The 67,438-nt window shown below is 54.4% G+C and overlaps 5 protein-coding genes, 1 long non-coding RNA gene, 1 other non-coding gene and 1 pseudogene across 9 annotated transcripts; 3 read left to right on the top strand and 5 right to left on the bottom strand.

Moving 5' to 3' along the window:
- Positions 1-2,736: 2,736 nt before the first annotated feature.
- On the bottom strand, positions 2,737-5,380 carry CD248 (CD248 molecule). Its single transcript, XM_053899427.1, is given in 3 exon segments — positions 2,737-3,930; positions 3,932-5,257; positions 5,259-5,380. Coding segments are annotated over 3 exon segments (2,325 nt in total). The 5' UTR covers positions 5,349-5,380; the 3' UTR covers positions 2,737-3,021.
- A 10,005-nt stretch (positions 5,381-15,385) lies between these two features.
- Positions 15,386-20,717, bottom strand: RIN1 (Ras and Rab interactor 1). The gene is made up of 10 exons (XM_019415058.2): positions 20,202-20,717; positions 19,888-20,068; positions 19,674-19,788; positions 19,506-19,578; positions 19,270-19,361; positions 18,367-19,107; positions 17,840-18,145; positions 17,403-17,534; positions 17,110-17,261; positions 15,386-16,125 (listed from the first exon to the last, which is right to left on the bottom strand). Exons 1-10 carry the CDS (start codon positions 20,285-20,287, stop codon positions 15,631-15,633), a joined length of 2,373 nt encoding a protein of 790 aa, XP_019270603.2. The 5' UTR covers positions 20,288-20,717; the 3' UTR covers positions 15,386-15,630.
- Positions 20,718-21,316: 599 nt separating this feature from the next.
- On the bottom strand, positions 21,317-28,574 carry BRMS1 (BRMS1 transcriptional repressor and anoikis regulator). 3 transcript variants are annotated; one of them, XM_019415063.2, is made up of 11 exons: positions 28,442-28,574; positions 26,742-27,048; positions 25,521-25,666; positions 25,356-25,446; positions 25,063-25,190; positions 24,818-24,897; positions 24,641-24,737; positions 23,966-24,058; positions 22,768-22,832; positions 22,278-22,317; positions 21,317-21,871 (listed from the first exon to the last, which is right to left on the bottom strand). In XM_019415063.2, exons 3-11 carry the CDS (start codon positions 25,657-25,659, stop codon positions 21,864-21,866), a joined length of 741 nt encoding a protein of 246 aa, XP_019270608.1. In that variant the 5' UTR covers positions 25,660-25,666; positions 26,742-27,048; positions 28,442-28,574; the 3' UTR covers positions 21,317-21,863. The 3 variants fall into 3 exon arrangements, with proteins under 3 accessions (XP_019270608.1, XP_053755400.1, XP_053755399.1); XM_053899425.1 differs by having other exon boundaries at positions 24,641-24,704; XM_053899424.1 differs by lacking the exon at positions 26,742-27,048 and having other exon boundaries at positions 28,442-28,573.
- A 269-nt stretch (positions 28,575-28,843) lies between these two features.
- On the bottom strand, positions 28,844-31,129 carry B4GAT1 (beta-1,4-glucuronyltransferase 1). The gene is made up of 2 exons (XM_019415060.2): positions 29,949-31,129; positions 28,844-29,703 (listed from the first exon to the last, which is right to left on the bottom strand). The coding sequence occupies exons 1-2, from the start codon at positions 31,002-31,004 to the stop codon at positions 29,512-29,514; spliced, it is 1,248 nt and encodes a 415-aa protein (XP_019270605.1). The 5' UTR covers positions 31,005-31,129; the 3' UTR covers positions 28,844-29,511.
- On the top strand, positions 31,130-41,834 carry LOC128776134 (uncharacterized). Its single transcript, XR_008421085.1, has 3 exons — positions 31,130-31,851; positions 37,621-37,905; positions 40,237-41,834. It is a non-coding gene; the product is annotated as an uncharacterized LOC128776134 (long non-coding RNA).
- Positions 31,572-31,653, top strand: TRNAS-GCU (transfer RNA serine (anticodon GCU)). The gene has a single exon. It is a non-coding gene; the product is annotated as a tRNA-Ser (tRNA).
- Positions 39,380-48,254, bottom strand: SLC29A2 (solute carrier family 29 member 2). Its single transcript, XM_019415059.2, has 12 exons — positions 47,352-48,254; positions 47,011-47,092; positions 45,349-45,509; positions 44,987-45,126; positions 44,455-44,589; positions 43,705-43,802; positions 43,406-43,490; positions 42,718-42,854; positions 42,348-42,453; positions 42,148-42,233; positions 41,177-41,376; positions 39,380-40,527 (listed from the first exon to the last, which is right to left on the bottom strand). The coding sequence occupies exons 1-12, from the start codon at positions 47,378-47,380 to the stop codon at positions 40,416-40,418; spliced, it is 1,371 nt and encodes a 456-aa protein (XP_019270604.2). The 5' UTR covers positions 47,381-48,254; the 3' UTR covers positions 39,380-40,415.
- Positions 48,255-61,647: 13,393 nt separating this feature from the next.
- LOC128776274 (U6 spliceosomal RNA) lies at positions 61,648-61,748 on the top strand (annotated as a pseudogene).
- Positions 61,749-67,438: the final 5,690 nt, after the last annotated feature.

Raw genomic sequence — 67,438 nt, 5'->3', positions numbered from 1 at the left:
ACTTCAAGGAAGTATTTATTGAACCCTAGTGTGCTTTGGGAGAGGGGCCGGGCTTCCCGGTGCCTGCAAGTCCCGGCGCTGAAAGCAGGTGGCGCCAAAGGCCCATTCATCGACGCCATCCACCCGACTCTCGACCTCGTCTCGGAGCTCCCCCCAGAGAACCTGCAATCTAGACGACCGCCAGCCGTGAGTAGGGAAGGAGAGGGTGCCAGGGCTAGGTTCAGGGGCATCCTGGTCAGGGACAGGAGTTCGGATCCACTAGTCCGAGCATACTCAGAAGGCGAGTCCTGGGCCCCGGCGTCCCGAGAAGGTGGAACGTGTTGGTGGGCGTGGCTATGCATTCACAGTAGGTGGAGCCTGAGAGAAGTCGGGGCTACGCTCTCTGTGAGGGCGGTACTTGTGCTCAGAGCCCCCAACAGGGGGCGCTCTGGGTGGGCGGGACTTAAGGGATCTTCAGGGATGGGGTTTGTGAGTATTCTTAGTGGGCGGACCCGAAGACTCTGTAGGTGGGCCGTTATCTCAGTGAGAAGTAAGGGTGTTAGCAGCTGTATGTGGGCGGAGCTTTCCCCAGTGAGATGGGCCTGGGGCACCGCCCCTATCATTTAAAACTCTGCGAGGGGCGGGGCTTATAGCTGGGGGCGGAGCCCGACGAGGCTCTTAAGGGCAACGCGTAACCACCGGAAGGCGGAATTTGCAGGTCTCCTGGACTTGGGGGAAGTCTCTGCGGGATGTTCTGCACTGCTGAACTGGGTCTCAAGCTCCGAAGAGGGGCGGGGCTTGTGGTTCAGTCGGGTTGGGCACGCTACGCGGCGTGAGGAGAGAGTGTAAACTCTTGGTGGAGTTTATACTTCCTGAAAGCGGGAACTAATTAAGAACTGCCCGTCTGCCCAGGCCGCCCTGAGAAGGTGGGGCTTATGGTCCTGGTGGGCGGGGCCATCGTTACTGCTTCGGCCGGGGCGGAGCGGATAGAGCAGAGGGGCGGGGCAATAGTTCTTCGAGAATCTCTGAGCTGGCAGGGGGAGAGGCTTGTGGCCTTGGTGGGCGGGGCCTCTGAAGAGCTCCCGCAGAGAGGGTGCTGTGACAGCAGTGGGTGGGCGTGGCTCGTAACTAGGAGGGACCTATCTGATAGTGCCGGGGTCTGTAGGCAGGAGAGTTTCGCGCCTGATTGAGGCGGGGTCTGAGAGTCAATGGGCGGAGCCTACGACACAGCTCCGGGTCTGGGCGGAGCCCGGGCTCGGCGCAGGCGGGGGTTCTGCCCTGGGAGGCAGTCTGTTTAGGCCCGCACGCAGCTCCGCATCTGTTGCTCATTACGGGATGACAAAGAGCCGGCTCTGGGCCCCCTTCCCCACTCCCATCCCCTCCCTCCGACAGCAGTGCATTTAACTCCTTCCTGCCTTTGGGGCGCTCTGGATCCCCTGCCCAGGGTCACGGGAGGGAGCTCCAGTCTGTCCCATCCTGGCAGGCTTTGTCACCCCCTAGAATGCGCCCACATCTCCTTCTCAGACCCGGGCCTCTGGACCACCCCGCGACCTCACTCTCCTGCATCGAATCTCTCCAGCGGAGTCTCGGAGGTTAAAAACTCGGGCAGGATCTGGCGGGGGCGTCTGGTTTGAGTTAGGGGAACTTGAGAACGGGAACGGGGGGCGGTGCGTAGCGTTCCCTCCACCCCCTCCACGGCCCCCGGTGCGTCCCCAGTTATGGCCCCTCCTCTACCGGTCCCCTGGGGCCCGGCCCAGGCCCAGGCCCAGGCCCTGGGGCCAGAGGGTGGTATAGGGCACCCCTCCTCTCCTGTCTGGGTGGTCGTGGTGGTTCTGCTCTGTCCTAATTAGAGGCCCCTTAGAGACTGCAACTGAAAAATTACAGAGGCAGTGGGAACCGGCGCCTCCCTGGCCCAGGTCCCGCCTCTCCGGGTCCCTAAGGCAGTGAGCCCAGGATGATGGAGTTTGCCAGGTTCCCCCAGGCTTTGACTATCCCATTCTGGATTCATGGGACACCTCAGCATGGAGCAACTTGCACAAGCTCCGGTCTCCTGGGTTCTCTCTGTCCCAGCACCACCCACATGGAGAAGGGCAAAATGTGACCCAAGACTGGAAGGTCTTACTCAGAAACCTGCCAAGGGAGCTGGATATGGGATATCTCTCCCAGGTTCTGTGCTCTCCCCATCTCGGCCTGCTAGGCAGACTCCCACCTACTCCCCAGAGCAGGGAGGAAGGGCACCTTCAGAACACCCCTAAACCAAGGGAATGGTAAGCACCCTTGAGTGACCCTGGGCCCCAGCCACCAACTTCTGGGCAGCCTGTGGGCACAGAATAGGAGGTACCAGAGGACAGAAACTCACCCACTAGACTCCCTTCACTCCCCAGAATCACCAGACCCAGAGTTTACCTTTGACTCCTAAATCCCAGTTTGGCTCCAGTTCAGCAGAAGCCTTCATTCTAGAATTCTCCCCCATATTCAGCCTCACTTTCTTGGAGTTTTGGTTAAAAAAAAAAAAAAAAAAAAGGAACAAATATGAAACTCTCTCTATGCCAAACCTCCCACTCCTGGGCTCGCTGTGTGACTGTAGGCAAGGCTCTGACTTCTCTGGGCTCCTGTTTACCTGAGAATCTCTGAAGCATACTCTCCCTTAAGGGGTCTTACCTTATTTCCTTGGGCCCAGACAAGCTGAAGGAAGGTCCCCTCTTTTTGCTGAGTCCTCCCAGACCCTCCCCTCAGACATCAATGGGGGTCAGGAACTTTGGGTGAGGTTGGCACCCCATTTATTGGAGAAGACCCCAGCACCCACCCCCTGAGGTCCTGGTGGCCTCGGCGTCTCCTCAGTCTTGAGTGCTGGGCCAGGGAGCAGAGTCCCCAAGAGTCAAGTCTGGTAGCTGACTGACAGAGGAGCCTGGCTGGGTCCGGGGTGGGGGCAGGAAGCCCTCTGTCCAGCTGGGCAGCTCCCATGAGTCCCTGGTGCAGCCTGGGCCATGTGTCCAACGCACGCCCCTTCCCCCCACCCCGCAGAGGGGGGGCTGCGCCCCATCACACGCTGGTTCTGCAGGTCTGCACCCCCGTGAGGCTGCCCCGGTGGGGCACTGGTTCTGTTGGGCCCTTGCTCCCAGCGTGGGTGACCCAGCGATAGCAGTCGGTAACTCGCTTGTTGGGTGCGTGGGGGCCGCAGCGGGTGCAGTACACGATGCCCAGTGCGAGTAGGACCACCAAGAAGACGCACGTTGGAACGAGGAGAGCCACCAGCAGCCACCGGTCATCCCTCCGGCTGTGGCCTGCCAGACTGGCCTCCCCCGGGGCTGTCGGAGCTGCTGTGGGGGCTGCTGAGGGCAGCCATGGGGCCAGCTTGCGGTCATGGGCACCTTCCCTTGGGACTTGTGGGGGTTTGGAATGGGGGTGTGTAGGGCTGGTGAGTGAAGTCTGGTTAGGGGGATGCTGAGGGGGCTCTGAGGTGAGGGTAGTGCGGAGGGCCGGGGGCTGGGTGGCAGCAGGTACAGGAACTTGATGGGCAGGGGGCACAGGGGATCTGGAGGTAGTGGTCAGAGGGGGCTGGACCGTCGAGGCAATGGGAAGGTGAGTGGCCTGGGCTTTAAGGACTGGGACATCTGGGGAGACAAGGGATTGATGGGCGTTGGAAGTCGTGACCAGAGGGGTGTGGCTGGCAAGGATTTGAGGCAAATGAGTGGTGGTCTGAGTGTCAGTGACATGGGTGTCCGGAAACACAGGGGACTGGTGGGCAGGGGACAGTTCAGGGTATCTGGCTGAGATAATGGGGGGCCGGTGGGCGGGGGGTCGTGCTGGGTGAGTGGCAGAGATAACAGGGGGCTGGTAGGCAGAGGGCAGATCTGGGCGGCTGGCTGAGATCATGGGGAACTGGTGGTCAGGAGGCAAAGCTGGGTGCCTGGCAGGGATCATGGGGGGCTGATGGGCCAGGGGCGGGCGGGGTGGCAGAGATGACAGGGGGTCGGTGGGCAGAAGGCGGTGTGGGGCGTGTGGCAGAGACCAACACAGGCCGGGTGACGGAGAGCACCGAGGAGTGGTAGGGGCCTCTGGGGGCACTCAGTGGGGGTGGCCAGGTGGGGTCCAGGTAGGGCATCCGATGCTCTCCCTCCTCTGGGAAACTAGGTCTGTAGGCCAGGCCGAAGTCAGGTGGCTGCGTGGCCTCCATCCATGGGATCCCAGGCACCTCTGTCCAGCCACCATCAAAGGTCTCCCAGGCCTCGTGTTCATCCTCTTCGTCCTCCCCGTCGTCCAGCAACTCGTCCCCTAGGTCCTGGGAAGCCCGAGCGCCCGTGGCCCCCGCAGGGCTGCAGCTGATGCCATCGGCCTCAAGCTCGTGGCCCTCGCTGCAGTAGCACTCGAAGCCACCGACGTAGTTGACGCACATCTGCTGGCACACGCCGGCGATCTGGCACTCGTCCGTGTCCACGCAGCGGTGCGGCTCATCCTCGGCCGGCCGGAAACCCAGGCGACAGTGGCAGCTGTAGCCCTGCGGCCCACCGGGCTCACATTGCTGCTCACACGGGGCGTGGGCACAGGGGTCCTCGCAGCTTCGCCCGTCGGCTGCCAGCCGGAAGCCCTCGGCGCAGCGGCAGGACACGCGACCATCCACCTCCTCCACACACTCGTGCTCGCAGCCCCCATTGTCCGGGCCGCAGCCGGTCCCTGGGCACAAGGGCCCGGCCCGAGACCAGCCCACGCGGCCCTCGGGCTGCTTCACGCACAGCAGGGAGGCCTCTCTGCCAGCCTGGCAGGGCACGGCAGCTACGGAGCCGAAGGGCAGCCACTCAAAGTCGGTGGAGACCAGGTGGAAGGGCGTGGTGTAGACCGCAGGACCCGCCTGGCCCGCCTCATCTGGCAACGCGGGGCAGGAGCCCTCGAAGCCGAACTGGCACAGGTAGCCATCGACGGCCAGCGTGCACGAGCCCTCGAGCCAGCGATGCTCTCCACTGGCCTCAAGGGCCGCGCAGCGCTGGGCCGGGCAGGGCCCCCCTGTGGCTGGTTGGGCCCAGTTGGTGAAGGCCGTGTCCTGGTCTCCCGTGGTCCACGTGAAGCCGCGCAGCGGGCGCTGCGGTTGGCACTGCCGGGCCTGCCGCTGCAGGCCGATCCACAGCAGCCGGCTGGCCGGGCCGGCCCCCACCAGGCTGTCCACACGCTGGGCCTCCTCGGGGGTCCGCGGCGTGGCCAGGTCGCCCCCCAGCTCGCGGCAGGCCCGCCAGGCCTCCAGGAAGGTGCGGCGCCGCGGGAAGAGCGCGTAGCAGCTGCCGGGGGCCGCAGATGGCCCGGGGCTCGGCCGCCCAGGGGGCCTGGCCCAGCGTGGGCACCGCGGCCGCCCAGGCCAGCAGCAGGCGCAGCAGCATCGCGACGCCCCCCGACTGGCCCGAGCCCCGGCCCCGCGGACGCTCTTGACAGGGGGTGGGACCGGGGCCTCTGGCGGGCGGGCCGGGGGCGGTCCTGGGCCGGGCTCAGGCCTTGTAAGGAGTGGGCTGGGGCCGCTGCCAGCTCCCTGCTCCCGCTCCCTCGGGGCCGCCCGAGCAGGAAGCGGTCGGGCGGGGGGCAGAGGTGGGGGGGTGCTGGAGGGTGGGGGCGGGGGGAGGTGCAGCTCGCGGACTGGGAGTCGAGGAGAGGGGGAGATGCCTGCCCAGCGGGCTGAAAGACCCTCAGAAAACCCCAGCGCCGTCTGGGGCTCTTGGTGGTGAGCTGAGGTCCCTTCCCAGAGACTCAGAGATCCGCTGTGGACACACCGACCTCATCGCACTTGCGAACGGTCTCTGGGCCCAGCTGCTCATCATACATGTGGAAACTCGCTCTGACTCACGCCCCTCACACCACACACGTGCGTGCGTTCCTCTCCCCACACAGGAGCCCTCTCTCGGCACTGTCCCCTCATCCCAGCTCTGCACACGCGAACCCCCTTAGACGCACATACTTAAGTGGCGTGGCATTCTACATGTCCTCACGCATGACATCCTTCACATTCGTGTGCAGGCCCTGAATGGAAACCACCTTGATCACGCGGGCATGGGCATCGCCAAACCCTCATTTATATACTAAACTCCTGCCTCAACCTCCCCCCACTCCTCAGCTGCCTGGCTCCAGCTGGTGTGGGGGGGGGAAGGAGGGGGGCGGGGGGGGCTGCCCTCCCTTCACCTCTGCTCAGCCTGGGGCCCTGGGAACCTGGGCTTAGAGGGGGAGGAGGCAGCCCCCAAACAGGAAATGCTTCTCTGGGCTCCTGCTGCAAGAGGGCAGGGTGCATGGGGGAGGGGGCCAGGCGGGGGCTAGGCTGCACTCAGGGTGAGCAGGGCCGGCTGGGAGGGGACTGGTGAGAGGCCATGCATGGGCGTGAGGTTCACAATGACACATACATGTGTATGTGACACAGGCGTCACATGTGTGGAGCCCTCCCTGCCCCCGGAGTCTGCTGCGTGGGCCTGGCCAGGGTCCTCCTCCCGCCCCTCTTGGAGGCCTCTGGAGGCATGTGCACTGAGCCCATCATCCAGGCCAGTCCCCGGGGAGCTGGTTGTCAGATTAACCCGTGAACACCCACTGTACTCTTGGCAGAAGTTTGAGCTGGGGGACGGGGCGTGGAGGAGTGGTTCTGGCCCTCAGTGCTCTGCCACTGATGTGCTGTGTGACTGCTGGGAAGTCACTGACCCTCTCTGGGTCTCGTTTTTCTTATCTACAAAATGGGGTAGTGTGTCAGGGCCTTTCAGCTCAGCAGGGCTATTGTATCATAGCACTCAGTGTTTGCAAATGTGCTTTGTCAGCTGCAAAGCATGAGGCAAATGTTCCTTAGTCTTCTGAGCACATCATCTGGGTCGGGGGTGGGGACCAGGGCAGCTTTTCTAACCACCTCACGGTGCCAGGGCTGGCCCTGCAGACATGGCCCGTCCCCCTGAGAACCCGGGCTTTTGAAGAGCTTGCTATCTGCCTGGAAGGTCATTCTTTCAGGGTCCACGTCTGTGAAGTGCATAGACTTATCCCCCTTCTCATGAGAGGGAAGTCAATATGGGGTAGTTCATCCTTCCTTTGGCTCAGGCCCAAAGCCTTGAGATCATCCTTGACTCCTCTTTCTCCCACACCCCACGTCCAATCTCTCAGCAAATCCTGTTGGCTTCACCTTCAAATTAGATCCACAACCTGACTGCTTCTCACCACCTTCTTTGCCACCCTCCTCTGGCCTGTGCAACTGTCACCTTCCACCTAGATTCTTGCAATAGCCTCCCCTCTGGTCTCTGTCTTGCCTTCTCCATTCTGCAGGAGGGGTTTCTTTAAAACCTAAGACGGATCTAGTTACTCCTGCTCAGAACCCCTCGGGCCCCTGTCTCACTCAAAGGACAGCCCAACGCCTTGGCCATGGCCTCCAGGTTGATGTGGTCTGCCCCCAAACTTCTCACGCCTCTTCCCCTACTCGCTCTTCTGCTCCAACTATCTGGCCTCATCTCGTGGCTGCGTCTGAAACTTACCAGGTACATGTCTGTCTCTTGAGGGGCTGCGTTGTGCATTGTAAGAGGTTTAGCAGTATCCCCGGCTTCTGCCTAGACGTCAGTCGCATCCTTGCAGTTGGGACAATCAAAAACGTCTCCGGACATTGCCAAATATTATGTCCCCTGGGGACTACATCACCCCCAGTGGAGAACTCTTGTCCTAGGAGACCGTGAGCTCCGTGAGGGCAGCGTCATGGTCTTGTTCCCTGCTGTATCCCCTGGGCCTGGAGAGTTCCTGGCCCATAGATGCTGCTCAGCGGGGTTTGTCAAATTAATGGATGAATGGGGCTCAGGTAAGGCCCTGGGCCATGCTGGGGGAATGAGACTGTGTGGAGGGAAAGCCCACCTGCTCCCCACACTCACCCAGCCTTCCCCAGAAGTCAGGCCATTTCAGAACTGGGAGATCCCTGGGAATCAGTAAACCTTTTTGCAGGTAAGGACACTGAGGCCCAGGGAGTCTCAGAGCAAGTCTGTGGCAGGGCTGGGACTAGAACCAAGGCCTCCTGGCTCATCCCAGTACTCTAGTTGCCGCAGTGCCCCGAGGAGCCATCAAGCAGGGTCTGAGAGCTGGGCATGGCATCGAGAGGATGGGGGGAGGCATCCTAGACAAAGTGCTGAGGTCAAGATACCTTTGGAGAATACAGAGGACTCCACTGAGCCTGGAGTGAGGGACGGGAGTGAAGGGACAACGTCAGAAAGCAGGCAGAGGCCTGGATTGGATGGCAGTAAGCTACCCCTAAAAGGCTGGCCTCCATCATGGGGACCATGGGGAAGAGGTATGATGGGAGTTCCCTGTGGCTGGTGTGTGGTGGGTGGAGGGGGGACTGGAGGCCAGGGACCAGTTAAGAAGTTGTTGCAATAGTCTGGGAGAGGGGAGGGAGCTGGCTGGAGAGCCGGGCAGCAGGGCGGGCCGGGCTGGGGGAGGCAGCCTGTGGAGGCTCCTCAGGGGCTGGCCGGAGCCTGATCCAAGGGTGTGGCGGGCCCAGTCATGATTCGGGCAATGGCCCGTGCTGCTGGGGCGTCTGAGGGGAGGCTGCAAGCCGTCTGGCCAGTAGGCCGGTCAGATCAGAGGTCAGGACTCCGGCCTCAGTTGGGGTGAAGGGTTGGAGGGCAGGCAGGAGAAGCAGGAGGCAGAGGGTCAAAGGCCAAATTCCAGATGGTGTGGCTGGGCTGACTTGCGAGTTGAGAGATGGCTGAGCCATGAGGAGGGCCGGGGGGGGGGGGGGGGCGGGTAGTAGAGAGGAGCCGGGGTGGGCACCTCTGACCCCCACAAAGCTAAAGGTTTGGTGGGTTGAGAATGAGGCTTGGAGCCGCACCTAGGTACCTAGTTCAGGTAGGCGACTAGCATTCCCCTGCTCCCATCCAGGATGGGAGGTGTGGAGTTGAGGCCGGGCGGGTGGGGGGGTGGGGGGGGTTGGGGGGTGGGGATTGCAATAGGCACAGCAACGGGGACCTGGGTGGGGGGAGGGGAGAGAGAGGGGCTGGTTGAGGTCTTACCCTTTCTGGCAGCTCCATTGAGCCTGACTTCCCCCACAGCACAGAGTAGATGCTAATCCATGCAATACATGCTCGGATGATGGGTGGGCGGATATATCGCGGGTGCCTGCACGGGGCGGGGGGGGGGGGGGGATGCATGAGTGCGCGCATGGGTGGACCGGTGTTTGGGTAGGAGAATGGGTGGATGCACGGGTGGGTGGACAGAGTGACAACGGATGGATGTGGGAAGGAGTAAGCGAATGGACGGATGGGTGGCTAAGTGTGTGGGTGTGTGGGTGAGATTTTAGATGCACGGCTGGAGACAGGGACCCGGGCAGCTGCGCTCATTCATGGTGAGCCGCGCCATGATGGGTGGCACACTCAGAACGTGACTCTGTGGGTCTGTAGGCGCGCAGTCCGGGAGGGGGGGACAGCTTGGGCTGTACCACTGGCGGGAATCGTGTGTGATGCTTCTCTGTCACCACAGTCTGTTTTCTCTGTTGGGGCCTGAGGCCACTGGGTCTTCTCAGCAGGGACGGAGACAGCTCAGGACGCCAAGCTCTGCTCACAGCGTGGGTTGGGAGGCTGGAGTTCTCTGCTCCGATCATGGCCCATATGAGGAGAGCTCACCTTGAGACGGGCATGAAAACAGAAGCCCACTTCCCCAGAAGGAGCCTTGTCTTCCAGCTACTGGGACAAGCCAGACAGTGGTTTTGGATGCAGTGTGTGGGCCCGTGGGGGTGGGGGTGCAGGCGGCCTGCAGAGGGGTTGGCCCGAAGAGAGCCTAGCGGAACAGCCGGGATGGGGGGGTTGAGTATGATTGGGGGGCGCCCCCTGGGCAGGCGTCCTAGAACCTTGGCACGGTCTGCCGCTGAGCCAGCACATTGCTTTGTATACAAATCACCTCCTTTCCTCCTTTTTCTTTTGTCCCCATCCCCCCACCTCCCTCCATTTCTAAATTCTTCCCAAACCACCCCAGCCTTCAGGCTGGCAAGAGGAAGGGCCAACTGGTGGGCAGGAGGCGCCTGGTCTTGGGTGGGAGCCACAGGAGGGGAGGTGGGGGAGATCCCAGGGCAGAAGTGGGGAGGGAGGGGAGCCTGGGGGAGGGCAGCGATTTTGGCCTCCTTCCCCTCCCAACGTGCTGGTGCCGCACCCTGGGTGCTTCTGGATGGGAGAGACTTGCGGAAGGGGGTGGGAGAGAGAGGCTTGGAGAAGGTGGGGCCCAGGAAGAAGAGGTATCTGTTGTCCAGGCCTGGGGGGAAAGGGGTTCTGACAGCTGGTGGGAGGTTGCGGGGTGGAGCCCACCCTGGAGAGAGAGAGACTGGGTGTGCCGGTGTGTGTACCTGGGTGCCTGTACGTGGCCATGTGCGCGTGAGTGCGTGTGCTGGCGTGGGGCTGGCGTTGCTGAGGGTATCCACAGCCGGGTGATGCGCGCGTGTGTCCCCACAGGCCCACACCTGTGAGGGGAGAAACATCATCCACCCTGGGCACAGCTAGGCCCCCGGTCCCTCTCCTGGCAGATGCTTGACCTGAACCTCTGGCCACATCTGCCCCGAGGAAGGGAGTCCTGGAGCCCACCTCAGAGCTAGAAGGGCCCGGCTGTTCTGCTTGGTGTCCTCACAGCTCAGAGAGAGACAAGGCTTGCCCCAGGTCACAGGGCGGAGGCAGAGCAGGGACTGTACCCGAGTCTGGGGACCCCAGGAGGGGACGGCTGCTCTCCTGGCCCTCGCTGATCCTGTCCTTCCTCTGTTGTGCCCCTTGGCTGTGAGGCTCCGTGGAGATCCTGGCCCTGGCCTGGCTGCCCACGGCTGGGCGGGGTAACTGTGGGTGAGGATTCTGTGGCCCCTGAGGCATCTGGCAGAGGCCTGTTCCCTAGAATGACCAACCAGTCCTGGGACTGAGGACTCTCCCGCACTGCAGGTCCTAGATGCTGGGGACCCCCTTAGCCCCGGGGCCAACAAGGATGGCTGGTCACCATCTCACCAGAGATGTTTCTTTTTCCACCACGTCCTTCCCACTGCTACCTCAGTGTCAGCCTCCCCGTCTCCACCCTCACCCTGGAACTTTCCCTTGTCTTCCTGCCCCCTCACTGCCCCAGGGATCTTTCGTCTCACTGTCCCTCCCACTCTTTCTGTTCTCTTTCCTCTCTGTGTCAGGAATCTCCAGCAGCTCCTGTCACTCTCTGGGGTCTCTCTGTCTCTTCTGTCCCCAGATGGTCACCTTGTTGGTCTCTGGAGTCTGTCCCTCTGTTCTCTGTCCACTTCCCTATCTTCCCTCTCCGTCTCTGGTGTCTCGCCCCGTCTCCCCACTCCTGTTCCGGCGTCTCTGGCTCATCACCTTCCCTGGGTGGTCCAGGCTCCCCCCCCCTCCCCCCAGCAAGCACCCCCAGGGCCAGCTGGGGTGGAAGCCAGGTCTGGGGGCTGTGACCAGGCCGGGAAGGGGAACCCAAGCAGACATGATATTTATGTTAGGACTTCAAAGTGGAGCAGAGCCCGAGGCAGGCTTGGTGGGGGCTGGCGGGGGTAGGAGAGGGGAGGAGGATTGTGAGCAAATGCCAGATTAAGGTCAGCTCAGGCCCCTCCCTGGCGAGGGTCTCCTTGGTGACGCATATCTCCCCCCGTGGGACACTGAGACCCAGAGTAGGGACAGAACAGACTATTTTGGTGCAGACTTCCAAGAAAGGCACTTCCTGTACCCCTGTCCTGCCTCCAGCCCCATCCTGTCTTCCTGTCACCCTGCAGGAGCAGCTGGGTCCTCTGAGCACCGGCCCAGCCAGGGAGGCAGGGGGCTCAGAAGGTGGCAGGAGCAGACAGCTGCATCTCGGCACGAAAACGTCCCTGGCGCTGGGACAGCCCTGTGTTCTCCGCTCTCTGGCAGAGGCCTCGCCTGGCAGGGCAGTGAGGGTCTGTAACCCTGTCGGCCCGGACTATGCCAGTCAGGTCGGTCCCCTCGGGGCCTCTGGGGTCCACTCCGGCTGCCTGCCTGAGGGCCCCAGGGGCCAAGATGGCCGCGAAGGTCACCCCACCCCTGCCCCCCACCCTCGGCCTAACCTCTGCTAAAGACACCCAGCTGCTGGGGCTGGGAAGGCCTGGGGTCAGGGGCCCAGGCCCCGGGTGGGGAGGACGGGAGGGGCCGATTGTCTCATCCTGCGGCTCAGCTCTGTGTCCTAAGCCCCTCCCAGGGGCCAGACCCAACAGACACCCCTTCAGGCTGGGCCACCCCTCAGGAAGCCCCCTCCCAGACTAGGGGCTAGCTCTGGACCCAAGACCTTTTAGCTGAAGCCCACCCAGGCCCCCAAAGCCCCAGCCCCTGGGTCATCACCCCCACCCTCTCCGATCCTCCCCAGGCGCTTCCCGTGAATCACTCAGGCTGGAATCTGATGAGCTCAGACCTCCCCGCCCAGCACTGCCGGCCTCTGCCTCCTGCCTGGCCAGTGGGGTTGCCACGCCCCCCCCCCGGGGGTCTTCTCAGCATCTCACAGCCCCCACCAGGGTCCACCGTGGGCTGGAATGGCTGAGTGGTGGCAGAGATAGGCCAGGGCTGGAGTGAGATTAGTCAGGTAAGGGCTTGGACTTCTGCGTGATCAGAAGTATAAACGCATGTGTGCGTGCGTGTGTGCTCTTCCTTCGCCATGTTCAGTGTCAGAGCAGGGGACTGGGCTGTGGCCGCTGCAGTGCTACGTGGGTAGGTGTCTGTCGTGGAGTCCCTGCGTACCAGTCATCACATGTCTCTGGGTCAGCCTGTCCCCGTGTATGTTTGTCACGGGGGTCACATTCTGACCCTGAGAGGGAGGGCGTTGAGGGGAGGTCTCTGAGTTTGCACATCTAGAGATGTCTGTGTCAGGGTGTGGCTCGGAGGAGGGGTCTGTGTGTGTCACTGTGTCCCATCCCGCTGGGAACGAATGCCTAACAGTCTCCAGGTGTTCTTAACACTCCAAGTGTTCCTGTTAAGGCTGGGGGGGGGGGGCCTCTGGTGTTACGTGACCGTGGCACACAGGATGTCACACGTTCTGTGCACAGATGTGAGTCACGATGTTTCTGTGTGTCAAACTGGGGGAGGGGTGAACATGGGTCACAAGATCATGGCAGGGTGTCAAATGCTCTGCGTTGAAGGTGAGGGAGGGTGGCGGCAGGGGTCTCAATGACTGACTGCCTTTCTCCGCCGGCCCCCTGGGCCCCCACTCCACAGGGCCTGGCTCCTGGCTCCCCTCCCACCAACCTCTGTTGGCAGGACTCCCATTCCCAGGACGGTGCCAGAGCCAACTCCCCCCCCCCCCGCCCCCCCCGTGGGGATGCTTCCCCCCTGGCACCTGGCAGAGTGCAGGCCCTCGGAGTACAGCGGTTCCCCGGGTGGCCTCCCGCCAGAAGGGGGCCAGGCGTGTGCCTGGGAACGGGCCTGCTCGCCCCCTGGCGGCAGTGGTGGAGAACGCGCCGCCCCGGCCCCAGGAGCCCCCGCCAACTGTTAGGCTGAGTCTTCCCGAATCATTCTACATGTATCCACTAAGTGCCACTTCCGGGCCAGGCATTTGTACTAGCGCCCCGAGATTTAGAGGGGAACAAGGCCGACCTGGCTCTGGCCTAGTGAGGAAGACAGACAATAAACGCACAAAGAGCGCTGCAGTGACTCTAGGGGTGACCAGAGCAACACTTCCAAGTGAGGAAATGACTTAGCTGCTCCTTGGGAGCCGAATGTCTGGCCCTGCTCTGCAGCAGTGGGTGCCGGGCAAGGTGTGGCACCTCTCGGGTGACTTCCTCTTCCAGAAGGCCAGAGGTGGGAGGCAGGGATGAGGGAGGGGCGAGGCTGAATCCCAGCGCACAGCCTGCTGTTGTTGCCAGATCACATTGTTTCCCTCTGGCCGGGCCTGGCGGTGCTCCGATGAGCCACTGCTAGGGGTGTTGCTGAATTTCCAGAGCCAGGAATTGAGATTGAGCACAGAAGGGATTAGGACGGGCTTGCAGGGGCTCAGAAGCCTCTGCCGGTGCTAGTTCCCGTGAGACGAGCTCCACATCCGGCCCTGGGGTTCTCTGAGCACCCCTGGCAACCGTTCTAGGTCTTCCTCTGGAACTGAATTTGAGACATCCTGTGTTTGGTTCCCAGAACCCGGCCCTCCCTTAACCTCCCGGCTTCCCATTTATTGAGTGCCTCTGTGGTGCCCAGCCCTGTTCGAGGCACTGGGGGTGGGCTTGGGACAGGGAAAGAGGGCATACAAAAGAGGGAGACTCCCAACCAGCAAGAAGCTTGGAGCGGGGGTGGGGGGTGGAGAGGGTAGAGTGGCTGATGGCCTAGTGAGAAATTTGGGAGCACTGCACCCAGATCTGGTGGTGTCTGTATCTGGATTGTCCGAAATCCCAGTGTCCAGGATTTCTACCTCCAGCTGTCATGACTGACACACGTGGCGGTCTGATGTCCCTTTGTGTTCAGCGCCTGAGGCAGTGCCCCCAGAGACTGGCTGGGGTCCTCCTTCCAGCAGGGGACAGTTCCTTCCCAGGGAGTGATCCCCATGAAGTTTGTCTCACCCAGATCCCGGACTCCAAGGGAGCCTGCACTGACTGCCCCTGCATTGTCCCCAGGTTGCCCGGAGGCTGCAAGGGTATGCAGCCCTTGAGACGTCCTCACCCCTCTTAATTACCCCCTCTGCCACTTCCTGGACCACACGCACCCCCTGGTGGTCGTTACTGGCATTGTCTTTGCTCAGATTTGCCCCCTGCTCTGGAACCCCCTTGGGGCTGTGGGGCCTTTAGGGTTAATTTATCGGTGTTTTACAATCGAGGGCGTAGTTGGAGCCAGACACCCTGGTTTGGCTGCTGTGCCATATCTTAGGAGTCATCTTCCCAAGCCTCCCTGTGTGATAAGTCATGCCCAGCCTCCCGGGAAATCTCTTGTGAGGTCCAAAAGAGTTAAGTGCAGAGAAAATGGTTTCCGAGCACCCCCCCGCCCCACCACCGCCTCCATTTCAGAAGCCCGCTTCCCCTGTCCAATACCCCTGGGATGCAAGGGCACTGGCAGGATCTCCCATCTTGAGGAAAGACTGGGGCCTGGGTGCTCTCTGGGCAGAGCCTGACCTCCAGGATCTCCCCCGCGCTGGCGAGAACCTTCAGTGAATGCAGACAACAGACCCTTGGAGGGGGTCCTGCTAACATCCCACCTCCCTCCCTCCCCTTGCCTCCAGTCTGAGCTCTGCTTTGGAGCAAAACCGTCCACTTGACCCCCGCAGGACTTCGGCGAGAAGGCAGGGCAGCAATGGCACCTCCACTCTGCAGGTGAGGACACTGAAGCTGGGAGCTGCTGGCCCTCTAGGCAGGCTAGGGCTGGACTGGGCTCCCCGGAGGAGGTGAAGCCTTTCAGGGCCTTGAAGCCCCCAGCCTGGAAGGGCTGCCTGCGTAGTGCCCCATTCCTTTGCCAGAGGTCGGGCACACTGACCACTACAGGCTGGCTGACCTCCGGCGGGGACACCCCCCTCAGCTTTATTCCGGTGCTCTGGGGCTACAGCTGCAGCCAGTCTGGGGACCACCCCAGCAGGTGTGATCACAGAGACAAATATCAGACAGAGCTGGTGGCGGACACGGAGCGGCCCAGGATGGGGAAGGCTAAGAGGGGTGGGGCTGATGGCCGGCTCTGAAAGGCCTTCCCAGCAAGCTCAGGGTTTTCTGTCCCAAATGGCCCTTCTGGCCACTCCCGGCTACTCCTCTGCTGCTCTGCTTCCCTCAGCCTCTGGTCCCCCCGGTGGGGCAGGGCCCCCCCTGGCCTGGCCCACGCTTCCCTGCACCCTCTCGCCAGTTGTCTCAGACTCTCCCCTGCTGTCCCCAGGACCGGCCTTGACCTCGATGATCCCATCTCCCCGGCCCCCTTCCTCCTCCTCCCTGCCCCCTGCCTCCAGCTCCCCACTGTCCCTCTCTGTTGTAGCCCCAGGTGCGGCCCCATGGGTGTCGGGCCGCTCGGCCTTGCGATAGACGAGGTAGCCGGTTGTGGGAAGCCTGTGGACCAGGGCTCCCGGAGACAAGCGGTGGTAGCCCTGTTCCCTGTACAGGAAGAGGCCAAATGTGTCAGGCTGGGTCACTCGGAACTTCGTGGCACAGAGCTGGTTCAGGGTGGCAACTGAGGCCCCTGGGGGCACAGCCAGGGTCTTGGAGGTACAGCCGCTGCTGGGGTCCTGATAGGCCACTCGGAGGAGGTGCTGTGCAGGAGGAGAAGCGAAAACGAGAGCTCAATCCTGCCTGGTATGTATCTGCCCACAGAGCTTGAGGCCCCCAGTGCAGACTCCGCACCGGGTGGTATAGATCCAGCGGTAGAACCAAGTGACAGAAGCTTTTTGGACAAGGTGAGCTTCAAGCAGCGCTCTGAGGAAGGGAGAGAGCTGTGTTGGCTAGTGGGTCATAGCTGCGGGCAGGCCGGGAGGATGGCTCGCGCACGCCCCTGCAGGGAGCCTAACAACCATACTACTCTGTGCTCTCAGCACTCGTCCTGCATGAACTCATTTAAGTCTGACATCCACCCCACGAGGTAAGTACCATGACCTCATTTTATAGGTAAAGAAATCGAGGCACAAAGGGGTGACATAACTTGCCCACGCTCCTGCAAACAGAAAGTAGCAGAGCCCACCCGGACTTGAACCCAGGATCTGGCTACAACGTCTAAACTCTTAACCAAGGCTAGGAAGGATCCCTTAACTGGATGGAGGGGAAGGTGAGGGGAGCATGGGCTGGGAGCCTGACTCCAGGGAAGGCCAGAGCCCCATGTGGGGGCTGGAAGCCAGGATTTGGGGCTTGAGCTTGCCACCCGTGTCCCTTTCCCTCCCCGTGTCTTGTGTGTTTCCTTATCTGTAGAATGGAGAGAGTAATGGTCCTAATAATAGAAACTTCAGAGTTTCTATGAAGCTGCGGGGCTGAGCCCCTAGGGCACGGAGCACGGTGCCGGCACATGGAATGCACCCTGTCTAGAAAGGCTAGGCTTTGACATCGGGTCCACACAGGGTGCTGTTTCTCTGGCACGGTGATGTAGGACCAGAATTCCGCCTGCTGGGTCTCACTGGGAAAAGGAGGGGACTGCGCAGGAAGGTGCCAGAACCAACAGGCACCCCTGCCCCACCCCTACCCCCCACCCCCCACCCCCTGGGGGCTTGGCGGTGGGGCGGGGGTGGGCAACGTGGAGGCCCTGTTACCTGGAAGCTGTGGGTGGCAGGCAGGCGGCGCTGCTCCCAGAGGCTGAGGGAACGTTGTAGCTCCTGGGAGGGGCTCAGGGGGAGCATGTGGGCCTGGTCCAGGCCGCTGAGCAGGGCCAGGCTGGCCGAGAGGCTGGTCAGGTAGTAACCACCTGGGACACGAGGGGAAGAATGTAGCTCAGGCTGAGGGCGGGTGACCCTTCCCCGGCCCCCACCACCTACTCGGGGGCCCCTAAGGCCCCCCGGCCCCCCACAGACAGACAGGCAGACGGCCCGAGGAGGGGCTCCCTCACCCTCTCCGGTGAGCAGGGTGGGCTCCAGAAGCTCTGACATGTACTCAGCCTCCAGCAGCAGCTCGGGAAGGTCGCACTGGGCCAGGACGAGGCTCAGCAGCGGGAGGAACGCATCTGCCCCTGCACCCTCCCCTGTGGGGTGGTAGAGGAGGAAGTTCAGACTCCTCTGGGGTCCTAGGGTCGGTATCCACGCCTTGCCTCATACGGTGACCCTCCCCTCCACCCGCCGGGCCTTGGGTGATGTGGTCTCTATGGCAACCACAGATAGGGGCTGTGGAGAGGAGGCTCTACTCTCTGGGCCTCAGTGGCACCATCTGTGAGATGGGAGTGTTGGACCCATCCCCCCCACCTGTGCTGTTCTGGAATTTCTGCACCACCACCCCTCCCCCCCCCCGACTCGGCAGGGGGCTGGCAGGGAGTGGTAGGAGGGGGCCTACCGGCCTGGGTCCTCAGGGCTGTGTAGAGCAGCTTGCAAGCCTGCAGGAGCCGCTTGACCTGGGCACTGGGTGAGTAGGCACGGAGCAGCTGCAGCAGCTTCTGACGCACCTGCTCCATCTCTCCCGGGGAGGGCAGGCTCAGGTGGAACCCAAAGGCTCCGGGGCCCTGGGACCGAGCCAGGCGGAGGCCCTCAGCCAGGCGGCCCAGGGAGCCGTCCGCGGAAAGCCGGCGCCGCAGGCGGGCCGCCAGGATGGGCCTGAGAGGCTTGAGCACGGAGCGATGCAGAGACTTCTCCAAGATGTGTTCTGCGGGGGAGAGGCGGCCAGGGTCAGGGGAACGAGGGCGCGAGTGGGAGCCAGAGTCCCAGGGCGGGGGTGGGGGGGGGTGTAGTCGGGGAGGAAGAGAGGTGAAAGGGAGGGGGAGACCTGGGGAGGTGGGAGAATAGCAGGAGAGAGGCGGGGAATGGGTAGCGCTGGAATGAATGGAGAGGTGGGCCGAGCCCGTGAAGCCTGGGCCGGAGTCTCACCCAGTCTCTCAGGTGGCAGCAGCTTCTCAGGGCTCAGCTCCGCGCTCAGCATGGCCCGAGCCCGGCTCAGTGCCTCTCGGACACCCTGCAGCTCCCGGGGCTCGGGGCCGGCCCGCACCTGGGTCAGCAGGTCCTGCACCAGCTGGCCGACGGCCGTGTGTCGGTCCTCCACCAGTGCCATGGCTGCCCGGCCCACCTGCCGCTCCGGGGCCAGCAGGGAGCAGAAGGCAGAGCTCATGGACCGAAGCAGCGGCCGCCGGCGGCGGCCCAGGCGGGGTGAGGTGGCCGGGCTTCCCCGGGACCCTGGCGCCCCCTCTTCTTCTGAGCTGCTGGGGGAGCCACAGTCTACCTCCTGGAGGGAGGGCAGGGGTGGGAGGCTGGGGCTGGCACTCCCTGGCACACGGTACCCCACAGAGCTCTCCCTCCGCAGAAGCTGGTGAGGGGGTAACCTTTCTGTCTGGTTGGGGGCTGCCCCCGGCAGCACGGGGACCGGGGGAGGTGGCATGGCAGGTGGAGACAGAGGGCTGGAGGTCTCCGTGGACACGCGTACTTTGAAGCTCCTCTTGAATTTCTCCCGCTTGGTGGGGCCCAGGTCCCCTGGGAACAGGGGATTGAAGAAGCACAGGGCGGCTCCTGTGCCCTGGTCCAGCTCTTGCGGGGACCGGGGCTTCAGCCGGGGCAGCAGCGGGCCTTCAGACAGGCCCGGCTGAGCCTTGGTATTGAGGGAGGAGCTCCAGAACTCTAGGGAAGAGAAAGCATTTGGGGGTCTCAGGGAGGCTCGGGGAGGGTGCCCGACCGAGGGAAAGGCACAGGCTCAGGCTGTGTGCCCATGTGCTGTGCCTTCTCTTTCCCCCTTGGCCTCAGCTTGTCCATCTGTGCAATGGGTAGCAGAGGACCCCTTACCGATGCCCAGATGGGAGATGGCTTCCAGTTCCTTGTGGGTGGCTGCCTGGCAGATGGCTCTGGGGAGCTGGAGTGGGAGGAGAAGGATGTCCCTGAGGCCAGAGAGGGAAACAGAAAGCCAGGGGTGAGGGATGTTCAGGGCTCTGGGGGCTAGCAGGACCTGGAGGGGCTGGGAGGACAGGATGTCCCAGGGAGCAGGGACCAACGCAGACCAGGCGCCCTGCGGCCAGGCTCACCGGGTATGGCAGTAGGCACAGATGAGCTGGACCAGGTCTGGGAACGTGAGCTCTGAGCCCTCCAAGGAGACGCCTGAGAGACGGACGGGAAGTGTGGTTGTTTTCTGGGGAACACCCCTGTGCCCTGCCCTGCTTCCAGCCCCTACCCCCCAGGCCAGTCCGGCTCACCCCCAGGGCTCTCCTGGATGTAGTGGCTAGAGACAAACGAAGGGCCGCTGGCCTCAGGCAGCCTCACGCACAGGGCCTGGCACCCACGAGTGTTAGATTTCCGCACCAGGAACGTCTGCAAGGGACAGGGGTCGGGGGCTCGGGACCTCCGTGTCCAGCCTCTCTCCCCGCCACCCTCCGCTGGCCAGTCCTGGGGTCAGGGGGCCAGACTCACCCCCGGGGGCTCAGTCCTCAGCACGTGCAGTGCAGCCGCCGCGTTGGCCCGGAGCTGCAGCCACACGGGCCGTGTGCGCAGCAAGCGCTCCCGCAGGCTCACGGTGCGCCCGGGCCGCTGGGGCCCGCCCGCCGGCCCCCCGCTGGCCCCAGGCACGTCGTAGAGCGGGTCCTGGGCTGGCCTAGGAGTGGTCACCAGATTGGAGCAGGGGTCCGGGGGGGTGGGACCCTTGCCCGACCCTTTCCTCCTTCTCTGCCCTGGGACAGACTGCGTCCCTCCCTGCCCCACCGGGCTGCCCTTCGAACTTCACTAACTTTTCTCTCTCCGGGTGCCCAGGTGCGAAGTTGGACAGGCTGGGGGCTCCGAGAGGGCCTGCTTCTGGCTCCCCAGGGGTTTCCATGGCTGGGAGCTCCTTCGGTTTCTCCCGGTTTCTCCCAGGATTCAGGAAGAGAATCCAGCCCCCAAGGCAACAGCGCGCTCACATTCCCGGTGGTGAGTAACACTTCCTGAGGGCGGTTCGCCCTGTCACGCCCCGCCAGTTAACTCTTGTGTGTCCACTCAGCCTGGGCAGTGCCCACTTCCTCTTTGTTCTGGGCCCAGCCTAAGGGGGCAGGCATCCCCCTCCGTAGAAGTGCCACCCCAGGAGCCCCAGCTGCGGGGCCACCACCCCCGCACAGTGCATCCTGAAGCCTTAGCAGCCTCCCCAAACCACACAGGCAGGCGGGAAGGGGTTAAGCCGGGCCCTTCTGGGTCCCCACAGGCCCAAGTCTTGCCCCTGGGGCACCTTTAAGTCTGTGGTCAATTGCTCATCTGTGCGTGGTCTTGGGGTCAGCCCTGTGGGAGAGCACCCCCTGCTGGTCACAGATGACTCATCCCCCAGCCTAACTCGGGTTTTGGAATATCAGGTTGCTATGGAGAAAGGATGCTGTGTCTCCATGGAAACTAACCCCTTTGCTTAACTGAGGTTCTGGGGGTGGTTCTAACACTCGGCGCTAAATGGGGGGGGGGGGGGGGTTTGGTTGTGAGGTCGTCAGCACACAGTGCTGCCAGCTGCCTCCTACGCACACAGGCCCGGCCAGCCTGCCTCACCAATCTGCCAAGTGACTGGGGCAGGTGCAGGCATGACCCAGTCTCCAAGCACAGAGCACAGAGCACACGGTCCCCTTCTCCACCCCAGAACACGTGGTCTGCCTGTGCCACATGTTGCTTTGGGCTTTGCTCACGAGCCCCTGGTCATCCAGGGCCCGGTCCCCCACTCCTGGAGGGTATGGTGGGAGAGCCGCCCCCTTACCCTCTCGTTACCCCGACTCAGAGCAGGTAGGCTCCTGCTGTAGGAAGGTACCAGGGACCTCAGAAGACACTGCCCGACTCAGGCTCCCCCCATGAGAGCCCTGATTCCCTTGCAAGGCATAAATCAGACACACATAGGTCATAGCAGAGTCCCAGGAAAGGTTTTAATTCCAGTCCCTGAAATCTGGGAGACAGATACCAAGAACCTCCTTGAGAAGACTCGGGGAGCCTTCTCATCTCTAGCGACAGCCAGGAGAGACAGGCCCCCCAAATATAATTCCTGGGTCAGAGATCCCACGAAGTGGGGCCCAGATCACTGGCTCAGTGACTGGTCCGAGGTCAGCAGAGAGGATGTTGCTTTGGCTTAAGATGAGCCACATCTTCTTTGTCTGGGAGGGCACAGAGGAGGCTGACCTTTGGGAGGGGAAGGTGGCGGGCTCACTGGGGACGGAGGAGACAGTCTTGCCTGGCTAGGGCGGCTCTGGGCCACAGTTGTGCAGGCCTCCGAGGAGGGCAGAGGAGTCCAGACCAGTGGTGGCTGGAGAGGAAGGCCCAGCAGCAGCACCAGGGAGCTGCCTGGCTAGACCCTGAGGGGTTTGTCAGTCCGCCTTCCCACAGCAGGAAAATGCAAATCCTGGGGTTGCTGCCAGCTGCTCTGAGGGGCCCCTAGGCTCTGAACGGCAGGGTCAAGGTCCTGAGGGAAGGCGGGAGGGGGAAAATCGCCACAGGTGAAAAGGTGAACCAAAAAGGGAGGAGCACCATTGCCTGTGGGGGGCTGGGAGGAGCAGCCTAGGTCTGGCCCAGGGCAGCTCTGCAGCCATGGGCCCACCAGGGCCACCCCACTGCTGGGGCTCAGCATTCCAGCCCTCCCTGACCAGTCCTGTTGTGCGGGGCTCCATCCCCTAGCCCCATCGACCTAGAGCTTCCCCACCCCCACCCTGGCTCCTGCTCCCCAAACTCCCAAAGTGCCCTCAGACCCAGACCGTTCTAACTGGGGCCACTGATGTGACACAAGCACTGCCTCTTTCTGGGCTCCTTTCTAGGAGGCTGGGCTGGGGGAGGGGGGCGGCAGGAGGCAGAGCAGCTCCTGTGGTTCTTACCATCTGCTTTTCTCTTCTGAGGGGACACAGCCGCCCTAGCCTGGGTGGGTGAGAAGAAGAGCCCCCCTTGAGAGTCTGCCTCCAGCTTGGCAAGTGCCCTCCTCCACATCAGCCTCTGGTGGGGGCGGGGGGAGGCTGCCGGGTCAGTGCTGCATCCACACAGGTGGGGAGCGGAGGACCCTTTCTAGGCAAGGCTGTGATGCGGTCTCCCAGTCAGAGGCCAGGCCAGCCCAGCTGCCTTCCCGCCTTCCCTCCCTCCCTTCCTCCTATCCCATCAAAACCTGCCCTGGAAGGAGGAAGGGGCTGACACAGACTAAAAGGTCCCTCTTGCAGGGAAGCCTCAGGCAAAGGGGGGCCTGTGAGCTGACAGCGATGCCAGGGGACCTGGCCTGAAGGCAGGGGGTGCCGAGGGACGAGCAGAGCTCTCAGGCCCTCAGGAAGCCCACGTGTGGTGAGCCTGCAAGACCAAAGCAGGGGGTGCCGGCCCCACCTTTTTGATAGCCGTCCAGTCCTCCAGGATGTCAATCTCCTGCAGCATGTACACGATGTAAGGACCTGCAGCGGGGGTCAAGGAAAGCAGGAAGCCCAGTGGAGGGGGTAGGCAACAGGCTTCTGCCCCGGAGCTCCAACACTTGGGGGAGGCGGCACCACAGTGGGGAGGGGCTCAGGACCAGAGTTAGAAAGCAGGCTCCGCCTCCGACCTCTTGGTTCCCATGTTCTTGAGGGGGGTACGGAGCCACACCCCTACCTACCCTTGGCTCCCCCTCACCTCCTCTCTCCAGTTTAAAGGTCAGCAGTCCGACACCCATCCCACCCACTCAGGGACCTTGCTCCTTCTGTTCTGACCCCTCATCCGGCCCCTTCTACACATACACTCCAGTCTCTTCCATCGTGGAGGTGACCCTCCCTTGGTCTCACGCTCCCCTCTGGGGACCATCCGCTCTGTCCTCTGTACCTGATACCTGCATGCCCTCACCTCCATTCACCCGTCAAGGCCTTGCAGCCCTGTCTCCTCCCTCCCTGCCTGGACTGCCTGCCATCACCAGGCAGCCAGCGCCCCGAGAACCTGAGGCCGCGGGAACACCCGGTGTGGAGACAAGGGCATGAGAATTCCATTCAAGTCCGTGCTGGACGACGTCAGGAGGGACAGAGGCTCAGCAGACCCTGGGCTGAAAGGGCTCATGCCTAAGGTGACAGGCAACTATTCCTATATGGGATGTGGGTGCCCCCAGTTTAGGCCACAGGGGTGCAGAGGAGAGAGAAGCCATAGCCACTGGGGAGGCGGGGAAACCAGGAGAGGCTTCACAGAGGAGGTAACATGTGAGACAAGCACCGGAGGGGCAGAGATGGGCAGCAAGGCATCCCGAGGGTGGAAAGTGGGGGTGGGTGGGGTGGTGGGACAGTCTGGGACCTGTCCGGGATGGGACGTTGTGGGAAAGCCAGAAGGGCCTCAAAAGAAGTTATGGGGAGTCACTGAATGGACGCTCCTGGGTCTCTAGGGTCCACACAGCCCAGGAGAGACCCAGGGCCCCACAGAAACTCCCTGACGGTTGGATTTGCCTGGACAAGGCTACGTGAGGCCAAATGACCATAAATGCGTCTAGTCTGACTCTGTCTTCCGTGTCCTCCACCCCCTCCCCCAGTCTGGACGTCCTGCCCGGTTTGGGTGCTCGTGGGTGGAAGGATACCAGAAACGAGAGGCGCCTTCTTCCTCTTGCTGGGCGGCAGAGAATCCCAAGTCTTTGCGCTGCTTCCGGCATGGAGTCTGTCATCCCACCACTCTGTGCCCCCAGACCCGGAGTTAGGAGCGAGGCGCCGGAGCCCCTGGGGCACCCTACCCTCGTAGCCTGGGCCTTTCACGCGAGCCAGGCTGGCCCTGACCCCTCCTCTGCCTCCCGCGGCGGTGGAGGGCACCCTCGCCCGGGGCTTGGAAGCCGAGCTCAGGGCCAGATGGCACAGCTGTGCAGGCCGAGGAGAGAGGTCGCTGCACTTTGGTGAGCCCGGTTTCTTCAACTGTTTAGGGGACAGTGGGACAATGACAATTCTGGCCTCTTTAGGACCCCATAGGAACACAGGCGCTGTGGACGCAGAAGGGACTGTGGCTATTGTACGGGTGGGTGCGTCAGAATGACACCTCCTGTCCTGGAAAGAGAGCAGGGGCCGAGGAGGGTACGGAGACCCATTCTTTGTGAGCCTCCACTCTACACCAGGCACTGGGCCGGGTCCTTTCTGTGCCTGGTTCCACTTAGTCCCCACAGTGACCCCAAGAAGCAGGTCCTCCTCCACGCCCCTCGGGCGGGCAGGGCAGCGGAGGCCCCGCCAAGGGGTGGGCACGGACAGAGCAGGGCCCAGGGCAGCCTCACCAGAGCTGATGTCCAGGCTCTGGCGGTCCTCTTCCAGCCTCTGGATCCGCTCCTGCAGCTCCCCCTGCAGGGTGTCGTAGAGCAGCAGCTTCTCGCTCTGGAAGGGGCGGGGCCGCTCAGCAGGGCTGCAGGGCCCAGCCACTTCCGTCTGCCTTCCCCGCGCCCAGCCCCATTCACCTCCAGGTGCTGCTTGGCTCCCTGCAGCTCACACTCGTACTTATTCCGGATCACATCCAGGCAGAAGCCCTTGTAGATCCCTGCAGGGGGAGGGAGACGGGAGGCCCCGCTTGGCCAGGGACCCGGGGCTCCAAAGAGGGGAGCCAGGAGCAAGGCTGGGCGGGGCAGGGATGAGAAAAGAAGGGAAGCATGGGCTCTGGCAGAGGAGGAGGGAGGGGGTCCAGAGCACAGGACGGCCCGCAGACCTGCCACCTGAATGCGGATCTTGAGGCTCCGCTGCAGCCCCCCCAGAGGCTCTGTGTATTCAGGGGCTCTCTCAGCCCCCACTTCCTCCAGCCGCACCCTCAGCTGACTCAGCCGTTCCCTGAACAACCTGGGGGGTAAAAGGCAGCACGTCTGTCCCCCAGACACGAGGCCAAGCGCCTGCTCCGTGGCGGGCCCCGCGCGTGAGGCCCTCGGCCGCCCCTGCCCCGCACCAGGCCTGCTGCCTCCTCACCCCGGGTTCCCGAAGACCCAGCCCTGGGCGCCCCCCACTCACTTCTCCTTCAGCTCTGAGAACTGCTTCTCCAGGTCCAGCATCTCGTTGACGCACTCGCCGCGACGCCGCTCGTAGTCCTCGTCGTCCATCTCTGGGACAAGAGGCCGGTCAGGGCTGGCTGAGGAGGAGCGGGTGGGCACCGGGGTGTATGCCGCGGGGGCTCACCTGAGCTCTCCTCCTCTGACTCAGTCTGGCTGCCACTCCGTTCCTCCTCGCTCTCTTCCTCCTCCCCATTCATCTCAGCGGCTGAATCACCCTCTGCTTCCATCTCTTCCGTGTCTTTGCCTGCAGGCTGCACGGGCATCTGGGCTCTGGGAGAAGGAGGGGAGCCATCACTTGCCACTGCCCTTAGTTCCAAGCAGGAGACCGGCCCTGCCGGGAGTCAAACCAAGCCCTGTCTGTACATCTCCCAGAAGCCTGGGAGCCGTGGAAACGCTCACATCCTTGGACACTGCTGGCGATCCCAGTCTGCGGAGTGCCGGCCAAGGGGATGGTCCAGAAGATGGGAAACACCGAGGATGGGTTCCCCACTGCCTCTGGGACTGGGCCCAAACTTGTGACTGCACTGGTCCATTTTCCTCACCCCACTGTCTAAGGGTCAGTCATTAAGTACACCATTCCTTCCTCCTCTTTACGCCTTCCTGCTGATCTCTCTGCCTGGAATGACCTCACTTTTCTTCTGGAGAACATTCTGCAATCCTCTTGTCCTCTCACTGTGCTCTGGGTCAAAGCCCATGTCCTTCTGCTTCCTCTGGAGCCTCATGCTAACAGCATCCCCATCTCCACTGCTCCTGCAGCTCTCCCTCTTGATGGCTCCTTCCCATGAAACTTCAGGCGTGATCAGTGCTACCCGCCCACCCCCCCCCCCCCATTTAGAAACAGCAGAAGCACAAGACCTTGCCCCATTCCACTTAACCGCTCCCCATCTCCCACCTCACAGCTACACTCTTCAAGGCTCTGGCTGTTCCTACTCTTGAATTCCCCAGGGTGTTCCATTCCATTTCTCTACGCATCGCCCTCGGCTGAGGCGAATCACGTGGCCTTAAGCGACAACCTCCTTGTGCCCAGTGCCGGTATTTTTTAGTGCTTATCTTAGTTGACTTCTCAGCAACAATGAACACTATTAATCATTCCTTCTTCTAGATACTCATCTGATATTTACTAAAGGTCTAATATACGCCAGGTACCGTCAGACAGTACGGCAGACGCTGTGCTCAACGAGGCAAATAAACAACTTGAGACAGACCTCAAGTTTACAGGTTCCTGGGAGAGAGGCAGAGAAGTAGAACTGTACTGTGGTGTGAGAAGAGTTAAGACTGGGGAGGGGGGCATATGGCAGAGCCGTCTAACTGGAACCTGGAGCTTGCTCCAACAGTGAGGGCTTACAGAGGAAGATCCTTGCTGCATCAGCAGGGAGGGCTTGCAGACAGATGAGCTGGGATGGCTGGGGAGGGAACTTTCCAAGCAGACCGAATAGCATGTACAGAGACCCCAAAACGAGAGAAAGGGCAGGGTTGGGGGCAGAGGAGTGTAAGCCTCAGAGAGAAGTCTGGGCTGCAGAGATGTGATGGTCATCAGCATATAGTGAGTTCTTCAGGCCTTGGGAGAGGGTGCAACCAGCAGGGCAGAATGTGTGGAGAAGAAGTCCATGATGGAACTCCCAGGGTCACCAAAGGGACAGATGATGAAACCCCTGCAAAGGAGAAGGAAATTAGCAAGAGGCGGAAGAGGAAAAATTCAGTCATGGGAGAAAGAATTTTAGGAGGAAGGAGCGGTAACAATGCTGCCAAGACGTCACCTACGAGGAAGACTAAAGAGTCCTCTCAACAGATGATCTCTCTGCCTACTGGAGGCTTCTATTTGGTGATGTTCTTCCCACTTCCCCGGGCATGGCTTTGTAGTCCTTTACACGCATGTAGACACCACTCCCTCCAGGAAGCCCTATTTATTTACATGTCCTCCCTGCCCATTTTCACGTTTGCCCAACCAGGCTGTAAGCCTCACCAGGGCAGGGATGCACATGTACCTTATTCATCCGGCATAGTACTTACTCACTTCACGGCTAGAGCATGTGCGAATGCAAACTCAACAAAGCACACTCTTGGGGCGCCTGGGTGGCTCAGTCAGTTGAGCGACTGACTTCGGCTCAGGTCATGATCTGGCGGTTTGTGAGTTCAAGCCCCTCTTCCAGCTCTATGCTGAGAGCTCAGAGCCTGGAACCGGCTTCAGAGTCTGTCTCCCTCTCTCTCTCTCTCTCTGCCCCTCCCCCGCTCAAGCTCGCCCGCGTTCTCTCTCTCTCAGAAATAAACATAAAAAAAATTAAACAAAGCACACTCTTTCAGGGCAGGCATTTATTTCTTGGTCGCCCCAGGGCCCTGTAGTGGTAGCAAACCCACCAGGTACTGTTCACTTCCCTCGACACCAATTCCAGTTCTGTAAAATAACTGGCTCACGGGACAGTTTAGTCACATTCCTCAATGATTTCACAAATGATCTGAACCTGACCTGAAAACCCTCAGTTCTCCAAACTAGCCTCATCTTTCCCGTTGTCAAGCCCCAGTTCCTGCAGTTCCCAAATTTTGCCATCCCTCTTCATTGTTAAATATATACGTTTACTCTGTCTCCAGCGGTCTCTGATTCTAACGAGTGAGCCAATTTAATCACAACCTCCCCTCCTTACCCTGGTGCAAAAAGAGGGTAACCCTCGCCATTCTGAATGTTGTAAAGATTGCAAGGGATAAGGGACGGAAAGGAAACTTGTAAGGCGCTGGGCACACTCAATTTATATTTTTAGAAAGTGAGCAAGCATTTCGAGGGCAGGCCTCTACAGAAGACCGATTCTTCTCCCTCGAGGAAGCCAACCCAGACCCTGCGCGGCGCGGCGCGCCAGGACCCTCCCGCCCGGTTCCATTCCCGTCTGCGCCGGCGCCGCGGGCGGGGCAATCACTGGCTCTTCGGCGGCCAGCTGCGGCCCCGCGGCGCCGCACGCGTCCGGCCGGTTAGGTCCCCGCTTCCGCCCTGACTGGGCTAGCTCCGACCCACTGGCCAGAGGGGCCGAACCAGGTGCCATGAGCAGCGTTACGCACCGCGGCGAGTGGGGCCTCCGGGTTGACGTCTGAAACTCCCTAAGAGGTGCCCGCGGCCGCCGGGCTCCCGGAAGCGTCGCGCCCTTGCCTCTTCCCCGGGAGGCGGGGCCCGCCTCACTTCCGTGTACGCGATCAGGAGGCGCCCGTCGCCGAGCTCACACTTGGGCAGCTGGGGGCGAGGCATGCTGGGATACCGCGGGGCCGGTCTCCATGGCAACCGGCCGACATTCGCGCAGGCCTACCGCTGGTGGAGAAGGCCCTTGTGGTTTTCTTGCCCCGCTGTCCGCGCCCCTCGGTCCGCAGCTACCTCGTTCCCCGGTCCCCCCGCCCCTCGCGTGAAAGGGAAGAACCCGCGACCCCACCCCCTGCACGCCAGGTTCGGGAGAGTAATGGAGCCAGCTGTAGGTGTGAACACTCATTTATTTACATATGGTCATCGGTAGGCAAATAGCCCAGCCCAGCCTGCTCGAGGGTACAGATCTGGCACGGAACCTGCAGACTCTTCCTTTCTCCAGAGCTCCTGAAGGCGGAGGCCTGGAAGAACCAGGAGGTGTAGGCTTCTGCCCGAAAGCTAAGAAGTAAATCCAACGCCTCCATCTGATTTCTTTCCAAAAAGTTCATTTTGTTAAGTCCTCCGACTTCCCAGTTCTGCCCTGTTCATACTCTTTGCTCTCCTACTGCCCACCCACCCAAGATTGTTAATAATAATAACAACAATAATACTGTAATAATATTAATAATACTTCACATTTGTACGAAGCTTACAGAATGTTTTCACATGTAGCATCTCATCTGAGCCTCCCAACAGTTCTGTGAGGTAGGTATTTTTCACCTCCCTTTTTACAGACGGGATAACTGAGGCTCAGAGAGGAAATGGGATTTGCTCAAGGCCACACAGCTAGTTAGTGGTAAAGCTAGGACTTGATCCCAGCACCCCATATTCAAGTCCAGTGTTCCAACACCACAGCTACCACTGTAAAGTGGAGTGACATTTCTTACCCCTGTCAGGCCTGAGGGACGGCCTAAGGAGGGAAGAGGCTGAGACTTCTCGGACTAGGGGAGGGAAGCGCTCAGCAGTGACGAGGGGAGTCGGGGTACTTGGCCTTCAACTCCTGTTTGAACTGGCGGTAAAGGATCTTATTGTGCTGATTTTCGGCCTCCTTTTGGGGATGGAACTTCAGAGCTTCCTTGAAGCCCTTATGAACCAGGAAACCTTCGTTCAGCACCTCGAAATCAAATCCTGCCACGTGCAGCTCACAGGCCTGTTGGGGGAGAGACAGGTCAGCGAAGTTGGATGACACTTCTAGGGCCAAGACTGACATCCCTAAAGCCTCTCTCCAGCATCCCCACTCCTCTGGAGGCATCCTGGATCTTCCACACCATCCAGCCACCTCCTGAACTATGACTGTCCTTCCTCATTGGCTCTTTTCCATCCAGGACTACTCATAGCTCCCAGAGCCCGCCATTCCTCCTACCCCCTTTCCCCTGCCCTCTCCCTTTTGGGCACCTGGCTGATGCGATTGAAGCCGTACTGCCGAAAGCGCTCGTCGAAAGTGGGCACCTTGCCTCCGGCCACGTAGAATGGTTCCCAGGGGTCCTGCCAGGGAACCACATAGGCAGGCCTCAGCAAGGTCTCTTCTGGCAGGTTGACCCAGCGGGAGTAGTTGGTGGGCGCCTGGCAGGGCGTGCACAGCCCATAATAGAAGGGCCGCACCTCGCCTACTTGATAGAGCTGCAACAGCTCGTTCTTGTTCGTGGGCATGCGGCGTGCTCGGCGGATCTCAAAGGCGGGCACCACCAGCGCTGTGCCCGCCCACTGCTTGCTCTGATCCAACATTTCCCTCAGTCCTCTCCATAGCCCCTCGCTGGGCACCATGTCCACGTCGATTACCAGGGCATAGTTGGCCCCCTCACGGGCCAGATTCCTCAGCAGATTATTGGGGTAGGAGACATTGGTGCCCAGCGCATAGTTGATCCCGGGCTGGGCCACCCTGGCTAGCTTGTCAAAGACCTCCTGGCAGGACCGCAGCAGGGCAAACTCCCCCGGTTCCCGGGGATCGGGCACAGCGGCCTCATAGCGCGAGGGGCACACAAGGTGCATGGCCACCCTGGCGCGCATATCAGGGCAGTGGCTGCTCAGCGCGTAGGTCAGCACCGTGGCTAGCTGCGCCTCCTCCTTGGTGGCCGCGAACACCGACACGGACAGCGGGCCCTCCCAGCGTTCCAACAGGCCCGACAGGTGCAGCAGGTTGTCTACGCTGGCATGCGTGGCCAGGATCACATCATTGGGGTCCATGGTGGTCTTCAGGAGGCCCCTGTAGACTCGGTAGTCGCCACTGGCGTCCAGGACGCCTCCAGAGGCCAGAGCGGTACGGAGCTGCGCCTTGACCTGGTCCACGGACCGCGGGGACGGGGGAAAGAACTCGAAATACTGGTCTTGCTCCTCCTGCCCGTGCAGCCCGGACAGCAGCGACAGGTAGAGCAGCTGCAGCATCGCCACCAGCATTAGCGCGGCCAGAAGCAGCTGGTAGAAGGCGCACCGGATGGCGTAGGACATCTGCATGGCTCTCGGGGCTCCGAGCGCGCAGCAGGGACCACCGGGCCGCAGCCTTTGCCAGCCGCCGCAAGCCCGGATTTACCGCAGCCTGCCGAGCGCAGCCGAAGCGAGCCGAGGCGAGCCGAGCCCGGCGTAGCATCCCCTCCCGAGAGGGGCTCGGGGTGCGCCAGCTCGCCCCCTGCGCGCGAGGAGGAGCTACTGCATCCGCCGCCGCGCCGCGCTTTGCAAACCCTGAAAGTGCCCGCGGCCGCGCCTGCCGGGCTCCCGGGGGTATGCACCCCTCCCTCCGGGTCAGTGCGAGACCCCCTGGACCAGGCGCGTCCTGAAACCCCGGCGCGCTCGCCCCCGCCTTAGGGAGGGGAAACCGTGGCAGAGCTCGGTTGCAGCTTGGTGAAGGATGGCGCGGGTTCGCGGCTGCGGCGGGCGGGAAGGAACACAAAAAGCCCCTTTCTTTCCGCTTTCTCTCCCCCCGCCAGCTCCTGCGAAATCCACACTGTAGAGTGGATGCTGGGGGCTCGGAAGGTGCGGAAGAGATGAGAGATAAGGGTGTGTGGAACAAGACGCCTTACGTGGGACGAGGTGGCCGAGTGGTTAAGGCGATGGACTGCTAATCCATTGTGCTTTGCACGCGTGGGTTCGAATCCCATCCTCGTCGGTCGCGTTTTACACGGCGTGAGGGGTGTACTTTTCTGCTTTCCTATAGGAAAGGGGCCAGAGGTTCAGCGGCACCCAGAAGACCCGAATTGGAATTCTGGCTGATGCCAGACTTGTGACCACTATGTCATCTGCAGTAATTAGAGAGGCCACTCGGGAGGTGCCACCCTAGTGTCCAAAGTAGTGGAATTTGGAAATGGTGAGTGTGATCACTTAAATAATTACTCTTTTCAGCCCACTGATTCCCCTCCCGCTAGCAATTCTCCCAGAGCGGACACCATGTGTCCACACACCTCTCCCCTCCTCCCCAACACAGTTTAAGCAAGAGACCTATAAGATTCTAACAGTAGCTAACGTATACAGAAGGCGCTTAATACGTGTTTGTGAAATAATTGATCCATGGACTGTTCAGAAGAGGAAAGGCTGTGGGGAAGGGGAGGTACTTCGACTGCTAAATCAATGATATGTAATAACTATTCGTGCTTTGTGAATCTTGGGGAAGCAGCTTGGGGCAGACTAGGGAGGGCCTCCAGTTGCCAGGACAAGGTTTGCCCTCCTCTCTACAGGCAGTAGGAAGCCAAGGCTGTTGAAGTGAAGAGGACCAGGGGACCTATATTCTGCAACCCCAGCAGTAACACCTACTGAGCACCTGCTCCACACCAGGGGCTGTGTTAGGTACCCCTGATAGGGCCTTGCAGGACGCTCGACAGGTACTATCTTTGAAGGTTTTCACTGGTGACCTGTACTGGGAGAGAGGAGAAATGAATGTGCAGATCCTTTTAGCACAAGCCTTGCAAACCGAAGGCTCGGACGTCAGATTTGGTGCTGTTAGGGTCTTTTTTGACCTGCTCGGTGTTGAAAACAACCATTTGAATCACGTTAGTTGTTAACCTTGGTGAATCAGAAGATTTCACGGAAAATCCCCACTGCCAACTTCTGTCTTAAATTCCAAAAGATCTGGCAATTCCAGGCCTGCATTTCCACAGGGTGACAATCAACCAGAAGGTAAGAGTAGCTCACCTTTTGCAAATAGTTTTCTCTTTGCTAGAGTCTCAACCCTGCCCCTTCACTACTCACCCTGGCCCTTTGGGCATTTGACTTTCATCTGCAGCGCTCACATAATACCACCTCCACTGAAGATCTGCCCAGGCATCTGCTCCCAGTACCTTCCACCTCCCCCGCGCTGCAATGCTAGCCACATAGCAGGCAGCAATCTGTGTTTGTTGAATGAGTGAATAGGAAGCTTCTGAAGTGTCCCCAGTGGCCTTGGCATAAGGGGAGACTGACAAGTAGTGGCTGGGCCTCACTGAGGTGTCAAGATCAAGGAAAACCGCATAGAAAATCCAGAGGAAGGTCTACAGACTGCTATTGTGGGCGGAAAGGCCTGGCTGGGGAGACACGCTGTCTGTGATGGAGCAGAGCATGAGAGAGTCAAAGACCAGAGTTGAAAACCATTAATAAGGGGTCTGCTTTCCACATACCTTACTCTCTGCGTCTCTTCCCTCTGGCCATTCCTGATTATATATCCCTTTATAATGAACCTGTAAACCAGCGAGTGAAATATTTCTCCGACTGCTGTGATTTGCTCTAGCAAATTAATCAGATCCACTGAAGGGACTGCTGGAACCTCTGATTGACAGCCAGTTGGTCAGAAGCACAGGTGACAACCCGGACTTCCAACTGGCATCTGAAGGGCAGGCGGTCTGGTGGGGCTGAGCCAGTCGGCTGTGGGATCTGATGCTGTTTCCAGGTAGATGGTGTCAGAATTGAGTTGCATTGTAGGACACTCAGCTGGTGTCAGAGAATTGCTTGGTGTGGGGGGAAAACCCACGCATCAGAATTGGTGTCAGAATCGTATGTATAGAAATACAACTGAATTTTGTGTGTTCCTCTTGAATCTTCTAGTTTTGCTGAATTATTTTTTTAATGTTGATTTTTGAAAGAGAGAGAGAGAGAGAGCACAAGCAGGGGAGGGGCAGAGAGAGAGGGAGACACAGAATCTGAAGCAGACTCCAGGCTCTGAGCTGTCAGCACGGCTGAGCCACCCAGACGCCCCTCAATTTATTCATTAGCTGTAAGTGTGTGTGTGTTGGTGTGTGTGTGTGTATGTGTGTGTGTTGCGTGTATATTCTTCAGAATTTTGTTTTCTGTATATGTGTGTATTATATCATCTGTGAATATGGATAGTTTTGCTTCTTCCTTTCTAATTTGGATGCCTTTTATTTCTCTTTCTTGCCAAATTGCCAGAGCTAGAGCTTCCAGTACAACATTGAAAAGATGGAATGATAAAAGCGGGCTTTTCCCTGATCTTCGGGAGAGGCTTTCAGTCTTTAAACATTGAATATGACATGAGGTGTGGATTTTTCATAAATTTTCTTCATCAGGTTGAGGAAGTTCCCATCTATTCCTTGTTTGTTGAGTGCTTTTATCTTGAAAGGGTGTGGGGTTTTGTCACATGTTTTTTTCTGTATCAGTTGAGATGATCTTGTGTTTTTCCCCCTTCCCTCTATTAACGTGGTGTATTACGTTAAGTGGTCTTTTTATGTTGAACCACCTTGCATTCTGGAGGGGATCATGCTGGGTCATGGTATATAATCCCGTTGATGAGCTACGGGTTCTGTTTGCTAGCATTTTGTTGAGATTTTTACATCTATATTCATAAGGGATATTTGTTATTAAGTTTTCTTATGATGTCTTTATCTGGCTTTGGCATCAGGGTGGTACTGGTCTCATAGAATGAATGAGTTAAGAAGTGTTTCTCCGCTCTTGTATTTTTTGGAAGGGTTTGAGAGGATTGGTGTTTGTTCATTCTTTAAATGATTGGTAGAATTAGCCTGTGAAGTCATCCGGTCCTGGAATTTTCTTTGTTGGTACATTTCTGATTACTGATTCAATCTTGTTACTTGTTACAAGTATGTTCAGACTTGCTATTTCTTCTTTAATCGGTTTTGGTAATTTGTGTGTTTCTAGAATTCATTAATTTCATCTAGGTTTCTTGTTTGTTGGTGTACAACACAGTATTCTCTTAAAATCCTTTTTATTTCTGTATAATCAATAGTAATGGACCCGCTTTCCTTTCTGCTTTCAACAGTTTGGAGGTCCACTTTCTCTTTTTCTTGGTAGTCTAGTCAAAACTTTGTCCATTTTGTTGATTGTTTCAAAGAACCAACTTTGTTTCATTGATTTCCTCTGTTGTTTTTCTGCCCTCCACCCTAATTATTTATCATCTCCTTCTTTCTGTTAGCTCTGGGCTTAATTTGCTCTTCTTTTTCTAGTTCATTGAGGTGTAAAGTTAGGTCAGTGATTTGAGACCTTTCTTTTTTTTTCAGGACCCGGATATCAAGAACCTCACACTGCACCCACTGAGCTGGTCAGACACCCCCTTCTTCCATTTTAATGTAGGCATTTACAGCTATACATTTCCTCTCAGCATTGCTCCGGCCGCATCCCATACATTTCAGTGTGTTGTGTTTTCATTTTCTTTTGTCTCGAAGCATTTTCTAGTTGGTCTTTTGATTTCTCCCTCCTTCCTTCCTTCCTTCCTTCCTTCCTTCCTTCCTTCCTTCCTTCCTTCCTTCCTTTCCTTTCCTTTCCTTTCCTTTCCTTTCCTTTGAGGGGGGATTTTCAAGGCAGTTCTTTTATTTTTTACAGCAAAGCAATTGCAAGCTAATAGTAGAACATAGTATACATTGTATAGATTCTTTTTTTTTTTTTCAAAGTATTGCAGTATAGTTGACATACAATGTAATGTTAGTTCCAGGCTACAACCTAGTGATTCTACAGTTCCACATCCTCCTCAGTGCTCACCACATCCCACCTGTCACCACACAACGTTATAACAACATTACTGACTGTATTCCCTATGTGCTACTTTTCATCTCTGTGACTTCTTTGTTTTATAACTGGAAGTTTGTACCTGTTCATACCCTTTGCCTGTTCCACCTGTCCTCCCAGCCCCTTCTCCTCTGGCAGCCCAACAGTTTGTTTTCTGTATTTATGGGTCTGTTTCTGCTTTTTGTTTGTTTTGTTTTTCAGATTCCACATGAGTGGGTGAGATCATATGGTATTTGTTTTTCTCTGTCAGACTTACTTCACTTAGTATAATGCCTTCTAGGTTCTTCAATTGTAAATGGCAAGATCTTATTCTTTTTTATGGCTGAGTAATATTCCACTGTGTGTGTATGTGTCTCACATCTTTTTTTTTTTTTTCATTTTTAAAAATGTTTACTTTTGAGAGAGACAGAGCACAAGTGGGGGGAGGGGCAGAGAGAGAGGGAGACACAGAATCGGAAGCAGGCTCCAGGCTCCGAGCTGTCAGCACAGAGCCCGACTCAGGGATCGAACTCATGAGCCATGAGATCACGACCTGAGCCGAAGTCGGACGCTTAACTGACTGAGCCACCCAGGCGCCCCTCACATCTGTTTTATCCATTCATCCATCGATGGATACTTGGGCTGCTTCCATATCTTTTAACTTCTTTTTTAACCCAGTAGTTCAGAGTCTGTTGTGTAATTTGCACACATTTGTGAAGCGTCTACTTTTTGTTTATTGATTTCTAGTTTCATTCCATTGTGATTGGAAATGATACTTTGCAGGATTTCCATCTTTTAAAATTTATTGCAGTTTTGTTTGGTGACCTAATTTATGATCTATCCTGGGAGAAGGAAGTCCATTCTGGTGTTTGTAGGTGAGTGTTCTATGTGTGTCTGTTTGGCCTCACTAATTTACGGTGTGCTCAGGTCCTGTGTCGATCTTCTGTCTGGTTGTTCTGTGCTTCATTGAAAGTGGGGCACTGACATCTCCAACTATTCTTGTACAAGTGCGTATTTCTCCTTCAAATTTGTCCATTTTTGCTTCATATTCCTTTAGGATTTTGTTGTTAGGTGTGTATGTTTATAATTATTATATCTTCTTGATGGATTTACCCTTTTATGAATATGTAACATCTTCCTTTGTGTCTTAAATAATTCTTGCTGTAAAGCCTACTTTGTCTGATATTAGTATATTCACCCTTGCTGCCTTTTGATTACGATTTGCATGGAATAACTTTCCCCATTCTTTCATTTTCAGCCTTTTGCTCTAAAGTGAGTTTCCAGGGGCGCCTGGGTGGCGCAGTCGGTTAAGCGTCCGACTTCAGCCAGGTCACGATCTCGCGGTCCGTGAGTTCGAGCCCCGCGTCGGGCTCTGGGCTGATGGCTCGGAGCCTGGAGCCTGTTTCCGATTCTGTGTCTCCCTCTCTCTGCCCCTCCCCCGTTCATGCTCTGTCTCTCTCTGTCCCAAAAATAAATTAAAAAAAAAAATAAATAAAAAATAAAGTGAGTTTCTGGTAGACAGCATAGACAGCATATGGTTAAATCATTTTTTAATGTTTATTTTTGAGAGCGGGGGGTGGGGAGTGGGGAGGGGCTGAGAGAGAGAGACACAGAATCTGAATCAGGCTTCAGACTCTGAGCTGTCAGCACAGAGCCTGATGCGGGGCTTGAACTCACGAACCACAAGATCATGACCTGAGGCGAAGTCGGACGCTTAGCTGACTGAGCTACCCAGGCGCCCCTGGTTAAATCATTTTTTTTTTTTTATTATTTTATTTATTTATTTATTTTTAATTTTTTTTTCAACCTTTTTTATTTATTTTTGGGACAGAGAGAGACAGAGCATGAACGGGGGAGGGGCAGAGAGAGAGGGAGACACAGAATCGGAAGCAGGCTCCAGGCTCCGAGCCATCAGCCCAGAGCCCGACGCGGGGCTCGAACTCACGGACCGCAAGATCGTGACCTGGCTGAAGTCGGACGCTTAACCGACTGCGCCACCCAGGCGCCCCTGGTTAAATCATTTTTAATCCATCTAGCAGCCTCTGCCTTTTAATTGGAAAGTTGAATCAACTCACACACCAGGAGGCCTCTTGCGCATAAAAGGGTAAGAAACTAGTGAGGACTCGTTTCTCAAATGTTTGTGTCTCTCCACCAGGCCTATCTCAGCACTTGCCACCTAGAGCTCCCTACAAGCGTTTGCTGATGGCAGCTGGCTGCTTCTGAGGGAATCTGGGCCTGCTGGCAGAGCTGTGTCAGGCTGGGGAGGTGGCAGTGCCCAGAGGACTGGAATCAGGAGAGGAAGGAGCAGGTGCAGCCCATCAGTCCCAGTATTTGTTTCCAGCATCGGAAGCCAGCTACATACTGATCTAATGGGCAAGTTGGGCTGGGTCTGCCGGGAAGGAGGATGGGAAGGTTGTGACATCATAAGGACCTCTGAGGGGTGAGTGTCCTCTTTCTGGGCCCAGAAAGCATCCTCCACTGCTCAGCCTACCGTGGGCTTGCTCCAGATGACCGTGGACTGGCACCAGTGGGTTTCCCGGGACTGTTGCCTGGCCTGGGGGGGGGGGGTGTCTGGCAGGTCTAGGAACCCTTGGGTTCAACAGACAATGGTCTGTGAAGGTGGAGAAGGAGAAGGGGGTCAGGAAGTGTGTGGTCCTGTCCTCACATTTCCCAGTCCAAGGGTACAGCTAGACCTTGTGGTCCGTGCTGGTACCTCCAGGACCACAACCACTGTCTGGTACATTCAGTCTGTACTCCAGCCCCAGCCTCTCCCTAGGAGTTTCTGAAAGTCCCGATGCTCACTGCTTACAAATGAAAGGGCCAGGCTTTGACCCCAGAATGCTAGATCAGCTTACGTGCATTTAACCGCTGAGTTAAATGGCCTCTGAAGAGGCCACCACCCTCTTCTCTCCTGGATCTCTCCTCTGTCTACCCCCCTATTTGGGTCTCATCACTAAGGCCTTTCACCATTTGTTCCCAACCCACTGCTTCATCCTTATCCTCTCCCCGCTCGCCCTCTCTCACATCCTAGGTGCCACCCCCCTCCCCACCAGAAGTTCCCACTGCCCCCTGAATGTTCAGTGTCGGTGCCTTCCACCCTCCCTGGTACCTCTGCCTGGGATGCCCCTCCCCCACCTCAGCCCAGGAAACTCATTTTTCTTCTCTTGAGGCCTCAGGGCTGCCACCCTGACTTCCAAGAGGAATCCAGGCATCCTTTTTTGGACTCCTACACTACACACTTCTGTAGGGCCCTCACAGACCCCATCACCTGCTACATTCTGCTTCCTTGGCCTTGGGAGCAGGGACCGTGTCTCCTTTGTTTCAGGGTCACCAGACCAGCCAGGGCCTGGCACAGTGAATAGTGGTCATTTGGGGTCTCCCCTGTGGCTTTATTTCAGCTACCAAGGTCATATCGGTCATCTCACCTCTGAGCAGGGGCCCTGTGCTGGCTCAGCGCCTGGTATATAATAGCCGCTTCAGGGAATGTTCATGGAAGGCAGGAGGGCAAGTGGGCAGAAAGGCCGGTGCCTCTAAAAGCAAAAACCTGTGCTCTTCTCTGGGCTGGGCAGGGTAGTACGGATGTGTGGTGGAACAAGCCTTTCTTCCATCCCTCTAGAAAATTGGCTGACTGCCTCTCTGAGGCTCCATTTTTGAGGAGGAGGGCCTGGGGAGGCAGGGGACACCAGTGGAGGGGGAAAGCAATAGTTGTCCATGCAGCCAGGTGCTTTGCCCAGGAGCACAGGACATCATGTGGTCAAGAGGGCCCAGCAGAGGGATGCCCACGAATCCCTGCCCCTCTGAGGGCCTCAGTCATCCCATCTGTCAAATGGGTACAATTATCCCTACCCTACCCAGCTTATCAAAGCTGATAGAGCTGAAAGCGCTTTGGAAATAAAGACTCCGTGAATTGATGATACAAATGAAGAAGGTTGTTATTAGACCCAGGAGTGGGTTTGGAAGGAAAACAGCAAAAAGTGGGGAGCAAGTGCTTAGGACTCCTGCCTCGAGCCTCGTGAGGGAAGGAGAAGCAAGTAGTGGGCAGGAAGAACAGCACCTATAGGGAGGAGAGAGGTGGGGGCTGGGTCCCGGCTCGGCCATGGACCAGGTCATTTCCCCCCGAGATCCGGTTTCCTCACCTGTACAGAGGGACAGCACCGTCCCTGCCTGGCTCCCCCAAGTGTCTCAATGTGGCTTCCGTAAGAGAATGGGTGCGGGAGAGCTTTGCAAATTATAAAGTGGGGTGCACACATGTAAGCCGCCCGCAGCTCCGGGACCCAGGCCCAGCCTGGCTCTGGGGAGCGGGGACAGTAAGTGTTGGCTACGCAAACACTGTTTGAGGCCCAGATGGTCCTTTGAGTACCTTCAGATCCCTAATGCCCGTTCCTTCTCCCTGCTGCCCTCGGCCTCCCAGGCATCCTCTGCCCTGGGGTCTGAGACATCCGATCGTGGAGTTGCTGAGGCCTGGGGAGGGGCAGGCCTGCCCTGGGCTGGCCCCCACTCCCACTCTGAACCCCAGGCTGGGCCCCAGCAGCCACACCTGTGGCAAGACCCCGCTGGTGGCCTCCAGTGGCCACAGATCAGCAAGCGCGTGTCTTGAGATTAACAAATGTACTCTTGATGGTGAGGAAGGGCCATGGTCCTTGGCCCTCTTTCCCCGATCGGCACCTGTGCAGAGAGGTCTTGTGTGCCTCTGAATAGTCTGTCTCTGTGATTCAGCTCCACTGCTGGGGGTGGGGGGTTAGAATGACCGCTGGTGAATTCTTCCTCGCAGCCCCCAAATGGACACCAGCCCGGGAAGGAGAGCAGCACCCACTTGCAGGTGGCACTTCCAGACCGAGGGGCACCAGCCCAGCAGAGGCTTGGGCCCGGCTCGCCATTCCCCCTGCACGGGGGTCTCAGCTCCGAAGGGGTAGCGAAGAGAGAGCCGTGGGCGAGCCCGGAACGGAGCATTCAGAGCAACGCCTTGAAGAGGAAGGAGAGGGCGGCTCCACAGGAGAGCCCCAGGGCCAGGAAGAAGGTCATGAGGGTGCCGGCCACCTCCCTCTCATGTGGCAGCACCTGCCTAGAACACACGGGAGCAGGCTCTTAGAAAACATCGGGCCAATCCTGGACCCAGCCCCAGTGCCCTGTGCCCCCCTTACGACAGGACACCTCACTTCAGTTTCCCGATCTGTAAAACGAGGCCACTGACGGGGACATCTCTCATGCCCTGCAAGTCCAATATTACAGGACTCTAGACTCCACTGCCTTCCCTCTTGACAAAACGTCCCCAGCCTGGTTGTCCCCGTCACCTTTCCTCTCTCTGGATTCTCAGCTCCGTTGTCCCCAGCGTAAATAGTCCGTGAACCCTCCACTTTTGATCAACACCTTCGCTCCCCTTCAACTGAGAATTTGGGGGGAGTAGCTGGGCCCTAAGGAATGATAGTTCAACCCATTTGTTTCACAAGTGAGGAAACAGGCCCAGGGACGAGGTCCTAGAACCAGTGTCTGGGCTACTTTATTGGCAGGAACCTCGGGCTGGGGCTTCCTCTCCCTTCCTGTCCCGGGGCCGGCTCGGCAGGGAAGGTCTGACCTGACAGGGTGGCTGGCACCTAGAGACAGCCAGGGCTGGGCTGGCAGGAAGCAGAGTGGACCCTCTCCTGCAGGCCGTCCCCCTCAAGAAGAGCTAGGCCACCTCCCCACGCCCAGGCCCACCCTCCCGACCCCCAGACCTGGGCGCCAGGCACATGGTAAGGGACATCAGGTAACCGTTGGACACCGCGAAGAGCAGCATGAAAGTGATGAAGTAGGCATCCTGCGGGAAGAGGACGGGCAGCCGGGACCTCTCGGGCACGTGGCACAGCATGAAGAGAGGCACGAATAGGACGCGCAGGCAGACGAGCAGGGGCAGCAGCCGGCTGTCCTCATCCGGCTGTGGCAGAAGCCGGGGTGAGGAGGTGCCCGGAGCCCACCCCGGACAGACTGTCACTTCCCCTGACCTGTGACTCTACATGAGCCGGTGAGGACCCGGCCCCCAGGCCTCCAGAGAGTGAGGGGCTGGGCCAAGGCCACCCAGCCATCAGGGACTGGCCTGGGGCTCGCCTCTGCCCTTCCAAGCTCCAGCTTGGGCTCTCTCCGTGGCAGAACTGGAAGAGACCTTAGACACCATCTTTGGTTTTCAAGCTGGGTTCCTCCAAGTACCCTTGGGGGTTCCGCAGACCCCTTCGGGGCACATGGGGTTGCTGAATGGGATTGGAAGCCGGGGATCCAGGCCCCATCCTAGCTTGGATCAGAGCAACTCCTCTTCAGTCTCCTTTATTTATTGTATCTCCTTGGAAGATTTCATTTAAAGAAGGAGCACCTTGGCTAAAAGCAGTCCAAACACTAGAATCTTGTCCAGCGTCTCATTTGGTACGGGAACCTCCGTGTAACATTCCCTGAGGACCGAGGGCTGGGTTCTGGGCTGGATGCTGGGGAACATAGGCCATTTGGACGTGGCTTCTGCTTTCAAGGAGCTCACGGTCCAAGCCCTGGCTTGCATACCTCCAGGGGCCGGGTGCTCACTACCTCTTGGCCAGCTGTTCTGTTGCCAGACCTAGAGTGGTCAGACTTTTAGGAAACCACCTTTCTGTGCTCTTTCACACCCTCTGATCTCCAACTGCTTCCTGAAACCATCGGGCCCCCCCAGCCCAGGTATGCTCACCCATAGGAAGTAAGAGGTCAGACTCCGCCCCACCCAGTCCATGATGTTAAAGAGCAGGAAGCAGCAGATAGGGTTGAAGAACTGACCTGGGAGAGAAAGAGGGCTCATCCTGGTCCCTCCTTCCTCTTTCCTCCTCCTCCCCTTCATTCCTCCTCCCTCCCTCTCCCCTGCCCTGCCCTGTTCTGCTTCCCAACACTCACTCCACTTCCCAGGACTGGTGGAGCTGGTCACCATGGCTGTGATAGCAGGGAAGACAGACAGGGTGACTGCGAAGACCAACACAAGGCACAGCGCCGTCAGCCAGATCTGGGAGCCAGAGGCAGGGGTGTAAGCAGCGGGGCAGATTAGAGCCCAACGCGCAGCCCCAACCCCCAAGCGCCAAGCGCCGGCCGGGGCACAGGACACCTGGGGCCTGGCCTAACTGTGTTCCTGGCCCACTATGACCCTGATACCTTGAAGCGGACGCAAGTCTTAAGGCCCCATTCCATTCTAAGGGTCTTTAAAGAGGGCTGGAGAGAGCAGCTCTCTCTTCCCCAGGGATGGTGGTTGGGGGCCATGGCCAAGCCAAACCTTTTGGAAGACAATGAAAACTGAAGGTTTTCCTGGCTTCTGGATCTCCTCTGGCTCCAGCTCTGGCTCCTTCTCAGCGTCAAGGTCCAGAGTCAGGGCTACCTTCTGGGGGCTGTTGGGAATACTGTTCTTCTCATCTGGGGCAAGAGGGGAGGGCAGGGTCATGCCTGTGACAGCCAGGCTCGATGGAGGGCAATTCCCAGCAGTTAAAACAAGTGACCCTCCTCCAGCTCAGCATGTAGGCAAGGAGAATTAACTATGGAAAGATGCTAAGCTACTATTATTAAGCACAGGCATGTGTCAGGCAGAGTTAAGCACCTTAGATGGATTATCTCACTGCTACTCCTTTGCAAATAAAGAGACTGAGGCTCAGAGGGGTTAAGTGACTGGCCTAAGGTCACACAGCTTAGATGTTGTGAGACCAGGGTTCAAACAAATGCATTTCGAGCCAGAACGAGCATGCTGGAGCTCTACTGTCCCCCCATTTTATAGAGGAGAAAACCGATGCCCAAAAGGCAGCAGGGATGACTTGACTCCCACTGAGTTCCCTTCATGATCTTCTGTGTCTGCTCACGCAAGGCTACCAGGGGGAGGACTCTAGATGGGGACGGAGGGAAGACGCTTCCCTGTGGAGGTAGCTTCAGCCTCCCCTGGGTCTTCCACTTCCCCAGCGGGGGCCCCAGCTCACCAGACTGGAGGAGCTCAGCTTTGGTCTCCAGCTCCTGACCTTGCGCCTGCAATGGTTTCTTGGCTAGGTAGTAGCGTGCGAACTCCTGCAGAAGGAAAGCGTTGGGCCTGCCTGGCTCGGCTGAGGTGTCCGGATCCCTCTCCACCCTGTCGACCTAGAGGCTGGAGTCCCCCAGGGGCTGACTCCTTTGGGGATCAGGTCCCCTCCTCCTCCCCTGGCCCCTCTCAGGGCCTCAGACTCAGAGCTGTATCTGAGATGCTCTGAAGTGGGGCCTTGAGCCCAATACCAACCAGGCTCACCAGGTGGGGCAGGCTCAGGTAACACACAATAGACGTGAAGATGCCCACGCAGGGTGTGACGAAGTACCCCAGGGCGGAGGTCTGGGCATCCACGCCACCTGTGCAGAAACTTCAGCTGCAGACTGGAGGGGGCTGGTCCCACTGGCTCCCACGGCGGCTGAAGCCTCCTGTCCCACTTCCCATCATGCACTTCTCAGATTCACCTCCAGGCCTCCGCTCACTGACAAACTCAGGAACCTGTGCAGGGCCCCAGCCCAGCCCCGCCCTTTGCTTCTCTCACTCCTCCCTACTTGTCATTTTTGTTGATCACCTGTTACGTGCTCATTATTACTGCATACACCTTACAATCTGGGGACAGAGCTGTAAGAATCGTTTAGATGGGAAAACTGACACAGGTGAAGTGCCCTGTCCAATGTCCCCGGCTGGGGAGCAGTGGAATTAGGATTTGGACCAAGTTGATCTGAATCTCAAACTTGTCCCCCCCGCCCCTTCCCTCAAACCCAGGTTGCTGCCACAAACCCCTATCAGCCTCAGGAATCCTGCCCCTGGCCCTATGGTAACCCATTCCTTACCTGGTCCTTCTCTCACTGTAGAGCCCAAGAACCCTACTCCCTGTCCCCAAACCCAACCGCCAGCTTCCCATCACCTCCATCTTTACCAGAACCAAAGGCATCTCACTCCTAGCACACTGTCTCTGCTCCCAGAATCCCAGAGGCCACCCCTGCCCTCCAGCCACCCAGTTCCACTCACTGGCCATGGCCATGAGCATGGCAAGAGCAGCGAAGATCCCAGCCAGGCCCTGGCCACTGAGGAAGAGGGTGCTGTAGGTGGAAGGCATGGTGCCCAGCTGCCCGAAGAGGCTGCCCTGCAGAACTGCACAGAAGGCTGTGGAGGGATAGGAGTGGGGCCGCCGCTCAACTAGACAGGCCTTGGAGGCTTCTCGGAGGAGGTGTTGGCAGACTCTGGACTAAGTTGGGCAGGCGTGAGACTCTGGGCCCTCTGGTGTATCAGCCCCCATTCTTTCCTCTGCTCAGGTGTAGCCATAGGTCTGAGGCGCCTGGGGCCAGGAGGCCTCATCTTAGGTCACTGTGGGTTTGGGACAAGTGGCTCTTCTTCTCCCTCTGGGCCTTGGTTTCTCATCAGGGATAGGAGGGCTGCTGTCCTCCCTTCTTGGATATGTGGGGCCCTTTTCACTTACAAAGAAGAGGCTGGGCTAAAGCCCTGGGTGGACTGGGTGGGGAGGTGGGGAGGTGGGGAGGTGGGGAGGGGCAGCGGTGCTCACAGTTGATGAACCAGACAGAGGCCATGGTGATGGAGAAGAAGGGCCCAGGGCTCATGTCCACCTTGACCAACACTGCCGTCAGGGCAAAAAGCAGCAGGATGGCCAGCAGGCTGCCCAGAATCCGCACCGTCTCAGGGATGCTGCTCACAAGGAGGGGCAGAGTGGACATCAGCTGGGCCCAGGCCAGGCAGGGGGAGGTGGGCAAGAGATTGAGGCCAGGGCTGGACAGAGGCACCTGGAGGGGACATGCAGGGGGAGTGGAGGAAGGATGGGAGTTCTGACCTGGGCCCAGATGGAGCTTCCTTAGCTGGGCGGGGGAGGGGCCACAGAGGGTGGGGAGCCTGAGGGGCAAGGTCTCTCACCACTGGTACAGGAAGGAGTTGAGGAGCGTGAAGAGCAGCAGGGGCAGCTGGGACAGCAGCGTCACCCAGTTGTTGAAGTTGAAAGTGTCTGCAGGGCCTGTGTGGTTGGTGCCCAGGGTCCCAGCGGTGTTGTTGGCCCCTGCCAGCCGCCCCTGGAAGTACTGACAGGATGCCAGAGGAGGGGGTACAGGGTCACCCTCCAACCTACCCTGAGGAACCCCCCAGCCTTCCCCCTCCGCCTCCTCCCATGCTTGGGATTGCTCAGTTAACGTCCGCGGGAGCTGTCTGTTTGTCCTTGTACTGATCCCAGCACCTGGCACACAGTGGGAGCTCGATGAATGTGCACTGAATTGAACAGCAGAGGGCTGGGACAGGGCCCAAGCCCTAAGAACCCCCAACCTGGGCCTTGCTCCATCTCTGAATCTTCGGTGCCTGGGTTCCAGCCTTCATCCCCCACTCCTGCAGCAGCTTCCAGATTGCTGAGTATTCATTGAGTGCCTACTGTAAGCCAGGCCCTGGCCTAGGTGCTGACCAACTACATTCTCTCTAGAACACATACTCGTCCAGTGTCTGTTTAACCTCCCCATCCGTCCTCCCTCCCCGCCCCCCCCCCCTGCCCCCGCCACTGCCCATGGCTCCCTGCGGGGCAAAACCCTGAGGTTTTAGAATGGCATTTGGGGCCCTTCAGGACCAGAGCCCAGCCTCTCTCTTGTGCCGCATCTGGGCTCTGCTGCTAAGCTTTAGGTACCCCAGGCTCTGGTCCTTTCTCTGAACAGGCTGCATCGCTGTCACCTCCACGTGGAATGCCTTCTCCCTTTCCTTCCACGCCCCCCCCCCATCACCCCGGCCAAACACCAATGCTTTGCCTATCCTTCTCCCAAGTTACAAATCACCTCTTCTGTGAAGCAGAAGGAATCACTCCCCCCCCCCCCCCCCCCGCTTCCGGGGGCCTACTGGATTTTACTCCAAGCCTGGGATGCTGAGTGTCATGTTACATTATTAATAGCTCTTTGCACCCAGCTCCCTCTCAAGACCAGGGGCTGATTAATCTTTGAGTCTCCGGGGCCCAGCACAGAGCCAGGCACTGAAGAGACATCTTGAAAGTTATTGAACTGAATGTATATGAATAACCCAGTCCTAAAAAGAACACAAACCCCACATTTCTTCCTTCCCTTGAGAGAATGTAAGCTCCATGAGGATCCAGGCTCCCTCTGTTATGTTTCCTCCTGCAGCCCCAGTGCCAAGAACAGGGCCTGGTTCACAGTAGGTACACATTACTAACTGGTGGATGAATGAATGTAAGCCGTGCTTGGATAATCCGCTTTTGGAGTGGGTTAGCCCAGGGATGACTTAACCAGGGAATAATACAAACAGGGGTGGTGGATGGGTAGCTCTTTGCTAGTTCCAGAGCCCCCCCCCCCCCCCCCCCCCGAGCTGGTAGCCTTGCCCCTGTAGGATCTGGGCATCTCTGAAAGCTTGGCCTTTCCTATCCGTGAAAGGGGCACTCGCCCTCTCTGAGGCTCGGTGCTTCAGCGGACAAACGTGCAAACGGGCATGATGAGGAGTCAAAGGTGGCATGGTGTGGAAAGCGCCTGGCACGCCTCTGGTCCAAGGCGATGGTGGTTGTGGCCATGGGGCTGGCACTCCAGCCGCGAGTCTCACCGGGATGGCCGTAATGAAGAAGTTCCAGGGAAGGAGAGTGCCCAGCCCCAGGATAAAGAAGCTGATCCCGACCAGGTGGTAGCTGTGGGGATCAGTCAGAAGGTCACCCCTAGGACGCGACGCCTCGGCTGCCGCCCCCCCTCCACGCCTCCCGGGTCGCCCCCTCCGGAGAGCGGACTACAACCCCCATCACCCCGGCTCAGGCAGCCCAGGGAGGCGGCTGATGGGAATTGTAGTTCCATCCAGTCCGCTTTGAGCCTTGGAGCGCCCGAAGGGAGCGGGTCTGCGCTGCCCACCGCCACCCGGATCCTCGTCCGCGCCCCACCCAGCGCCCAACTCGCCTGTCCTGTGGGGCGTCTCCTCGCGCCATGGCCGCCCAGCGGGATGCGCCGGGGTGGGAAGGAGGTTGGGTGCTGCACCTGCACCTACGCCGGGGCCCGGGGGCCAGAAAACCCGGGAGGCTGTGTCCTGCGGGCGGTAGACAGAGCGCGGAGGGGGTCGAGTCTCCCCGAAAGGGGCGGGGACGAAGCGGGAGCAGGGGAGGAAGGCCTGGAACGATTTCTGCGGGTGTCAAGCTCCGCAGGATCGAACCTCGCTCCGCCCCCGGGGCGGGGACAGAGGGTCGCACCACTCCTCCCTACCTCCCCCCGGCGGGGACTCCGGACTCCAGCCTGGGACCCTGCCCGACCTCGCGCTCCCGGCACGCACGGCTACCCTCGCCATCCCGTGCGGCTTAGAGGCGGCTGCCCCGGGAAGGTCCCCTGCTGTCTCCCCCGTCCGCGGGCGCCCGTCTCGGACCTCTGCGGTTTGAATATGCAGATATGCACCCCTCTGCGGTGGGGGAGGTACCCCGCCCCTCCTCCGTCCGGAGCTGGGGAGCCGACCTGGTGCGGCTGCTTCCCCCTCCGCCAGCTCGGAGGTGGTGCCAGAGCCGTGCCGCGCGGGGTGACGCCGAGCCCTCCGGGGAGCCGGCTCGCCCAGGGGTAACCTGAGCGTCTGCCGCCAGCGGTCCTGGAGGGCTGCGCGGAGCTGGGTGCTTCGGGAGACCAAGGAGAGGGCCAGGCGTCCCCAGGCGGGTCTGGAAGACAGACAGACAGACTGCCTCTTCTCCTCCAAGCGGGTGCCCGGAGAAGCTCCGTGTCTTTGGGGGCGCACTGCGGAGGCGTGGGCCCAGCGGGGCATCCGGGCGGGCTTCCCGGTGACCGAGGAGCTGCGTTCGGGGCAGCAAGGGGTTAAGCAAAGGCTCAAGAGGGAAGGGTGACCCGGAGGTGCCCTCCCACCACCGCCGCTAAACGAACAAACAAACAACTTTCGGCGATCCCGGGTCTCATCACATCAAACCTATGAAGATGCACCTACCTCCCACCTCTTTTTTTTTTTTTTTTTTTTTTTCCTGTGCAAAACTTTGAAAAGATTATAGACCATGGCCATTTTGAAATTAATTTGCTCTAACTCATGGAATTTACAAGTGGGTTTGTTTGCTCCGCAGTCACGGTGCATATAAATGCTGATCTAAATTACAAATTACTGTCATAAGTAATGAAATTTTATGATCCCTTCCAGATTACGTGTGTGTGTGTGTGTGTGTGTGTGTGTGTGTGTGTGTGTGTTTTAGCCGACTGGGAGTCTACGGGGCAAAGACTGTGTTGTCTGGTTCAGTGTTTTATTATTGCAAACATCTAGTACCACTGACTGGTTGTAGTAGGTGTTTGATAAATACTTGGTGAATAAATGGATTGTAATAACACACAAGTGATTTGAGGGAGAACAGAGACAGCATTAAATTACACTGAAAGAGAAAGTTATTCTCTTTTCAATTTGCTTTCAAGCCTCCAGAATATGTCAAGGGGAAAGTCTCAACTTGGTGCTAACGTGTTTCTAAGGCCTCTTGGTCTCGCTCCTTCTTTCTCTAACAAAAAGCTGGCATCAGGGTTTCTGCTGACAATTTCATATAAATAGAGGTTCATAACTTTTATGTTCCTTCTCTCTGTTTTTATTGTTGCTTTATTTTTTGGACTATGGATGCTAGCTTCCTATAATAATGATGTACTCTTTTCTTTGAAAAATAAAATTATGTCTAATTTAATAAAGAAATGTTCATAAGTTTATTAGAATTAAATAAAGATTAAATAGAAATAAATTAAAATATAAGCTTGTTAAATAATGAAATATTAAATTTTTATAATTTATTTAAAAATAAATGTGTTTATAGTACACCTGAAACTAATGTAACATTGTGTGTCAACTATGCCTAAATAAAAAGGTATAGAAGAGAAAAGATAAATTTTCTTATAATTTAAAGTAAATTCAAAATTAATTTATGAAAAATGAGTCATTTAAAGGAAATTAAGTAGGGGCACCTGGCTGTCTCAGTCAATGGATCTAACGACTCTTAATCTCGGGCTTGTGAATTTGAGCCCCACACTGGGTATAGAGATTACCTAAAAATAAAATCTTGGGGGGGGACACATGAGTGGCTCAGTTGGTTAAGCTTCCCACTTAGGCTCAGGTCATGATCTTGCAGTCCATGGGTTCGAGCCCTACGGTGGGCTCTGTGCCGACAGCTCAGAGCCTGAAGCCTGCTTCAGATTCCGTCTGTCTGTCTGTCTGTCTCTCTCTCTCTCTGCCCCTCCCCCACTCACTCTCTGTCTCTCTCTCTCTCTCTGCCCCTCCCCCCTCGAAATAAATAAATAAAACTTAAAAATAAATAAGATCTTTAAAAAAGAAAGAAAATTCAGTAAAAGGGACTGCAGGGTGGGCACAGCTGTGGCGCAGGTTGAACGGAAGGACATGAACAACTGAGGTTCGGGGACACTGCATTTGTTGAGGCGTGAGTGAAGGAGGTGAGGGAATCTCGGGGACAGAACAGCTTGTACCAAGAGCAGGGACGTGAGAGTGCTGGTACATTCTGAGACATACAAATAGATCCCTTTGGCAGGCCTGGTGGGAGCAGGGGGCTGAGCCTCTGGGACAGAGAGGGCTGGTTAGGACAGGCCTGAGGGCGGAGGAAGGGGTTTAGATTTCAGTTGAAAGGAGAGGTTCTCAACTCTATAGGACTCAGTCATCCTTTTAATAACAAATATTTTGTTGCTAGCCTGCAGTGAATTAATATGTAACAAAACCTACCTCTGCACAAAAAATGTCACGTAGGGGCGCCTGGGTGGCTCAGTCAGTTAAGCGTCTGACTCTCGATTTCCGCTCGGGTCATGATCTCACGGTTTGTGAGTTCAAGCCCCACATCGGGCCCTGTGCTGACAGCTCAGAGCCTGGAGCCTGCTTCCGATTCTGTGTCTCCCTCTCTCTCTGCCCCTCCCCTGCATGTGCTCTCTCTCTTTCTCTCAAAAATAAATAGACGTTAGGGGCGCCTGGGTGGCTGTCGGTTAAGCCTCCGACTTCAGCTCAGGTCATGATCTCGCGGTTCTTGAGTTCAAGCCCCGCGTCGGGCTCTGTGCTGACAGCTCAGAGCCTGGAGCCTGTTTCAGATTCTGTGCCTCCCTCTCTCTGTCTGACCCTCCCCCGTTCATGCTCTGTCTCTCTCTGTCTCAAAAATAAATAAACGTTAAAAAAAATAGACGTTAAAAAATGTTCTTAAATAAAATAAAAATTAAAATTCAACACATTTTTGAGATTCATTCATGATGTATACTACAGTATTGTTCATTCACTATTCATGGATGTGTAATATTCCACTGCCATATGACGTTTATCTCATTGGATAAGTGTTGCAGGCATTTGGATCGCTTCCAGCTGTGTTCTAGTGTAAGCAATGCTGCTCTGGGTGTATTGGGCCCATTGTGTACATCTTCTGGGCATCTGTGCAGGAGTTTTGATAGATCAGGGTTTCTCAGCCTCAGCCCTATAGACATTTGGGGGAATAATTCTTTGTCGTGGTGGCTTCCTGTGCACCGTAGGGTTTTCAGCAGCATCCTAGCCCACACCCGTTACATGCCAGGAGCACTTTCCTACAGTTGAAATGATGTTTCCATACATCACCAAACATCCCCTGGGGGCAAAATTGCCCCTCCTTGAGACTCCCTGTTTTGGGGCACTTGTTTTCAGCTCTGTCAGGCCCAACACCCTCTTTTTATAACATATTTTGCCACACCACTTTGATGATCCTAAAAGAGATTCACAAGTAACATAACCCACCTACACAATTTATTTTTTTATACATTTTTAATGTTTATTTATTTTTGAAGGAGAGAGAGACAGAACGTGAGCAGAGAAGGGGCAGAAAGAGACGGGGACACAGAATCTGAAGCAGGCTCCAGGCTCTGAGTTGTCAGCACAGAGCCCAGCTTGGGACTGGAACTCAAGAAACCATGAGATCATGACCTGACCCGAAGTCAGACACTTAGCTGACTGAGCCACCCAGGCACCCTAAGTTATTAAATATGACTTTATTAATATGCAATACTTTAAAAAGCAACCTTGGGGCACCTGGGTCGCTCAGTGGGTTGGATGTCCGACTTCGGCTCAGGTCATGATCTCACGGTCTGTGAGTTCGAGCCCCGCATCAGGCTCTGTGCTGACAGCTCAGAGCCTGGAGCCTGTTTCAGATTCTGTGTCTCCCTCTCTCTGACCCTCCCCCATTCATGCTCTGTCTCTCTCTGTCTCAAAAATAAATAAACATTAAAAAAAAATTTTAAAGGAGGTCCCTGCAGATGTCTTCTGACACATTTGTACTCTGGTTTTGTTGCTTTTGCAGTAATCACACAGAGCAGTGAGGATCTCGGAAGTAAATATGTTTTGGAAATGCTGTTACACATTACCTACTGCTCTCCAAAGGACTGAAGATGGGTCAGAACTGGCTCCAAAACCTTTCCGAAGGAGAACGATTAAGTCATGTTTGGGGCTCAAAGGTAGTTGCAGGTTTAACCCAACTGTCTCTGTCAATGTTGGTTAACATTCCACTTCTGCTTCGGATGGAGTTAATATCCAAACCAGTGCTGTAAGTTCAAACTGGTCCTTAAGTCTGGTCATCATGCCTGCGTCCTTCAACTCAGTCTCCAAGAAAAAGCGTCGTGGGGCCTATTCCTATCGAATTGCTCTGAAAATAAAAAACTGGAAATTCCTTACAAGAAGGTTTATTCTGAAATCTGCTGACAATTTTCTTCATTTTAGCACGATCGCTCTCCTTTTCCAGTAGGTAAACTTTCAACCATGTCTCAAGTTATGGTACTTCATTTTGCAATATCTCAGTTATGATGTTTCATATTGATTGAATTAAGTAATTCCCCAATGATTGCAGAGAGCGAAGAAAATACTTTTAAAGAATTTTCCTTTGGAGAGCCATTCTACTTCTAAGGTTAAGACAAAAATGTTTGGAAGCTTCTTCATTGTGACTGAAACGTTTAGGGAATTACCTATAATTTGAGGAGTCATCCTTTATTTTACTCTTAAGTTGAACTATGCGAAAAGGCCAGGAATTGATAATTATCCACAAAGATGTAGGTTTTACACTGTTCGGCCAAATAACATGGAAAAACATTAATTGATTTGTAGAATTTCTCGTGAAGATTCTTGGTGGCCAAGTGTTGATGAACGGATTGCGGTTACCTTTTTCTTAGGTTGGTCCCAAAATCTCATCGGCTCCCAACTCATGTGAGGACAGACTTGCTGGGAATTCTTACAAGCACTTCCCTTTTTTTTCAAAGTAAGCTCCACACTTGGGGTGAGACCTGCACTTATAACCCTGAGATCAGGAGTAGCTGATCTACCAACTGAGCCAGCCAGGGGCCCAGTTATGGGACCTCTTTTTTAAAAAAAATGATTGTAGGGACGCCTTGGTGGCTCAGTCAGTTGAGGAGCCAACTCTTGGTTTCGACTCAGGTCATGATCTCGTGTTTTCAGCCCCACATCGGGCTGGCAGAGCCTGCTTGGATCTTTGTCTTCCTCTCTCCACCCCTCCCCCACTCGCTCTCTCTCTCTCTCGAAACTAAATAAATGTTCAGCAAAATCTAGGGGCGCCCGGGTGGCTCAGTCAGTTGAACGTCCAACTTCGTCTCAGTTCATGATCTCATGGCTCATGATTTCAGGCCCCACGTCCTGCTCTGCGCTGAGGCACGGAGCCTGCTTTGGATTCTCTGTCTTCCTTTCTCCGTGCCCCTCCCCTGCTCACACTCATTCCCTCCCTCTCAAAAATAAATAAACATTAAAAAATTATTTAATTAAAAAAATAAAAAATGGTTGCAATTGAGTGAAATACATTGAATCTATAAAAACTTATGAGTCCATGACGAAACCAAAAAGAAATAAAAACAAAACCAAACCCCACGCTCTTTGCCACTACTGGGAGTGGCTGATACGAGTTAGCTCTTAACTCTGAATATTGGTGATTAAAAGGGAAAAAAGGAAAAAATTCAGCATGTATGGGAAATAACTAGGGTTGAAATGTCCTGACACCTAGTTATATAAAAATTATTTGTTATATATTTATATTATCTTTTTATATAGATGGAAAATGTGGCAAAATATTAACAATTGTTGCACCTAGATGGTGGATGCATGGATGTTCCTTGTCTATCTTTTTTGTAGGTTTGAAGCTTTTCACCACAAAAAGTTTTAAAAGTAAGAATTTCTCTTAACATTTCCTATTAGTTTAACCAATCATCAAAAAGATGTTTTCAGATTTTCTCTACATTTTAATTTTTTTTAATGATTTATTTTTGAGACAGAGAGAGACAGATCATGACCGGGGGAGGGTCAGAGAGAGGGAGACACAGAATCCAAAGCAGGCTCCAGGCTCTGAGCTGTCAGCACAGAGGCCAACACGGGGCTCGAACTCACAGACCGCGAGATCATGACCTGAGCCAAAGTCGGACGCTCAACCAACTGAGCCACCCAGGTGCCCCAGCGTATGTTTTAATGTGTGGCAGGAAGAGTATCTCCGGACTACTCTTCTTTATTAGAAATATCTATTATAGTCTCTCTTGTTTATTTTCCCAACTGTATTATGGAATTCACTTGTTTAGTTAAGCAAATCCTGTTTGTATTTTTATTGGAATTACATTAAAAGTACAGCTTATTTGGGGAGAATTGACATCTTTCTGATGTTGATTTTTCCTGTTCAAGAACATGATAGAACTGTCTACTTACTCAAGTCTGTCCTTAATGTTCCTTAGTAGAGTGTTAAAGTCTTGTTTGTAAATAGTATACCCATTTCTTGTTAAGTTTATGCCTGAGTATTTTATCTTTCATTGCTCATGCATCCAAAATGACTTTAAAATTTTTTTAATGTTTTATTTATTTTTGAGAGAGAGAGAGAGACAGAGTATGAGTGCGGCAGGAGCAGAGAGAGAAAGGGATACACAGAATCCAGAGCAGGCTCCAGGCTCTGAGCTGTCAGCACAGAGCCAGACACAGGGCTTGAACCCACAAACCGTGAGAACACGACCTGAGTTGAAGTAGGACACTTAACCCACTGAGCCACCCAGGTGTCCCTCTTTTTTTCCCCCTAAGTTTTCTTTAAGTTTATTTATTTATTTTGAGAGAGAGAGAGAGCACAAGAAAGGAAGGGGCAGAGAGAGAGGGAGAGAGGAAGAATACGAAGCAGGCTCTGCGCTGTCAGCACAGAGCCCCATGCGGGGCTTGAACTCACAAACTGTGAAACCATGACCTGAGCCAAAATCAAGAGCCAGATGCTTAACTGACTGAGCCACCCAGGCACCCCTACACTTTCTGTTGCAGGACCCAGTGTTTTCCTTCCACGGCAGAGACTGCTTGCTATCCACAAAAATCCTTTCTCTTCTTTGGTGGTAATAGACTGCTCATGGGGCATGTGACATCATCTATGCTTTACTTCCAAGGTTCCTTTGGGGTTGGGTTTAGCCATGTGCTAGATTTTCTTTAGTAGAATTTGGTTGGGATGACACGTGTCACTTTCTGGACTGACCCACAGAAACTTTCCATGTGTGCCTTCCATGTCTTCTCCCCATGCTGAGGGCTCGAATGGTCACAACCTTTGGGTTCATGGAAGGTTTGTGCAGAAGATCACAGCTCTGATGTCAGCCCAGGGCTCGAATCGTGACGTCGTGCCCAGTGCTTGGGCAGAACTCCCCACCAAGCTGGCCCTGCCACCCTAAACTGTTACATGAGGGAGAATCAGACACCTCTGGGGCCTGTTTGTTTCGACATCTTAGTCTATCCCCACTGCAAACACCTTCCGATTCAGTTCAGAGGCTTTCAGGGCTATGTGGCAGAAAGGCTGGAGAAATCAAGGCAGAGCTTCTAGTCTCAGTGGACGATCAGGTTAGTGCTGACTATTTTCGACTACAATCCTTAGAGATGTGGAATGAAATATCTGATTCCACAAATGGAGTGCAAGGCTGAGCTTGTAGGGAGGAAAGGGAAGTTGGAAATCTTCGAGTACTAGAAACAAAGACGAACCTGAGTGCCAGGGAGGCAGCCTGTGAGCTGAGGGGCTGGCAGTCTCGGGGGCGCTGGGAGGGGTCAGAGGCTTGGCATTGCCTTTGTTGCTTGCTTGCTTTTCTTTTAGAGACTTAAAAACAATGGATGTTGACGACTTAGTATATGCCAGTCGTCGTTCTGAGCTCTTTATGTGGGTCCACTCATTCCATCATCACAACCTTCTGGGGCAGGTGTAGGTAATGCACCCATTTTACTGATGAGGACACTGAAGCACAGAGACGTTAAGCCACTTGTCTGTGGTTTCACAAGTAGAAAGGAACAGAGTCAGGACTTGCACCCAGGTTGTCTTGCTTCTGAGTCTGTGCTCTTAAGAAGCGCGTGTCGCTACCCTAGGCCAGTGCAAAAGGAAGAAGATGAATACAAACCTGGTTTCGGGCTCCGTTTTACTTTGGGAGTGATGGTCCAGGCCTGGCATCTATCAGCGCCCGTGCATCGCACATCACCCAGAATCTGGGGAGGAGGTGTTGAGCTGGAAACAGACCGCTAAACCTGCTTTCCGGACAAGCCTCTTTAAAGTCTTGGGGTGGGGAGTGAAATTCATTGTCTATGCTCTTTCCTTCTGAAGAACCAGATGCCGTGAGATGGACTAACATCACACCCAGCGCAGCAGTCCCCTGTGTCCCATGAATCCCAGGAAGCCCTCCCACTAACCAGCAAGGTGGTGGCTGTCATTTGGGGAGCAGCTATCTGAGCTGCTCTTAGGAATACATCCAGGTCTCCCCTTCTGTAGCTGTAGTTATGAGCTACACAGAGAGGGTTGGGGACCCGGAATGTTACATTTTTCACATCCCAGGGGTCCTCCAGACCTGAGTCTCTCTCATGTTACTGAGTACAAAAGCATCCTCTCGTAAGCACAGGAAGAAGCTCTCTCAGATAATTACAGATAGAATGATGGTGGGGAGGAAGTGTCAGACCATCTCAACCGGGCCTGGGGTTTCCACAAGGGGGCAATCTAACACTTGCTTACAGGTTCTCCAAGGGAGAAAACTTGGTTTTTAACCTCACTTAAGAAGGAAAGATGAAACCTCAGGCTTTAAGGTGGGATGAGTTTGAATCGCGACATTTGCACAAAGCTAGGACACTTGAAGGCTGCAATCATTTTACAAGGAAGACCAACAAACTTCCCACTGGCCCAGGGAGGCAACTAGGAAGGTTGTCTCTTCTGTGGATCTGGCTGGGGAAAAAAATGTGTTTTCATCTTCAGACAGGCATGGAGCCTGAATTAGCCCACTGGGTGGTAAACTAAAGCTGATAAATCATTACTATTAACATTTTTTTTTGACGTTTATTCACTTTTGAGAGACAGAGAGAGAGCAGGGGAGGGTCAGAGAGAAAGGGAGAACAGAATCTGAAGCAGGCTCCAGGCTCTGAGCTGTCAGCGCAGAGCACGACGTGGGGCTCGAAACCATGAACCGTGAGATCATGACCTGAGCCGAAGTCAGATGCCTAACTGACTGAGCCACCCAGATGCTCCTCAAGCTGAGAAATTATTTAAGAAATTAACCCTAGGCTGTTTGTATGTCTTGGGTGCCCAGCAGTGGCAGACGTGGGACCACTTTGGTGGCACACAAGCCCTTCTCAAGGTACTCACAGCAGAATGAAGAAACAATTTCCCGCAAACAAGGGTAAGGAGAGCATTACCTACCTGAGGAGCTAATTCATGTCTCTGGATAGGAAGACTTATTCTTATCACAAAGGTGCCCATTCTCAACATTTTCACATGTTATTTCAATATTATCTTAATTAAAATCTTAAGGGTTGTTTTATAGCATTGGAAAATCAATTTTGAAAAAGAAACCAGGGGCGCTTGGGTGGCTCAGTCGGTTAAGCGTCTGACTTCAGCTTGGGTCATGATCTCATGGTTTATGAGTTCGAGCCCTGCGTCAGGCTCTGTGCTGACAGTTCAGAGCCTGGAGACTGCTTCAGATTCTGTGTCCCCCTTTCTCTCTGCCCTTCCCCCACTTGTGCTCTGTCTCTGTCTGTCTCTCCCTCTCTCTAAAAAATAAATGAACTTAAAAAAAAAAAAAGAAAAGAAACCTGATTTTGAAATTCATCTTGGAGAAACAATGACGGGGAATAGCTAATGACAGTTTGGAAAAGAACCAGGAAGCCAGACTTGCCCTGAAGAATATCAAAGGATGTTGTAACATTATTATATCAGTTAGAGTCCAATCAGGAGACATGATCCACACAGTAATTTGAATCAGGGAAATTTAATATAAAGAGTTATTTCCAGAGGATTGGAAGAATGGGGAATTTTCTAGTAAGGGTTACAAAGAACTCTAGAGAACAAAGGAATAGTAGATATAGAGAGCAGTCCCCTCCCCTATAGTAGATATAGAGAGTAGTGCCTGAGGAAGGGCACACACACACCTAGGCTGGGGGCCACCCCTCACTGGAAAGGGAAATGAGAAGTCACTGAAGTATCTTCCCAGAAACACTGCAAAGCTGCCAGTGGATATACCAGGGGCAGCTACTGACCACTGGCTGGTCACCAACTGGGAGTTGGGGAAGCTGACCTCAGTAGGAGCTGGTCCCTGGAAAAACCATTCTGCATGAGGCAGATACTCAAGGGAGCTGTGCCCATGAAGAATCTCATGTGGGAAAACTGCCAGCCCAAAAGCTGAGCCTTAGATGGGCAGAAGACATGAACAGACATTTCTCCAAAGAAGATATCCAGATGGCCAACAGACGCATGAAAAGATGCTCAACATCACTCATCATCAGGGAAATGCAAATCAAAACCACAACGAGATACTTTCTCACATCTGCCAGAATGGCTAAAATAGATGCTGACGCAGGGGATCACCATCCTGGTGCTGCTGGAGAGTGAGTAGTTCCCTATGGAGCTGACCAGACTCTTCCAGAAGTGCTGGTTGTTGGCAGTGTGTTCATCACGCTGAAGAAGTACGATGGTTGAACTAAACCCATCCCAAGGAAAGGTTCTGTGGGGGGCTTTGAGCTCTCAGGCAACATGTGTCTGTTAAGAGCTACTGATGGGAAAAAGATCAGCACCGTGGTGAGCTCCAAGGACGTGAGCAGGTTTCAGACGACTTACTCAAACCTATTGAGAGCTAACATGGATGGGCTGAAGAAGAGGGACAAAAAAAGCTAGAATAAGACGAGCTAAGAAGCACAGGGAAGGAAACCAGATTTCCTGTTCTCACCAGCTCACCACCAAATTACTTTTCTTCCTTTGGTTCTTACTTTCGGCCACAAAGCTAGGTTGCTGGTTCCCCTATAATAACGTTTCATGTGAGATTAGGGTCATTTTGAATGGAAGAAAGGCTGCAGTGTTTTCAGGGTAGTTGTAAGAAGCCAAGTCTATTTTAGAATTGGCTACTTGGTCTATGTTGCATGGTTGTATATCCTGGGATTACAAAGTCTCTGTGTGAAAGACAATGGATCATTAAACCTATATTTATCTTCAAAAAAAAAAAAAGGGGAAAAAAAAGAATGGCTAAAATAAAAACTCAGGAAACAACAAGTGTCGCTGAAAACGTGGAGAAAAAGGAACTCTCATGCACTATTGGGAATGCAAACTGGTGCAGCCACTGTGGAAGACAGAATGGAGTTTCCTCAAAAAATTAAAAAGAAAACTACCCTATGATCCAGGAATGACACTACTGGGTATTTGCCCAAAGAATATGAAAACACTAGTTTGAAGGGTTGTATACACCCCTATGTTTATTGCAGCATTGTATACAGTAACCAAGTTATGGAAGTAGCCCAAGTGTCCATCGATAGATAAATGGATAAAAAAGATGTGGTATATATCCACAGTGGAATATTATTCGGCCATAAAAAGAATGAAATCTTGGCATTTGCAACAACCTGGATGGGTCTAGAGAGTCTAATGCTAAGTGAAATAAGCCAGTCAGCCATACTATACAATGTCACTCATATGTGTCATTTAAGAAATGAAATAAATGAACAAAGAAAAAAAAGAGACAAACCCAAAAAACAGACTCTTATCTATGGAGAACAAACTGGTGGTTACCAGAGGGGAAGTGGGGTGGGGAGGGGAATGGGTGAAATAGGTGAAGGGGATTAAGAGTACACTTCTCTTGATGAGCATTAACATATGGAACTGTTGAATTACTATAGTGTACATCTGAAACTAATTTAATTCTGTGTTATCTACGCTGGTAAAAAAAAAAACCCAAAAAACAAAACCCCAAAAAACCAAAAACCAAAACAAAACAAAAGCTCAGCACCAGAGAAAGGGCAGGGGAGACGCACCAGAACCTGGAGAACCCTTTCTTCCTTTAGTGACTTTTCAGCGCCCTCTATTGGTAAGGACAGGACTTCCAGCAAGATGGGCTAATAAAACCATGGAGATAGTAGATGGCAGGGCTGGGTAGTACCAGTCAGATCCTGCAGCCAAAGAGGGAAGACCCACCAGTGGAATAGAACCCTCAAGTAGGCTGCTCCTTGGTTTTACAACTCTAGACCTCAAAGATGGTAGAAGAAATAAAGTTACATTTTAAAGTTACCTTTTGAAGCACTGCTCTTTCAATGCAAAATGTTTCAGTATTTGATGACTTAAAATCTGTTGAAAAGACAGTGATCTATTTTGTCTACGGAGATAAAACTGCGGGAATTTGCAAAGGGCACCACAGTTACAGTAAGAACACAATGGGTGGTTGGCGGGACCTGCTTACAGGTAGAGATCATGCCAAGATGATTTTTCAGCTAAAGCAGATGAAAAACACCCCAACGCCCTTCAGATGAAATCAAGGTTGATGATTCACTGGGAGACGTTAGCGTCTCTGTTCTAGATTTTACGCCAAAGACATCATATATGTCTTTCTTGTATGTCCGCATTCACTTAACTGGGAAGAGTGAAGAAGGAGCTAGACCACGATGACTAATGTGGAGGACAAAGGCAAAATACATACGGAAAAAATTAAACTTCCTTTTAACTTACAGCACATTGACAAGTCATTGAGACAGGCAGAGTGAACTTCCTCTAGGAACTCAGCTGCCTCCATGTTAATACTTTGCCAAGGGCAAAAGGCAATCTTGGCTTAACATTAGCCAGCCCTCCATGATCCTCTAAGTCTCCTTTAATATGTAAAAGTTCCTTCAGAAACTACCTTTATGTCTAACCCCCAAGATATATGTTAGCAATCATCCTCCAAGCATATGGCCCACTGATGTACCTCTGAAGGGTCTCATGACCAAGGTTTTATTAGACAGTAATAAATGACCTTTTCCTAACAACAGCTAGCCCCTCAAGGTCCTGGAAACCTTGCTTCCAAATTCCTTAGAGACTTCTGCTAACCCTAACCCCCTCCCAACTTGAAAGTATATAATCAGTCGCTCCTCACAACCCCAGGGCAGCTCTTTGTGCCCACAGGTCCCGTCCCCATGCTTTAATAAAGCCCAAATCCCAACATTTCAGTCCCAAATCCCAACATTTCACATCAAGGACCATTTGAAATCAGATTTAAAAACACACAACTAAACAACCCTTACAACATCTTTAGGAAGCGCAGACATTAAGAAGGAAGCCCCTGACTTGTCTTACAACTTTAGTTTTCTTTTTTTTTTTTTTTTTTTTTTTTAATTTATTTTTGGGACAGAGAGAGACAGAGCATGAACGGGGGAGGGGCAGAGAGAGAGGGAGACACAGAATCGGAAACAGGCTCCAGGCTCCGAGCCATCAGCCCAGAGCCTGACGCGGGGCTCGAACTCACGGACCGCGAGATCGTGACCTGGCTGAAGTCGGACGCTTAACCGACTGCGCCACCCAGGCGCCCCTTTAGTTTTCTTTTTAACGCATCTGAAAGACATCAGCACCACTAGAAAGCCTTCTCATTTTAGTCTTGGAGAGCAACAAGATATGGTTCTTCTGTCTCCAGAATCTGCATTCTCTGAGTTACCTTCTACATGTACAACGTCTATGTCTTGATACAAAGATTTTCATTTTATTGCCTTCGGAAAAAGAGAATGCAGCTATGGGAAGATGGTAAAGTTATTGCCATAATATGTCCACAGCATACTGAATACAGCGTTTTTGTATATAGACTAATGAATCTTGAATTATGGAAGTAATATGTGAATGGGGAGCTAACCCAGATTTCTTGAATGAATGAATAACAATGGATGCAAGGGTGACTTTTCACTTTCTACTCTCTGTACTTTTGCTGTTTTTGTACAGTTTATTCTCCTGTGTCATTTGTGTAATTAAAAATAAATAAAGTTCTCACTTCAGCAGCACATATACTAAAATTGGAACGATACAGAGAAGATTAGCATGGCTCCTGGATGACATGCAAATTCGTGAAGCATTCCGTATTTAAATAAATAAATAAATAAATAATATCAGGGGTGCCTGGATGGCTCAATCAAAAGAGCATGCCACTCTTGATCTCAGGGTTGTGAGTCTGAGCCCCATGTTGCATATAGAGATCACTAAAAAAATGAATAGATGAATTCAAAAAACTAAACAAAAATCAAATCAAGAACATTATCTTTCAAAAAAATTTTTTAATGTTTATTTTTGAGAGAAAGAGAGAGAGAGAGAGTACAAGCAGGGGAGGGGCAGAGAGAGAGAGAGAGTGAGAGAGAGAGAGAGAGAGAGGGAGACACAGAATCTGAAACAGACTCCAGGCTCTGAGCTGTCAGCACAGAGCCTGACATGCGGCTCGAACTCACGAACCATGAGATCATGACCTGAGCCGAAGTCAGACACCTAACTGACTGAGGCATCCAGAAGCCCCGATAACATTTCATTTTTTTAAATCATAAAAATAATATTTTTATACTGTAATTAAAAACCTGTGTATGTTTCTGATACAAAATGTTATCTAGACTGCAGACATGTGGAGCATAGAACAGCTAGCTTAAGTGCTTAAACTATGAAAATTCTTTTTTTTTTAATATTTTTATTTATTTTTGAAGGAGAGAGAGACCGAGCGTGAGCAGGGGACGAGCAGAGAGAGAGAGGGAGACATAACATTTGAAGCAGGCTCCAGGCTCCGAGCCATCAGCCCAGAGCCGGACGCGGGGCTCGAACTCACGAACTGGGAGATCATGACCTGAGCCGAAGTCGGACGCTTAGCCGACTGAGCCACCCAGGCGCCCCAAACTATGAAAATCCTAAAAAGAACACAGGACATAATTTTGATCTTAGGGATGATTATCTTTTTGCAAATTACTACTGAAGTATAACTGACATATATGACATTAGTTTTAGATTGGGACACTTTTCTTAGGTACGACACCAAAAACACAACCTATAAAAGAAAACAATGATGAATTGGACGTCATCAAAATTCAAATGTAAAAGGTACATAATCTTTGATCCAGAAATGCCTGGAGCCAGGGATATCTTGTCACACCAGATAGCAAAAAGCTATTATCAAAGACTGCTAGGGTCATGCTCAAAAGGTCTCAGATGCCACTCTGACTGTGAAGAGGCCAAAGATGGAGTAGTTGAGTTTTTTTGGTTTTGTTTTTGTTTTTTAGTAGGGTCCACACCCAGCATGGCGCCCAAAGAAGGCATGAACTCATGACCCTGAGGTGAAGATCTGAGCTGAGATCAAGAGTCAGATGTCAACCAACTGAGCCACCCAGGTGCCCCTGGGGCAACTGAGTTTTGATAAGAATAACAACCGTGGGGCCCTGGCTGGCTCAGCTGGTAGAGCATGCTGTGGAGTTCAAGTCCCACATTGGGGTAGAGTTCACTAAAAAAGAAAGAAAGAAAGAAAGAAAGAAGAAAGAAAGAAAGAAAGAAAGAAAGAAAGAAAGAAAGAAAGAAAGGAAGAAAGAAAGAAAAAGAAAGAAAGAGAAAAAGAAAATAAAGAATAACATTTGCAATGGATTAAAGCCCATCGAATGTGTTTAGAACCATGAGATCATAATAACATTTAAAAAGTAAGTGGCCAGGGGTGCCTGGGTGGCTCAGTCGGTTAAGTGACTGACTCTTGATTTTGGCTCAGGTCATGTCTCACAGCTGGAGCCCCAAGTAGGGCTCTGGGCTGACAGTGGAGCCTGCTTGGGATTCTCTCTCTCCCTCTCTCTCTGTCCCTCCCGTGCTCATGCACACGTGTGCGCTTTCTCTCTCTCTCTCAAAAAAAAAAAAAAAAAAGCTGGCCACATTTGCAAGATGATAAGATGCCAATTCTTTATCCTAAAAACTGGTAAATAAAAGATTTAAGCATTGGGGCCCCTGGGTGGCTTGATCAGTTAAACGTCCGACTCTCATTTCAGCTCAGGTCATGATCTCATGGTTCATGAGTTCAAGCCCTGCGTTGGGCTCTGTACTGACAGTGTAGAGCCTGCTTAGGATTCTCTCTCCCTCTTTTTCTGTCCCTCCCTCGCTTGTGCTTTCTCTCTTCCAAAATAAATAAATAAACTTAAAAAAAGACTTAAGCATTTATTTTGCCTTGCTTATATAATATGTACCACTGGGTAACCAAAAAGCGTGGCCTTGAGGTTTTCTTCTGCATCAGACTTTGCCCTTGTTCCTCTGAGGCATCTTGGAACAGGGTTTTAGATTAGGTCTGGAGTCAGTGAGCAAAGGTCGGGATCAGACATGAAGAGAGCAAGCATTCCCTTGTAAGGGTAACACACACTTCAGGGGCATGGGATATGGAGGTTCAGGATACTTGGCATTCTCTGATTTCTTTAAAATACTGTCATTTGAATTCTTGGGGTTCCCAAACTTTCCCAATCAATGCCCTAAATTTCACACAAAAGATCCGGATATAGTATGAATTCAATTTATTTGTTATGACCCTATCTTCGGCTGCACTAACCCTGTAGCTACTGGGGTAAAAAATTCTTTTAAGCTACGCATGCGAACTACTTGGTGCTTTGTGGTTTCAGCCAAGAATTTAATGCCCTGAACTTTTCATTTTCTTTTTCTTTTTTCAGTTGTTTTTAAGTTTATTTATTTTTGAGAGAGAGAGGAGAGAGAGACACAGAATCTGAAGCAGGCTCCAGGCTCCAAGCTGTCAGCACAGAGCCCGATGGGGGGCTCAAACTCACAAACCATGAGATCATGACCTGAGCCAAAGTCAGACACTTAACTGAGCCACCCAGGCGCCCCAATGAACTTTTCATTTTCTTTAAGCTCTCCAGTCCAGTCAAAAGCATTTGGCTCCTTCCCGCAAGATATTTATTTGTTTTTTATTTTTTTCAAAAAGATATTTATTTATTAATTACAAAAAAAAAAAGGAACATACAGTGGAGAAACCCAATGGACACTGTTTTACCTAAGCAGTCAAGGTTTGAATCACCAATAATAAAACGTATCGACATCAGTTACTCAAATTGCTGGAACTCAAAATCCCCCACCAGAAAGAAAGAGGTATAAGCCTTGATGGACCTTTTAAAATTTTAAACACAACATACGCAATATGAGTGTGATGTTCTGAATTATTTACCAGGTGTGGTAGGCAAAACCATGCCTCCCCACAAGTTATCTACATCCTAATCCCCAGAGCCTGTGAATATGTTACCTTAGATGGCAAAAGGGATTTTGCAGCTGTGATTAAACATAGGATCTTTAGATGGGGAGACTATACTGGATTTTCTGGGCAGACCTAATGTAATCACAAAGGTCCTTATAAATGATACACGGAGGCAGTAGTGTGGGTCAGAGAGACTGATGGAGATGTTCTCCTGCTAGCTTTGAAGATGGAGGAAGAGGCCACATGCCAAACCTCTATCACCTCCTCCCCCATCCTCATCTCAGCTAATGAGTCTGTTTCCCACTTCTTTGGCAAAATGGAGGCAGTCGGAATTTCCACCCATCATTGCCACATATACCCCCCAGCACCTGCTCTGCTTGTTCTCTGAACCAGCCAAGCTCCTGTCCAAAGCCAATCCCCTACTTGTCCTCCACTTTCTATCTGCTCTCATCTCCTCAAGGACTCTGCTCTAGCAAGTCCCTCCTCTCTCCTCTAGCGATGTTTGCTCCCTACCGGATCTTTTCTATCAGTAGACAGACATGTAGTTAATTCCTCCCCTCTTAAAAGCATATAAACATTATCTTGATCTTACTTCCCTTGGCAACTACTACTCATACTTTTGTTCCTTTTTGCAGGAAAAAAAGCCTGTTGATACTCCTTATCTCCAATTTCTCCACTTCAATTCCCTCCTAAACACATCCCAGCCTGTCTCTCAGCTTGGCCATCCATGGAAAAAGTCATCCATGACATCCAAGTCTTAAATTCTTAGTTCTCATCTATTGACCTCAACTATTCTTATTTCAAAATTGACCTGACAGACTACTCTCTCCTTGTGGAAATCTTTTTTGCACTTGACCTTCTAGGACATATTCCTTTGCTCTTCCTCCTGTGTCAGTGGTCTCTCTCAGTCTCCCTCTCCTCCCTGATCTCTTCAGGCTTCTGGATTTGGACTCCTCTCTTTTCTAACGTGCTCACTCCAGATTTGTGGTGTTAAGCACCATTTATATACCAAGGTATCCCCCCAAATTTATATCCAATTCAGACCTCAATCTTTAACCCCGTATCTACTTTCCAACTTCCCCTCAACATCTCTCTTTCTTGTTATAAGCAGTGAAGAATTGAGGATATTTGTTGCCACAGTTTAACATGGACTACCGTTAGGGCTCCTAACTTGTCAACAAGTCCTCTCTACCACTTTATTTAAAATTGCAACCCTGATTTTCCCAGTCTGACAAACTTGCTCTACATTTTTTTCCCATAAACATAACATCTAATTTTGTTATTCATGATGTCGGTTGTTAGGTCTCTGTCCCCACTAGACTGTAAGCTCCACAAAAGGAGAGACCAGTAGTTTGTATACTAATGTATCCCAAATGTCTTGAACAGGATCTAGCATAAAAGGTTTGTTGAATGAATGAATTACATTATCCTATTTGTATATACGACAAGTTTTCCCCCCATGAATAAATGGGAATCTCTCTGTATCCATAACATCTAGTACTTTCAGACTGACACTTTGCTCTATCTTTTTATGCGATTCCTCCCCTCCTCCAGGACATGCATGCTTTTTCAACCTATGAGTTTTTACATATAAATAAAGGCTGATCCTTATTTCGGAAATTGTGATACTGTATCTTTTAATATTTTTCCCATTGCATTTTTTCTAATTTCATCATTGGGAATGCCAATTACCTTATGTTAGATTTCATTTATGAATCTTCTACCTCGATTACCTTTTCTATAATCATTTTCCAGTGTTGTTCCCTCCTATAATGTTTTGGTTCAGAAACAGGCAACTTAATTCAAGCTAATGAACCACTGGGAAAGATGTGTAGGGGAGACTATCTTCAGTCTTTCAGGGGCTTCAGTCTTTGATGAAGAAGTGCCATCAGTCCATGGTCACCCAGTGTAGATGGCAAGGAAGTTTAAATACCTCGACCTAACTCCTTCACCCTTTCATTCTTTTGTGAATTATTCCTGTTGGCCATATCACCTAGTAAAAAATGGGCAAAGGAGCCCATCCATACCATCATAGAGCCCACCATCCCAGGGCATGGGGCAAGCTGGAGAAGATGGCGAGTGGATCTGGAGGTGCAAAGGGAAAATATCTAGTATCAGATATTCTTTGGTGGGGGGGGGGGGCGGGAGTTCCTTCTCCTCTAAGAAAGAGATCCAGGAATGGAAGGACCTGTTCTCTCTTTCTCCTCTGGGTGTTATATCCGGACACATTGCTTGGAACCTCTAAAGTCAACTTCTTCCTTTCAAAAGATGCATCGACTGGCCCTCCTCTGGATTTCTCGGTTTGTGAGATATTACATTTAATTCTTCTAAGCCACTTTTTGAGTTCTCTTTTACTCACAGCTTATTGCATGATAAATGGATGATGGTGAGCTGCCTGGAGTGGCATTCTAACTACTAATGAATAAAGTTCTTTGGATTCAAATTTTTCTATTTATGAGTGGTGCCTGTGAAGCCTAATAATAAAAATTCAGATGGGGTGCCTGGGTGGCTTAGTCGGTTGGGCGTCCGACTTCAGCTCAGGTCATGGTTTTGTGGTGCGTGGGTTCGAGCCC

This window comes from Panthera pardus, unplaced genomic scaffold (genome assembly GCF_024362965.1).
Source record: "Panthera pardus isolate Hobbes unplaced genomic scaffold, ASM2436296v1 HiC_scaffold_12, whole genome shotgun sequence".
Taxonomy (NCBI): domain Eukaryota; kingdom Metazoa; phylum Chordata; class Mammalia; order Carnivora; family Felidae; genus Panthera; species Panthera pardus.
Note: the sequence above shows the minus strand (reverse complement) of the source record. Positions and strands in the feature narration are given on the sequence as shown.

Coding starts and splice junctions, on each gene's coding strand:
- RIN1 (XM_019415058.2), bottom strand. CDS start 20,287: ATGGAAACCCCTGGGGAGCCAGAAGCAGGCCCTCTCGGAGCCCCCAGC. Junction 17,262..17,402: donor CACCCTGCTCACCGGAGAGG/GTGAGGGAGCCC, acceptor CTCGTGTCCCAG/GTGGTTACTACCTGACCAGC. Junction 16,126..17,109: donor CTGCCACCCACAGCTTCCAG/GTAACAGGGCCT, acceptor CCTCCTGCACAG/CACCTCCTCCGAGTGGCCTA.
- BRMS1 (XM_019415063.2), bottom strand. CDS start 25,659: ATGCCCGTGCAGCCTGCAGGCAAAGACACGGAAGAGATGGAAGCAGAG. Junction 25,191..25,355: donor TTCTCAGAGCTGAAGGAGAA/GTGAGTGGGGGG, acceptor TTTACCCCCCAG/GTTGTTCAGGGAACGGCTGA. Junction 24,738..24,817: donor GAGCCAAGCAGCACCTGGAG/GTGAATGGGGCT, acceptor CGCCCCTTCCAG/AGCGAGAAGCTGCTGCTCTA.
- B4GAT1 (XM_019415060.2), bottom strand. CDS start 31,004: ATGCAGATGTCCTACGCCATCCGGTGCGCCTTCTACCAGCTGCTTCTG. Junction 29,704..29,948: donor GCTTCAATCGCATCAGCCAG/GTGCCCAAAAGG, acceptor CTCCCCCAACAG/GCCTGTGAGCTGCACGTGGC.
- SLC29A2 (XM_019415059.2), bottom strand. CDS start 47,380: ATGGCGCGAGGAGACGCCCCACAGGACAG. Junction 42,855..43,405: donor AGCTGAGCTCCTCCAGTCTG/GTGAGCTGGGGC, acceptor CTCTTGCCCCAG/ATGAGAAGAACAGTATTCCC. Junction 41,377..42,147: donor TGACCTCTTACTTCCTATGG/GTGAGCATACCT, acceptor CTTCTGCCACAG/CCGGATGAGGACAGCCGGCT.